Source organism: Miscanthus floridulus, chromosome 3, assembly GCF_019320115.1.
Source record: "Miscanthus floridulus cultivar M001 chromosome 3, ASM1932011v1, whole genome shotgun sequence".
Lineage (NCBI taxonomy): Eukaryota > Viridiplantae > Streptophyta > Magnoliopsida > Poales > Poaceae > Miscanthus > Miscanthus floridulus.
Window position 1 is genome coordinate 86,237,101 of NC_089582.1, and position 53,524 is coordinate 86,290,624.

At 45.4% G+C, this 53,524-nt stretch overlaps 3 protein-coding genes across 3 annotated transcripts; all 3 read right to left on the reverse strand.

Moving 5' to 3' along the window:
- Window positions 1-585: 585 nt before the first annotated feature.
- LOC136541856 (uncharacterized) lies at window positions 586-14,957 on the reverse strand. The gene is made up of 8 exons (XM_066534014.1): window positions 14,950-14,957; window positions 9,904-9,972; window positions 2,282-2,351; window positions 2,069-2,209; window positions 1,598-1,985; window positions 1,272-1,515; window positions 1,108-1,193; window positions 586-1,032 (listed from the first exon to the last, which is right to left on the reverse strand). Exons 3-5 carry the CDS (start codon window positions 2,341-2,343, stop codon window positions 1,784-1,786), a joined length of 405 nt encoding a protein of 134 aa, XP_066390111.1. The 5' UTR covers window positions 2,344-2,351; window positions 9,904-9,972; window positions 14,950-14,957; the 3' UTR covers window positions 586-1,032; window positions 1,108-1,193; window positions 1,272-1,515; window positions 1,598-1,783.
- On the reverse strand, window positions 13,854-19,296 carry LOC136543972 (uncharacterized). Its single transcript, XM_066536275.1, has 10 exons — window positions 18,587-19,296; window positions 18,294-18,317; window positions 17,826-17,858; window positions 16,491-16,507; window positions 16,118-16,168; window positions 15,664-15,923; window positions 15,468-15,504; window positions 15,293-15,350; window positions 15,046-15,122; window positions 13,854-14,949 (listed from the first exon to the last, which is right to left on the reverse strand). Exons 1-8 carry the CDS (start codon window positions 19,294-19,296, stop codon window positions 15,319-15,321), a joined length of 1,164 nt encoding a protein of 387 aa, XP_066392372.1. The 3' UTR covers window positions 13,854-14,949; window positions 15,046-15,122; window positions 15,293-15,318.
- A 5,235-nt stretch (window positions 19,297-24,531) lies between these two features.
- Window positions 24,532-30,445, reverse strand: LOC136543973 (uncharacterized). Its single transcript, XM_066536276.1, has 10 exons — window positions 29,736-30,445; window positions 29,443-29,466; window positions 28,975-29,007; window positions 27,640-27,656; window positions 27,267-27,317; window positions 26,813-27,072; window positions 26,617-26,653; window positions 26,442-26,499; window positions 26,195-26,271; window positions 24,532-26,098 (listed from the first exon to the last, which is right to left on the reverse strand). Exons 1-8 carry the CDS (start codon window positions 30,443-30,445, stop codon window positions 26,468-26,470), a joined length of 1,164 nt encoding a protein of 387 aa, XP_066392373.1. The 3' UTR covers window positions 24,532-26,098; window positions 26,195-26,271; window positions 26,442-26,467.
- Window positions 30,446-53,524: the final 23,079 nt, after the last annotated feature.

Sequence of the window (53,524 nt, forward strand, 5' to 3'; positions counted from 1 at the left end):
AGCATAGATCAGAGCAATTTCAAGACAAGACCCCCCAGCTCCTTGTCCCAAATAGCAAGAGGCTCGGGGGCTACACTTAGAAGATCTCACGAAGCGCTACACGGTTTCGCTCAAGAAAGCACTCGGACGACGCTTGTACCTACTCGACAAGATCTGAAGGAACAAGGCGAGGCTTCTAGAGCTCTACCATGAAGTGCTCGGGGGCTTGACGATCCTAGGATGTCTTTGTGACCAAGGAAAGGACCAGACGCCGACCATATCTTGAGTTAAGCCAAAAAGAAGTTGAAGATACTTGAGATCTCCTAAGTCTTTTCAGTACTAACAAGAACACAAAGTTTGTCGAGACAACGATCTATACCGAGTTGTTTACAAGTCACAGACAAAAGCCAGACAAGCACTCTTCAAATCAAGAAAGTCTGTCAAAACATCAATCTACATATACCGAGTTGTTTACAAGGCACAAACTAAAGCCAGAAAAGCACTCGACAGATTAAGAAAGTTTGTCAAGACAATGATTCACCTAAGCCAAGTTGTTTATGAGACAAAGAAATACAGACAAAGAAGACATCAACAAAAAATAAAGAATCTTCATTCAGTCTTCAAGTATAGTGTTTTATTACAGAAGCTGGAATACAAAGGTCAATTACATCAAGCATTGTCATCAGGAGAAGAAATATCAATGTTAAGATTATCTACAATCTTCCTGGCTAAATCATCGACCTCAGGCTCCAACTTCTCAACAGCATCCAGATACTCTTGACTCTCGGCTTCATCGGCAACCTTGGACAAAGGAAACTTTAGAGAAAGAACCCAGACCTGGGCAAGAACATTCATGGTACACAGATGGGCACACCTCTTCACGAACTCCTGGAAATGGGTCGACACTTGGGGAATGAACTGAGCCCAAGAATGACCATCATCTGCTGGAGTCCGGAGAAGGTCAGCTACTGATCGAAAAGACTTCCACAGAGCTTTCCAATTCTCAGTAGCCGTTGCCAACTTGCCAGTCAAGTCCTCAATGGTTTTTTGGGCCTGCACAAGATCTCTATCAGCTCCACGCCTAATCAACTTAGCAAGTGTGAGTTCTTCTTTAGCTCAAGTAATTACCTCCTCAGCCTTATTGTGGCTAGTACGAACGAGTGTCTTCATCTCCTCGATACCCTCCAAGAGCTTCTACTTTTCAACTCGGAGAGCTAGACCAAGCAACAAAAGACAAGTCAGTAGAAAGGCAAATTTGAATACAAAGGGAAACGAAAAAGAACTCGCGATACCATGGCACTCTTTCTTCATGGCCTCCACGTTTTTTAAGGCCTCCTGGGCAGCTGCATCCCTTTGCTTTTCTACCTCAACTACCCAGGCACAGAGAGCCTTCTCCTCCTTTTGATGCATCTGACGCTCAGTCTCTAACTTGGCCCAACAGAGGTCAAGCTCTGCCTTCAGGGTACTCACCTCAGAAGACAATTTTTTCTCATTTTCAGACGAGAAAAAGAAGCTGGTATGATTATGAGGAAAAGACTGAGCAAAAAGAGAGAGAGAAACAAGACATAAGGATAGAAGAAAAACGAACATCCAAAGAAAGAACTTCAGAAAAACTTACCTAGAGCTTTTCCCCGAAAGAAGTCGCCAAGGTCGCCAAGGTTCCCCAGGCAGCAGTCAGCTCCGACAATCAATGAGTGGCATCAAATTGCTGCACCACGTCGTCAGCCAAAGGCAGACCGCCAGAAGCAAGAAGAGGAGAGGGAGAAGCCGGCCGAGGCAAAGAAGGCACGACCAGGGCATTCTCCTAGGAAGCCACGGCCAATCCCTCAGATGAACCCGCCGCCATGGCCACAGTCACCTCAGGAGTTAGCAAATCAGCGGCTGCATACTCTGTCTCCCTCACAGCCACCTCGACGACCGTGCGTAATGAGTTATGAGACTCAGTACACAAGGGCACACTAGAGGGCTGATAAGAAGTTGACTGAGGGTTCAGAGAAGACGAAGGCCTAAAAGTTGACAAGGAAACTCGACGATAAGAATAAGAAAAAAGGGGAACAGAAGCAAAGAAATAAAACCAGAATTCACTCACTTAGCTATCTTCTTCTTCATAAAACCAAAAGAAGACCTCGTAGGGGAAACCACAACGGCAAAAACATTGCCGCCACCCTGCGACAGGAGCGGTGTAGCCGGTACTGGAGCCCCAGAAGAACTCGAACCCGATGACCGCTTACTACAAGAGAACAAGACCAAAGTCAAAACAAAAAGAGGGGTTCAACAATGGGAAAACAAGAAAAGAACTCACCGATGAGTAACAAGGGCAGCATCATCATCCTCTTCTTCCTCACTCTCGACCAAGGCCACCATAGCACCAACTGAAAAAGGACAAAAGTACTCAGTCAAAGATAAAAACAAACAACAAAAGGACAGAGCGTATTAATATGCTCACCTAAGAGCATGCTAGCTATAACTGGAGTACCTGGACGAGTACTCGATTGATGAGACTTCTTGGCAGCAGACAGAGCAGAAGAAGAATTATCCGCTTGCCCCCTCTTTCCAAAAGTACGAGAAGCTCAAGGAACTGGATGAGGAACATACTCTACATATACATCAAGGTTTGTGGAAGAAACACCAGGAAATATTGTGGTAGTCTGAAACTTACTGGTCAAGGACAACCTAGCAAGACTACCCCTAGCCTCCACATTTGCAGGGAAATCATCAAGGGGAATTGGATCAGCGAAATTATGCCCCAATTCCTATAAAAGAGTAAAACAACAAGACAAGGAAGATTAAGCAAAAAGTGGATACGACAAAAGACATTCAAAAGTACCCGCATAAGAAAAGAACAACTCACAGCAGGGGGGGTTGTTAGCACTGTACTCAAGGGCAGCAAGCGAGACGACGCTTACTCCTTTCAGCATCTTCTGAAGATGCTCGAGCACCTCCTCATCAGTCAACTCAAGGACAGGGACCATACGAGAAGGGTCCTCCGCCCCAGAGTACTCGAAACCATAATGTTCTCGCTCCTTCAAAGGTTGAACTCGGCGGCGAAGAAAACTAGAAATAATCCCAAAGCTAGTCAAGCCTTGTTGTTTCAGTGTGCAAATCCTCTCAAGAAAAGGCTTGATCATCTGGAGCTCAGCCGCCATCACAGGATTCTTTTCCCATCGGTCATTAGCCAAGGGACCAGATTCAGAATGAATGGAAAGAGGAGGAATCAAGTTGGCGGCATAAAACCAGTCAACACACCAATCCCTCACAGAATCAACCAGGTCATAGTCAAAGAATTTGCTCTTAAGACCCTGGCGAAACTGAATCCCGCAGCCACCAAGAACACTGGTGTCATCGCGGCGGGGTTGGGGCTTCAGGCGAAAGAAGTAACGAAAGAGGGAAAGAGAAGGAAGAATTGCAAGGAAAGTTTCACAAAGATGAACGAAAACAGAAATATGGAGGACAACATTGGGGGCAAGATGGTTCAGGCTAATCCCAAAATAGTTGAGAAATCAGTGAAGAAAGGCATAAGCAAGAAGGCAGAGACCAGCACGGATAAAGGAGACGAAAAGAATAATCTCACCAGGGCCTAGAGCAGGGACCTGATGCTCGCCTGGAGCTCTCCAATCTACAATATCCTTGCTCTGAATCAGACCATCGCTAACGAGCTCACGAAGCTGATCTTCAGTTGTTGTTGGAGCCGACCAGATCTTCTGAGCAGCCCTCATCGCCATGAATTCTTGATTTTCAATAATGGAGAGCGATGCTTCCTTGTCGACACAGGTCGCCTGGGACTTACTCACAGACTTCTTCCTACCCATATACAAGCAAAGGCAATGGGGCACTAAGAATAGAGAAGGCTCAGACGGCAGCGCTCAGATGACGGCGGCAATGGTGACAACGGAGTTTCGAAGGCTAGGGTTTCAAGGCAAAGGCAAGGTACCAAAGAAAAGGAGGAGAAAGGCCTTTAAATGGATTTTACACTAGTAAAAACATGGCCCACCAGGCCCATTTTAACACGGCATGAGGACGCAATGGTCCATTTACCGACACAGCTAAAATGACGGACGGCTCAAATCCACACAACGGTACAGTTCAACAGGCAGATTTCAGACTTATCCATCCAGCACCACAACGGAGTTATCATATTACTACAAAAAGAACTCATCAACAATAAAGCAAAAAAGGGTTACCTCACAAGGAGTGCAACAACCCGGTCCTTACAGAAAGAACTCATAAATCTCATCAACAACTGGGGCATCAGGAGAATAAAGAATAACAACTCAGAAGACAAGATTCTTTCCATTATAAATGGTTTCAAAAAATAGAAGATTACATATCTTACAAGACCCAATGAACTCAGACTACGACAAGCAAAGTAGCAAAGAGGAACCTGGACACGGCTAGGCTCTAGAACGACTACGTGTTCCAAATTGCTACTCGGTAGAACAAACCGCACTCGGCTACACTATTTTCTTTAAAGGACGGACGTAGTGCATCCAAGGTGGAAATCAGCAGCACGGTGGGACAACATGGAGCAGAGAAGGCCGACAGGCATCTGTCTACCCAAGTCCGATGTGATGCTGGATATGGCATTGATCTGCACCGGATAGTCTCAGGGCAGGCGACAAGGATCAACCCAGAACTGCCAGATGAAGGATCGCATCCCACATCACAAGACTCCCTCCAACTACCGCCACGTACTTCTAAGTACAATGCTGCTGCAGGATTAGCCTACCTCTAATCCCTATCACAAGACTCCCTCCAGCTATGGCAAGATACACAAGAATGGCAAAACACGCCTAGAGGCTGCTCTACTTCACAAACTACCATATTCATGACTACGATTTCAGAACACGCAACAGAATGCTCGATGGATCGAAACAGCACACAAGGAGGATATTTATAGGCCAAAGAAGCGGTGCACATGGACCGGGAGCACCAACGGAACAAACCTAACAAAGGACACAGTGAAAAGACAGAATTCAATGAAAGAGGACTCAGACGTGAAGGAGCAGTACTCAAGAACGAGCATATTCGGAAGAATATACCAACACTGTACAACTTGTGAACAAACAACATTTACTATCACCAACCACCATACAACTACATCTGACAACAGCAGACTACCAGAGAACATGCCAAGAATCTGTATCCAAGTTCTTTTTGGACAAAAGAACCCAGCAAGAGGCTCAGGGGCTAAACTCAGTGAGTGCATTTTTTCCTTCAAAAAGAGCACATCACACAGAAGACTTCCTCAAGACAGTCGTTTTTCAAACAACATAAGATTCAAGACCCTCCAACTTTTTATTCCAAATAGCAAGAGGCTCGGGGGCTACACTCAGTGAGTGCACTTTTTCCTTCAAAAAGCGCACATCACTCAGAAGACTTCTTCAATACAGACCACTTCAAGGCCACACGACAAAAAGAACCCGGACATAGCTATATCCGAGCTCTTTTTAATAAAGAACCCGGGTATATGCTCAGGAGCCCTTCGACAAAGAATCAAAGCAAATTAAAAAGAAGACCCTCCAACTCCTTGTGCCAAACAGCAAGAGGCTCGGGGGCTACTCCCAAATGGGAATATTTTTTTCTTCAAAAAGATACACACCACGCGAAGATCTCACGAAGCGCTACATGGTTTCGCTCAAGAAAGCACTCGAACGACGCTTGTTCCTACTCGACAAGACCTGAATGAACAAGACGAGGCTTCCAGAGTTCAACCATGAAGTGCTCGGGGGCTTGTCGGTGTGGGACCTACGGGATACCACGCAAGAAAGGGAGAAAGATCTAGTCTAACTAGGATTCCTCCCATGTAATCTTAGTAGTATTATTATTCTGTAATCCTACTAGGGTTCTCTCATTATAAACCGACTAGGATTCTGACCTCCTGACTATATAAAGGAGGGCAGGGTTCCTAGAGACGGGACTTTTTTCACACAGAACAACACAACACTTGACAATCAATCCAACGCAAAGGCTAACGCCGACTAGACGTAGGGCTATTACTTGATCAACGATTGAGGGTCCGAACCAGGATAAATCGACTGTCTCTTGCGTTAATCGTCGAGTTCCACATACGCTGAAGCCCGAACATACTGCCCCGGGTACCCCTGTGGTAGGCTATCGGTGGTCAAACATCGACACAAGCCTAGTTAGCAATGATCGTTTTAGCCTCTTTTGCTTCACTCATTTCATGCTTTCCTTCTCACTCTTGTTATTTGCTAAATTTTTATGCTTCTTTTGTCTTACTCTGTTATGAAAATTATTGCTTCTAACCTAACTAAATCTAATTCTATAGATGTCTCGTGCCAATAAGACCGCTCGCATCAGCACCGGAGGCTACTACCCGCCTCGTGGCTTGTATGAGTCCATGGAGCCATGAGGGGGAACCCTAGGAGCAGGAAGTTGACTCGCCAGCACCTACACCTACGCCTGAGCCATTCCAGGAAGAGCCTGAAGAAGAACCCAAAGAAGTGGAGGTAGTTGTATTGTCTGATGATGATGATGAGGAGGCCATTCAAGAAGATCAGCCTACCCCTGCCATGGGATGGACTACAAAGATCTAGTACAAGCCGGGGTGTGAATCCTCCGTTTCGCACCACCGACTTATGGGGATTCTTCAGACCTACTACGCTGATTGGGATGCAGCTGTGGAGTATGTCTGCGAAGAACATACGCACCCTCTAGAGGACACTTATTGGAAGACTAGGGCGTGCATCTCCATTAGGGATGAAGAGAAGGAAGCATATCAACTGGACGCAACCTATTCACAATATGCTCGTTGTGCCACCATGGAAGATGGCATAGAAGATGCAGTCGCTGAAGCCTGCATGGGTCTCCGTGGCAGTTGTTTTGAGGATATGAAGGAGGATCAATATCAATTCCTCCCTCGCCAACACCCTGAATTGGAATGGGCAATGATGGACCCTTAGGGCACGGATCCAACTACTCAAGTGATGGTATATTTTGGTTGTGAGTTAGTAGGAAAGATTCAGCGACTGGAAGATCAATTAAAGGCACAGCAGGAGACTCTTAAGAGGTACCAACGAGTGATAAATGACCAAAGGGAGAGCCTCAGCCTGCCAAGGAATTTTGAGAAGCTTCCCCATAAACCTCACCCATAGGTGTTGGAGTTCCTTTCTATGTAATAAGACATTAGTAGCACGGGTCAAGTTGAGTCAAGTGGTGTGGTGTGAACTTTGGTGTGCCTAGTTGATTTATTATTATGTTTATGTGTGAGTTGGATTTTGTAATAAGTGCTGGAATTTTGTGGGCATGTCCGCAAGTTCCATAGTTAAGAATATTAAAGTTTGAGTCAATAAATACTTGTGATGATACTATTTATGTGAAGACTATGTCTTATTATTCGTGATGTAATAAACACTTGTGATGATACTATTTATAATTTATCGGCTTATGTGTGTGACTGATCTTTGAACACACATAAGATTTTACATGTCATTTTATCCTTAAAATCAGGTGTGATAATAAGCTAAATTATAGAGCACAAATTACTTAGCTACACAAACTAAGCATTGTGACTAACAAGGTTACTAAAACCAAATTAGCCACTCAAGGAAGTTACTTCTATGCTACACAAGCAAGAAGGCAACTAGCAAGCTACTAAAGCTAAACTAGTCACAAGAGCAACTACACAAGCACAACATATATGAAAGTAATACAAGCTTGTGTTTCATGGAATGCAAACCACCGAGAAAATGATGAAGACAATGTTGACATGGTGATTTTCTCCCAAGGTTCACTTGGTTGCCACCAAGCTACGTCCCCACTGTGTCAACCACTCACTTGGTGGTTCGGTGGCTAATTGGCATCACTCGCCAAGCCAGCACGTCGAACACCGCAAGAACCTACCCTGAAAGTAAGGATAGCTCAATGACACGCTCAACTAGAGTTGCTCTTCGCGATCCCCGTAGGGTGAGCACAATGCCCCTCACAAATCCTCCTCCGGAGCACCGCACAATCTTCTCACGTGCTTCAACGGAGTCGTAAGCCACCAAACCGTCTAGGAGGTGGCAACCTCCAAGAGTAACAAGCACCACCAGCTTGCAACATGATCACCTAGTGCCACTCGATGCAACCTCATAATGCAATCGCACTAGAATCGCTCACTCACTCAATCGGATGAACAATATCAAGCAAGAGTAAGTTAGAGGGCTCCCAAGCACACCTACACAAGCCACCAAGGCTCAAGGGTGCTTAGCTACTAGCCAAAGGCTGGCCAACACTTTTATTTATAGCCCTAAGGGCTAAAATAGCTGTTACCCCTTTACTTGATGAAACCCGCAGCGACCGGACACGCCGGTCATAATGACTAGACGCGCCAGGCCCTACGTCCGGTGGCCGATCGGCTACTGCAAGTCCACTGAGATCAAACTCGGCCACGTGATCCAAATGGTTGCTTTGCTTTGCACGCCAACATAACCATGACCGGACGCAGCGAACGAAGACCAGACACGCTTCACTAGCGTTCGCTCGCATGAACCAGCATGCCACCAAGCCAATGACCGGACGCACCACTACCAGTGTTCGATCGTTTCCAGAGAGGTCCCCGAGCAGCTTTTGGATGACTGGACGTGTCAGGTGTAGGACGATCGGACTCACTACCGCGTCCAATCCTCACAGGCCCTGCGTGCTAACACCAACACCTCCACGTCATTTATTGCTAGCATTGACCAGACGCACCAGCGTCGCCTCCGATCACCTTTAGGCGCCAGTGTCCGGTCATGAACTCGCGTGCCACGATCGAGTGCCAGCACTGACCGGATGCGCAGGTCCCACCATGGGCCGCGTCCAGTCACTCACAGTGACACTTCCTCGCCTCCTTTTCTTCACCTAATTGATCCATTTCAACTCCAACTTCTCCTCCTTTGCAAATGTGCCAACACCACCAAGTGTACACCACCATGTGTATGTGTATTAGCATTTTCACAAACATTTTGAAGGAGTTAGCCACTCAACTTGCCACTCCACTCGATCCTAGCAATGATGCAAAGTTAGATCACTCGAGTGGTATTAGATGACCGATATGCAAACAAGTTTGCCCCTCTTGATAGTACGATCATCTATCCTAAACTCGGTCATCAACTTCTCTACACACCTATGACCGGTGAAATGAAATGCCCTAGGTTATATCTTTGCCTTGCGCATTCCATTCCATCTCCTCCAATGTTGATGCAACATATGCACCAATATGATCAACAATTATATGATCCACTCTATATCATCACATGACCATATTGGTTCATCGATCTTGACTTCACTTGCACTTCACCGTTGCTTCGGTCCATTAGCGCCAAGTCATCACTCAACTTGCCCTTCACACTTACAACTGGTCCGTCGAGTCAAGCCTTGTCTTGATCTTCTCCACCTTAGTCACATGACTTAATGTTATGTTTTATATGCAATGAGTTCCTTCATCACATGTGTGAGCTTTGCAATATCTTTGAGCCATCTTCACCGTCATGGCATATGTTGCTCACACACATGTACTTGTGGACTAATCGCATGTGTATCTCACTCAAACACATATTAGTCCACCTAAGGTTGTCACTCAATTACCAAAACCAAACAAGGACCTTTCAACCGGTCCTTAGGAAGGGTGAACATAAGTACCGAAAACCACATGCACTTATTCCCCCTATGTTGCTAAAAGCCAACTTTTAATTAACCATCCATTGCAATGAGCCAATAGTTAGGATTATTCCATCATGAAGTAAGTATCAAGTGTCATTATAGGTTGGAGCAGCTAAGCACAACTATATTTACCCATGTAAAACCCTAGGTTCAAGGAAGGATAAAAAGGGCTAGTCAGAGTCCTTAGGGTTTAACATACTAAGACACATGCATAAAAATAAAGTGTAATTAAAGTTAAATAGGTAAACAATATGCTTCAAGGAATGTGCCAGCACTTGCCTTCCTCGAAGTCGGGCTGCTCAGGACCTTGTTGATCGGGTTCTCCTTCCCCCACAAATTGCTCCCCATCTATACGCATCAAACGGTACATACAAAGAAATCATGAACTTAATTAGAAACATTCACCATTACATAGATCAAGCATAAACAAGCCTACCAAGCTATTCTACGCGTCGAGAGAAACTCGTGGGTCGAGAACCGCTGAAATCGAAGTTAAAACGGAGAAGATATGCTCATTTTATGAATCAGTGGCAAAACTGTAATGAAACCAAACTATTATCGGGTTTAAAAATAAATAAAACATAAATTCATTTAAAATTCTGGACCATGAGTTGAATTTGCAGAAAAGCCAAGGGCCTTTCCGTAAAAGCAGCGGCGGCTGTCGGTCGCGATCCATGAACCAGCGGTGGACAGTGCCGGTGGGGGTGGTCCACGGGTCCACCGTGGACCGGTGGTGCTAGGGGCACGGCGGTGGTGCGAGGCCGTAGGCGCGCTGCGCGCGAGGAAGCGGACCCGACCAGGGCCTTTGCCAGCGACAAGGGGTGGCCCGAGGCGGCGGTGCGCGCGGAGGAGCGGCTCGGCCTCGCCGGAGTAACTCTGGCCAGTCATTCCGACGCACAGAGAGGGAGAAAGAGGGAGGGGAGGGCACGGACGCGGTCCTTACCACACGGTGAAGCTCGTCGACGAGCTCGATGTGCCTAGAACACGACGGAGAGGGGTGTTCAACGGTGGCAAGCTCGGAACAGTGGTGAGCTCGGACATTGAGGGAGGAGTGGCGAGAGCGAGCAAGAGTGTGTGTAAGAGGGAGTGAGAAGGCGACAGAGGGCGCCTTTTATAGGTGCTCGGCCACCAGCGAGCGTGACCGAGCGGGCAAGGCGAGGCGGGCGGCGACGACGCCTACGAGCGGGCGCGCGGTCAAGTGCGAGCGTGGCTCGCGGGCAGTGGCGGCGACGGCGCTATGCGGGTGCGCGCGTTGCGGGAGGAGGCGGCTACGGTGCACTGCATGGCTGGCGCAGAAGGGGCACGTGGCGTGGCGAGGTGGCTCGGCGCGGCGGCATGCGGCGGCCAGCGGGAGGCGTGGGAGTGACGGTGTCGGCGCGACTGCTCGCGGTCAAACGCGGCCGCGGCCCTCAGGGTAGGGCGGCAACGGCGCAAGGCGGGCGAGGAAGGGCACGGTTGTGGCCGCTACATGCCCAGGCGAGCGCGGCCACGCGGCTTGGCGCTGCGGCTTGGGCTGCGCGAGCAGCGTGGGGAAGGAGACGACCCTGTAGCAGGGTCACTGATGGGTGGGTCCCACCCATCGGTGACCCTGTCTCGTGGGTCCCGCGTGGCAGGGAGAGGGAAGGGGAGGGCGCGCTGTTGCGGGCTGCTAGGCCGCCTGGCCACTTGGGCCGGTTGCGCGAGCGGGAGGGAGAGGCAGGGCGCAGCCTGGGCTAGGCCGCGCGGGAGTGAGAGGGGGAGGAGGGGAGGGCATGGCCAGCGGGCTGGGCCGGCTCGCCTATGGGCCAGAAAAAGAGAAAGAGGGGTGGGAAATAAAAGAAAGGCTTTTCATTTTTCTAAAGAGATTTTTGGAAATGATTTCTATCCTATTTAATATAAACGCGAACTAAAGACACAAAGACAACCAATAAAAACCGTGCCGCAGCAAGAATGCAACAAATATTTTTTCTACCTTATATTTCTTTTAGTTTATTTTGTAAAATTTTTATTCTTCCCTAGAAAAATAAATACAACTAGCCCAATTAAATTCAAACTAATTCAAATAAATTCTAAATTTTAGAAATAAAAATTAGGGTGTTACACTTGTTTGCCACAGAGTGAAGTAGCCGCTGCCATCAAACTTCTCCACCTCAAATCTGGTATCTGTCAGCGCCATCCTACCAACCCGCGGTTTGATCCATTTCTTGACGATCTCACCGCCCGATCCACCCGCCTTGACAACCGGCTCAGGCAGATCAACCTTCTTGGGGCCTCCTTCCCGGCGTCTGTTCCAACCAGCGTCTCCTCGACAGTCTCCAGACTGCTTGCTGATGATCACCATCGAGCTGAGCCTGCTAGCTCTCACCCACACCGCCACCAGAGCAAACCACCTAGCTCTCACTACAAAATATATATATATTTGGCTAGCTTTGCTCTCTGGTCTTTTATCTATCTTGCGATGCACTCAACCAGCCCCTCTGCTCCTGGTTTTATTTCACCGCGTGGTCACTCTGCTGCTCGCCAATAGCCGTGCCGTGTCTCCTTGAGCTGTGAGCCTAATCTTGAAGGCTCATCTTGGATCTTGCACACAAGCTCATAACTAGCTTCCGCAAGAAACCTTGACTTTCAAGACCACTAAGGATGGAAAATGAAAATGGATATCCGCATTATCCGATATCCGTATTCACTAAAACCTGTAATATGGATATCCGTATTCATATCCGTTTCTAATATGGTAACTAAATGGATATATCTGAATTCGTTTTTCAGTGTTTTTCTTTATTCGATTCCAGATCTGTATTCGATAATATCCGGCAGTATCCGTATCCACAGAAACAATAAGGTATCATGAACCTAATTAAAAGTTTTCTCTTCATAATGAGTAACCAGTAATTTAATTTTATTGTTACTAATGATGCATTAGAACCATTTAATAGTATATCTAGAAATAACTTTTAATATTAATTTAAAATTATTACGTATACATAAAGATTAAAATAATTTTAGTATCTTCTAATTTAGTTTAAACCTAATGTATTTGTTGTTTACATTATTTTAATACTTTACTTTATTTATTTGTTGATATAAATTACTTTATATAAAATATATTTTATGATATATATTTATCATAAAATATAATTTGTATAATTAATTGATATTTCTAAGTATTAATATTTATTAATAACTATATTATTTTTATTAGCTATCCTTGTCTACATTATACACACAAATAATTTAACCTCTACTTGTGTATTAATTCTGTAATTCCAAAAATATTGATAAAGCAAAATGGCTATTTGTTTTCTATAATTTTTATTTAAATTTCCTCACTTGACCTATTATTTTATTAAATATTATCCATTATAATTTAGTTTACTTGATATTGGAGATTATTATAAGTGTACTTTCATTTAGTTAACTTTAGTTAATGATGAACTAGTAGTAAAATTTCATTCATATACATTGAGGTTGCGTTTAATTCACGAAATAAAAATTTTTGGATGTCACGTCGGATGTTTCGGAGGATGTAAGGAATTTTCGGATACTAATAAAAAAGCTAATTACATAGCTAGTCTGGAAACTACAAGACGAATTTATTAAGCTTAATTAATCCGTCATTAGCGCATGTTAGTTAGTGTAGCACTTATGGCTAATCATAAACTAATTAGTCTTAGAACATTCGTCTCACGATTTCCAACCAAACTGTGCAATTAGTATTTTTTTTGTCTATATTTAATACTTCATGCATGTGTCACAAGATTCGATGTGATAATTTGGGATAAAAAATTTTAAGAACTAAACCAAGCCTGAATTTAACAATATACACTTCAAGTTGAATCGAGTAAAACATTTGTTTTGTATCCGAATCTGAGACATTCATTTTGTATTCATATTGAGAAATGTTCGTGTCCATATTCATATCCGAATTAAAATATAGTAAAAAATGATATCCGGATCCGACACCACGCGAATCCGATACGTTCCCTTCGTGAAAGACCACCCCTGCAGCTCAATACCGGCCCTGCGTTGCACCGTGTGAATTGAAGACCATGCATGCGCACCAGCCTGTACTGAGTGAATTCAAAAGACCAAACCAGCATGCATGCATCTGACATGCACCGTGTGAATCCAAGGACCACATTAATTATCCAACGTGCATGCACCTTCAATTTGCACAGCACCGTACCTTATTGAATGCATGCACCGATAAACCTAGCCTTTATTTAGTTCTCCAAAAGTGAACTATATAAAAAAAATTCTCCGTTACATTAAACTTACGATACATGCATAGAGTACTAAATGTAGACGAAATTAAAAATAAATTGCACAGTTTGCTTTAACTTTACGAGACGAATCTTTTGAGCCTAATTAGTCAATGTTTGAACAATAATTTACAAATACAAACAAAATGCTATAGTAGAAAATCATGCACTATGCAAAGTTTGCCGAACTAAACGCGCCCTAGTTGGAACCCCGGATGTTGTCGCGGGCACGACACAGGGAAAAAAAAAGTTCGATGGTATAATTACAAGTTAGGATACTTATCAGTTGGGGTGTGTTTAGTTCTCTAAACTTTGGACATCCAAAAAGCACGCAGCACTGTAGCAGTACTGTAGCACTCATTTGTATTTGTTAATAATTATTCAACCATTGACTAATTAGGCTCAACACGTTCATCTACCAAAGTACAACCAAACTGTGTAATTAGTTTTTTTTTTACCTATATTTAATACTCCATGCATGTGTTTAAAGATTTGATGCGATGTGATATAATGAAGAATCTTGCACTGTGCAAAATTTAGAGGTGCAAATTTGGTGGAACTAAACAAGGGCTTGGTTGGCATTGGCAACAATTTGATGGAAATAACAGCAGCGGTTTCAAATTGATATTTATAGGAGTGCCATTGTTCGCCACAAAGTGAAATGGAAATTATAATTTGGCAACAGAAAAATTATTTATGAAACCTACGGCGAACAATGTGCCTAATGTTGAGACAGTAACATAAGCCACGTGTTACTGCTTTGTACCTAATGTTGAGACAGTAACCAGCCTGTTCGGCTGAGCTTATACGATCGTGGATTATTTGCTGGAACAGTATTTTTCTCTCACACCAAACCAGCTAAACCAGCCAGCAGTAAATAATTCACAATCGTTTACGACGAAACAAACAAGCGAACATAAGCCACATCCAAGATGGAAAGTCCAACCTTGTGGCACAACCACACTGCAAGCGAAGGCACTGACTTATGTACCATGGAATGGGACCAATGTAAGGAGAGCGGGATATGAATCACTGAGCGCTGCAACAATACAGAATGGTAGCACTGGGTGTGAAAGCAGCTCACCTGGAAAAAAAAACTAAGGTACATCAGCTCGTTGATGAGTAGAGCACAATGTATCTGCCAAATTGATGGCCATGGTAGCATCGTAGGAAAATTCACCAGAAAGTTTGCATGACGCACGCAGAAACAACGATCAGTTCAACTGCTTCGTAGTTGGGCAACCCAAAATGTGGAACCTGTACCACAAAGTTGCATCTTGAATTCAACATGAATGGAAGCAGTAAAAAGACCAGTAGCATGGGCTATGTTTCTGAAATGCAGATCATAGACTGCAATTCAAAATAGTTCAAGGGGCATAAAAATGGTAGCATAAATGGTGTAATATTATACTGTTTCAGAGGATTACCATTCATCTGTTGTGAAGCCTCATCATCACTGATAGTCCTTCAGGATAAATAACTGAGCTGTGGGAAACAAAATAAATATGTAGTCAAATATGAGGTTGCTTAAAAACTAGTCACCTATATTTGTACCAGTAAATTGGCTTTTATGTACAGAAGTATGAGCATTGGCATGTTGACCTTTGCCGCTGTGTTGGCAGGGGTAGGACCATACAACCTACATGAGAGGAAACAAATACTTGAAAAAATTACTGAGTTTGTGTTTCTAAAACCTGTAACAGAATAGAACTAAATATAGTTATTAGTGAAACTATAGATGATAGCATTTTTCATTGTGTAAAGAAATTGTTGCTCCTAAGGTCTGTATGTAGCCTACAAAGGCAAAACTTGAAAGGGTCATGTGCACTGTCGTCAGCAGGAAGAGAATGGAAAGAACACAAGCTGTGGCAAAACTTGAGACAGCAGAGCCCGTTCGTTTAGCTGTGGCTTGTCGTAAACGATCGTAAATTTCCAGCCGGAACAGTATTTTTCTCTCACACAAACCAGCCAGCAGTACTTCTTCACGAATCAGCAACGATACGAACCAGCCAACCGAACAGGCTGGTCGATCATTTACACGTGTGCATACGAAGCAACCTGTAGTCATGGACAGAGTAGTAGCTTTTATCTGAAAGTGTAGTAGCGCACCATTATCTGAAAGGGCAAGACTTTTGTCTTGTTTTGGCCATCGAGCCCGAATATAAATTGATAGAATAAGTAAACAGGTACTGGGTAAATATTTTAAGAAGGAGCAATACGATTTTATTACTCCACGGAATTTGATAATTTACCTTGAAAGTAAGAACATATAATAGCAGGTGACGGTGATATGACTGGAGCAGCTGCAGAATCATAGCAATGCAGCATAAAACAATATGATTCTGCAGGAAAATATAAAAACTAAATTAGCAAGGAAAGAAGGGGCAAGCAGCAATAACTTTTAAGGACATGCATCAGTATAGGAATAGCAATAACTTTTAAGGACATGGATTTGTTGTAGTGGAATGACATTTACTAAACATTCCAAAATGTTCCCAGGGTACTGCAGCACCACGAAACTTGGGATGGAGCAGCACGTTGGAAAAGATGGTCTGAAGGTTGTACAACCAAAGTAATGTTTTCTTAGTCCCAAAATGTGTTTGAATGGAAAGGTGAGTTGCTTACCTTTTGGAATAGGTACATGATGGTGGGCAATGATTTCAAGTCGTCCGATTAATCGCGATTAATCGTCCTAATCGGTCCTGGATGCTCGATTAGGGACCTCGACCCGATTAGCTCGATTAGGGGCCTGGTCGTCCGACTAATCGTCGCCTAATCGCGATTAGTCGTCCGATTAGGGGTGGGACGACTAGTTTTGGCTGTTTTTTTTTTGCTGCCGCGCGCGGGCCACTGGGCGAGCGCGCCAGAGCGCGAAAACGCAGCTGCGTGAGCGCGCGCGCGCGGGGTCACGGGCGCGCGGGTCACGGGCGCGCGCGAGCGTGGGAGGGATAAGGGGTTTTGGCTGGTAGCGACAAAAATTTCACGGGAAATTAACAGCCGCCGCCGGCCCTGTGCTCGCGACTCGCGAGTCGCGCCCGCCCTCTGCTCCGCCGGTGGCCGGCGCCCCTGCAGCCTGCTCCTGCCGGCGGCCCTCTGCTCCGGCGGTCCCGCCCGCCCTCTGCTCCCGCGGTGGCCAGCCGCCCAGCCCTCTACATCCTGCTCCCGCCGGCGGCCATCTGCGCCAGTCCGCTCGCCCTCTGCTCCGCGGTGGCTGGCCATCTGCGGCTCTGCGCCCGCCCGCCCTCTGTTCCTACAGGTGCCTGGTCGCTCAGCCCTCTGCTCAGGTGTCTGCTCCCGCCGCCCTCTGCTCCAGCAGGTGGCCGGCCCTCTGCTGATCTATTCCCGCCGCAGCTGCCTCCCTGCCGTTCAGGTCCTTCCCTCATCCCCTGCTCCTCTGCCCTCTCATCTCTACTCCTCTGATTTGGATGCTTCATGTTCTCTCAGGGGTCAGGGGCTCAGAGTTAGAGCTGCATTCCTCTGATTTGAAGGCCTGAAGGTGCCGGCCCTCTGCTCGTTGGTGATGAGCTGCTCTGACGACTGTATGTCCATTTTCCCTCCCCATCTGCTCTCCTGACCTACATGGCTGCATCCTCTCTGGCTCTGCTAGTAATGCTGCTAACTATCAGCCTTGTGCTTGTACAGCTGTGGAGCGACGACGTGCAAACGTGGAAGTGATAATGCCGATGCCTGACCTTGACGGAGGTGTTCTACATTCATCATCTGGGTCAGGTGCAGCTGCCACGGCTTCCTCAGCTAGTCCAGATGTTGCAACACTAGTTGAGAGGGCTATTGCAAAGCTACCTCCAGAGCTTGCTGCCCAGGAGTCCTGATGCATAGGACGATTATATGGACGACCAGGGTCGACTAGGCTCGACTAATCGGCCTGGTCGACGACTAATCACGATTAGTCGCCTGGTCGGTCCTATAGCGACTAGGTTCGACTAGACGACCTGAAAACATTGATGGTGGGGCTGGACATATGTAGAATGACTCCTGCAATGATATTACAACAAAAATTTGTACTTGCTGTGTATAGACAGTATATCTCTAAAGTAGAAGATCTCAATGAAGAGAAGTGTCAGTAAAGTTCATTTATAAACGTAGGGAGGGAGGCTATTATATGAATGCAATGAATTACAAAGAAATTAGGAAGGAGTGTGAAACATAATTTGGGGAGCAACATGTAGAAAATCTCAGTATGCAATTTTGCAAAGAATCAAAGCAATGGCAAAAAAATGACTGGTTTCACCAGATAGGAAGATAGCATTGCTAAATGTGACCCTGCGCACAGTATCAAAATGAAATGTTGTACATTCTTGGCATAAAGAAGAAGTACTTCGGACTGAGCCATTTAAAAATTCCATTAATTTTGATATCATCTTGATCTCTGGATTCTCCATTTTGCTTAGTCCGTTAGTCTCTGAATACCTGAGGGTAAGCAGTCGAATGAAGCTGGTCATAACCAGAAGCATTGGTCCAGCATCAGAGCGAAACAAATCCAAGTGAGCAATCATATGTACATGAGCAAGGATAGGAAGGAAATGAGTGGACCAATGTAAATCGAAGAGGACCTGTACCAATCAATTGAAGGGATAGCAAGAATAGTGATAGTCACCCTAAGAGGAATAAGGTGAAGATGCAAAGTGGATACAAATTCTGCACAAAGTAATCAGTTAGCCCTAGAAGTAAACGATACCCAGAAATAGGAAGGGAAATTTCACCTGTGTATAACTGGTGGCGGCCTCCTCTGCCGATGATGACAGGGTGAACAGGACGACGGGTCGATTCGGCGCCGGTGGCCGGACCATGGGACGGAGTAGAAGAAGAGGGCGAGCCGCGCAGCCAAGTCACTGACGGGGGAGAGGAAGAGGCAACGCGCGGCCGTCGTCCGAGCCGGGCGCCTAGCGTGCCGGTGGCGAGGGAGAGGAAGGGCCTTCGAGCTCCTGGACGCGAGGCCGCGGCGACGTAGGGGTGGAGGGGGCACGGACGGCGGCCGCCAGCGCGGGGCGTCGTCGGAGGCAGGGGCCACGCTGGGCCGGGGCCGGAGCGGGCGAAGTTTCGGGAGAGAGGTGGGCCGGAGCGGGAGCGGCCGAGGCTGCGGGAGAGGAAGGCGGTGTGCGGCGCTGTGGGCCACGTACGCCGAGCGGCCCCTTTTCTCCGTGTCTTGGAAGCAACGTGGAGGGCTGGATGGGGCAGGAAGCTCGTCGAAGGTTCCAGGCAGTGGGTAGCTGACTTTTGACGTGGAATCTGACGGCCAGGGAAAGCAGGCGACGTGGCTCTTCCTGGGAGCAGAAAATGGTATACACAAATAAGGGGGTATACGGTAGATTGGGCTCCTTTTCCACCTTGTGTCTGCTGCCTTCTCATGAGCACAACACGCGAGGCCCTGCTGCAGTCTCCTCACAAGCGTCTCTCTTCCGTGGTCACGCATTCACGTTGCTGCAAGAAACACTTTGCTGCTTTTGAGCTCGCCAACGGTGCACCGTCTCCTCTGCTTCTCGCCATGGTGCTAGCCTGCTAGGACCACAACAACCACCATGCACAAGTTTGCAGCCCGTGCTGCTTGGCGTTTATCAGCTGGTTCGTATCGTTGCTGGTTCGTAAAGAAGTACTGCTGGCTGGTTTGTGTGAGAGAAAAATACTGTTCCGACTGAAAATTTATGATCGTTTACGACAAGCCACAGCCAAATGAACAGGCTATATGTTCACCTTTCGGTCGGACTGCCACACAACCTCGACGCCACCAGCATGGCATCTCGTCACCTTGCAGCTCACTTTTCAGTCTGTTCGTTTGCTGGTTTCAGCCAGAGCTTATCAGTCATGGTATAATATTTTTTTCTCATAATAAACCAGCATCAACCGGGCTTATCAGTCCAGAAACCAACCAGTAAACAGGTTGTTTACTCCCTGTGATCATCTCCATCAGCGTTTCATCACGGCCTTGTCGCGCGTGCTCGCCCACACGCAACCTTGCCGCAACAGCTGCACCTTCCACGCCGCCATCTCACTGACAGCAACGTCACATGCTGCCGCAAGCCCCGCCGTGCGCACTTCACTTCTACGTACAGGCCCTGCCGCAACAACAATGCCCTCGCACACCTCCTGTGCACGAGACATGCCACACCATGGTCGCGCATCACTGACACCCTGCTACTCACCGTGTCATGGTACAGCCCCTATGCAACATCCGGTCGCACTACCATCACTTTGGTGCTCCCGTGCTCCGATCGACCTGGCTCCCGCCACGTCTGGCCCTACCGGTCTGGATCGTGAACCAAGGCCGACATTCCCCGCGCTGCCTTCACCGGCCACTGTGTCGATCCGTCCGCCACATCTGGCCAATCCTTACCGACTTGCAGCCTATCAGACGGTTCAGGCCTCCTGCCTAGAGTGTCCGACACCATCGACCGGAGCACCGGTCGCCGCCATACTCCACCTTGTGCCACCTTGAGCAGCACCAGTCGAGCATGATCCTCGAGTCTCCACCTCATCCCTCGCCTCCTAAGATGCTCAAAACAACCAACAGCTCTGATACAAATTGTTGTGATAGCGGCGCCTAACGCGAAAACGATTGCTTGGATCTACCTAGGTAAGATGCTCATGAGAAATCGTACACACTGCACAGGAGACTCGATGTCCCGGGGCATGCTTACGGGCACTCCTCCCCAAAACCGCGACACCGGCCCCCGGGGCGTTGGCCAAAATCGCCAGCACCCCCACGAGCCTGTCACCTTGTGTTGCTACTCTCAAGTGGTGGGTTACAAGTGCAGCCCCCTCCTCCTTTTATAGAGGGACCAGGTTACAAGAGCCAACACCTAGCTCACCTAACCCTATACTGCTAATTACAAACACAAGTCCACTATAACCCCATTAGTACAAATAAATATTCGACACATTTCTAACACAAAGCTCTCCTCTGCCCACGCCCCTGCCGGTGAGCTCCTTTCTAGCAGGGGCGAAGCCAGGATAAAATGCTACTAGGGTCAGTTCAAACACACAATACTTACTTTAGCTTATGGCAGTGGAGTATAATACTTACCAGTTGTGCTACCCTTCCTCGCCTCGGAAATAACTAGATCATTGTCCATAATAAACGGTCATGTAGCCCATTTACACAACGTTTAAACGCTACACGGGACAGGTGTCACATATTTTTATTAGAAAAGTAATTTTTATTCTGATCTCTCCATAATTATACTCATTACCATTGATTATTTTGGTTCTAGACTTCTAGCCTCCGGCTCATTAAAACATTCTCTCAAAAAGGCAAACATGAAAAGAGAGAACAAAATATGATGTAATGCTATTCGGTACTTCTACATAAATGACGAGCAGAAAAAGATAATCATATCCTTATTCATCAATTGGTGATTAAGGAACTCTAAGAAATATGATGTACTCCCTCTGTCCAACAAAACATGAAACTACGGGTTGCGTGCCGAAAAAAGTAGTTTACGTTTGATCAAATTTCTAGTGAATACTATTCACATTTATGATTCCAAATTAACTTATTATGAAAATACATTTCGTAATGAATCTAATGGTATTTATTTGATATCGTAAATATTATATTTTTTATCTATAATTAATCAAATTTGAGATACTAAACCATGATACTATGCTAGAATTGCATATTTTTCTGAACGGAGGGAGTGCTTCTATAACACAAGCAACAAATAGGGGATTGATGAACTCTAAAAATCGAAAAAAAATCAGATCCTTATTTATCAAAAACAGTTGCTAAATTGGGGATTTGGCCCTTCGGGGTTACCTCATCTAGGTGTTTTGGTAGAGAAGACGAGAGTCTCCTTGCAGCAGCCGCTAGCACCCAGGACGATGCATTTAGGCGATGAGCCATGCGCCGCTCGACGACAGGAGGCGAGAAGCGTGAAATTTTCGTATTTTGGCCTTTTTTGAAAACAATTTTTAGAAAAATACCTACACCAAAACATTTTCTAAAAATAGACCATTTTTAGGCGTCTTAGCACATGACGCCGAGATATGAGGCTCAGCGTCGTGTCACTCAACGCCGAGGTATTGCCACGTCACGGACGACCGGGGTCGTCGTCGACACGGTGGCGCGTGGGTCCGAGATGTCGGTGTCGTGTCCGCCGACGCCAAGTGCCCAACCTCGGCGCGGCTGGACTGCGCGCCGAGATACTGGACCCACCCGGAGCGCGGCCCAGGCGGCCCAACAAAGCACGGTGGCCCAGAAGCTCGGCGTTGGGTCACTTAACGCCGAGGCTCCAGACCTCGGCGTGGCCCGACTCAACGCCGAGGTCTGGTCCCTTTAGGCCGCGCCGAGGCCCCTTCTTCTTCCTCCCTCCATTCTGAAACCGCCGGCCTCCCTCTCTTTCTCTTCTCCCCCGTGCCGCCACCAAACCCTAGGCTCCAAAATCGACCCCCGGTGCCACGATCTCGGCTCCCGAAGCTTCCTCGAGGTAATAGTCCCTCCCCTCCTCCATTCTATCCGCGTAGATGTGCTTACATTGTCCCTAATCATGTGGAATCATGGTTGTATGGTGTTTTGGTATATTTGTGTTTGTATTTGCAAAATGTATGGCTTAGGATGATTGAGTGCATTGTTGTTTAACTGTTTTATGTGATGAACATGTTAGGTTAGTTTGGTTTCTAGTTATTTTGGTCATTAGGGTTCTTTGTTTATTGTAGGTGTCATTAGGGTTAGTTATTTGTTGGTCATTAGGGTTACTATGTATTTTATTTATTTGTTGGTCATCACATTTCAATTTGTTATGACTAGAAATGATTATGTTGTTGGGGTTGAAAAAGATGAAATGATATATTTTAGTTTCTACTTATTGGATTGAAACTCGCATGATATATTGATATGTGACACTACTTGTTGTGTGATGGCTGTAGATAGATAAATTAGTGAGGTTGCATCATGGAGGCAAATACAACTAGCCCAATTAAATTCAAACTAATTCAAATAATTCTAAATTTTAGAAATAAAAATTAGGGTGTTACACTTGTTTGCCACAGAGTGAAGTAGCCGCTGCCATCAAACTTCTCCACCTCAAATCTGGTATCTGTCAGCGCCATCCTACCAACCCGCGGTTTGATCCATTTCTTGACGATCTCACCGCCCGATCCACCCGCCTTGACAACCGGCTCAGGCAGATCAACCTTCTTGGGGCCTCCTTCCCGGCGTCTGTTCCAACCAGCGTCTCCTCGACAGTCTCCAGACTGCTTGCTGATGATCACCATCGAGCTGAGCCTGCTAGCTCTCACCCACACCGCCACCAGAGCAAACCACCTAGCTCTCACTACAAAATATATATATATTTGGCTAGCTTTGCTCTCTGGTCTTTTATCTATCTTGCGATGCACTCAACCAGCCCCTCTGCTCCTGGTTTTATTTCACCGCGTGGTCACTCTGCTGCTCGCCAATAGCCGTGCCGTGTCTCCTTGAGCTGTGAGCCTAATCTTGAAGGCTCATCTTGGATCTTGCACACAAGCTCATAACTAGCTTCCGCAAGAAACCTTGACTTTCAAGACCACTAAGGATGGAAAATGAAAATGGATATCCGCATTATCCGATATCCGTATTCACTAAAACCTGTAATATGGATATCCGTATTCATATCCGTTTCTAATATGGTAACTAAATGGATATATCTGAATTCGTTTTTCAGTGTTTTTCTTTATTCGATTCCAGATCTGTATTCGATAATATCCGGCAGTATCCGTATCCACAGAAACAATAAGGTATCATGAACCTAATTAAAAGTTTTCTCTTCATAATGAGTAACCAGTAATTTAATTTTATTGTTACTAATGATGCATTAGAACCATTTAATAGTATATCTAGAAATAACTTTTAATATTAATTTAAAATTATTACGTATACATAAAGATTAAAATAATTTTAGTATCTTCTAATTTAGTTTAAACCTAATGTATTTGTTGTTTACATTATTTTAATACTTTACTTTATTTATTTGTTGATATAAATTACTTTATATAAAATATATTTTATGATATATATTTATCATAAAATATAATTTGTATAATTAATTGATATTTCTAAGTATTAATATTTATTAATAACTATATTATTTTTATTAGCTATCCTTGTCTACATTATACACACAAATAATTTAACCTCTACTTGTGTATTAATTCTGTAATTCCAAAAATATTGATAAAGCAAAATGGCTATTTGTTTTCTATAATTTTTATTTAAATTTCCTCACTTGACCTATTATTTTATTAAATATTATCCATTATAATTTAGTTTACTTGATATTGGAGATTATTATAAGTGTACTTTCATTTAGTTAACTTTAGTTAATGATGAACTAGTAGTAAAATTTCATTCATATACATTGAGGTTGCGTTTAATTCACGAAATAAAAATTTTTGGATGTCACGTCGGATGTTTCGGAGGATGTAAGGAATTTTCGGATACTAATAAAAAAGCTAATTACATAGCTAGTCTGGAAACTACAAGACGAATTTATTAAGCTTAATTAATCCGTCATTAGCGCATGTTAGTTAGTGTAGCACTTATGGCTAATCATAAACTAATTAGTCTTAGAACATTCGTCTCACGATTTCCAACCAAACTGTGCAATTAGTATTTTTTTTGTCTATATTTAATACTTCATGCATGTGTCACAAGATTCGATGTGATAATTTGGGATAAAAAATTTTAAGAACTAAACCAAGCCTGAATTTAACAATATACACTTCAAGTTGAATCGAGTAAAACATTTGTTTTGTATCCGAATCTGAGACATTCATTTTGTATTCATATTGAGAAATGTTCGTGTCCATATTCATATCCGAATTAAAATATAGTAAAAAATGATATCCGGATCCGACACCACGCGAATCCGATACGTTCCCTTCGTGAAAGACCACCCCTGCAGCTCAATACCGGCCCTGCGTTGCACCGTGTGAATTGAAGACCATGCATGCGCACCAGCCTGTACTGAGTGAATTCAAAAGACCAAACCAGCATGCATGCATCTGACATGCACCGTGTGAATCCAAGGACCACATTAATTATCCAACGTGCATGCACCTTCAATTTGCACAGCACCGTACCTTATTGAATGCATGCACCGATAAACCTAGCCTTTATTTAGTTCTCCAAAAGTGAACTATATAAAAAAAATTCTCCGTTACATTAAACTTACGATACATGCATAGAGTACTAAATGTAGACGAAATTAAAAATAAATTGCACAGTTTGCTTTAACTTTACGAGACGAATCTTTTGAGCCTAATTAGTCAATGTTTGAACAATAATTTACAAATACAAACAAAATGCTATAGTAGAAAATCATGCACTATGCAAAGTTTGCCGAACTAAACGCGCCCTAGTTGGAACCCCGGATGTTGTCGCGGGCACGACACAGGGAAAAAAAAAGTTCGATGGTATAATTACAAGTTAGGATACTTATCAGTTGGGGTGTGTTTAGTTCTCTAAACTTTGGACATCCAAAAAGCACGCAGCACTGTAGCAGTACTGTAGCACTCATTTGTATTTGTTAATAATTATTCAACCATTGACTAATTAGGCTCAACACGTTCATCTACCAAAGTACAACCAAACTGTGTAATTAGTTTTTTTTTTACCTATATTTAATACTCCATGCATGTGTTTAAAGATTTGATGCGATGTGATATAATGAAGAATCTTGCACTGTGCAAAATTTAGAGGTGCAAATTTGGTGGAACTAAACAAGGGCTTGGTTGGCATTGGCAACAATTTGATGGAAATAACAGCAGCGGTTTCAAATTGATATTTATAGGAGTGCCATTGTTCGCCACAAAGTGAAATGGAAATTATAATTTGGCAACAGAAAAATTATTTATGAAACCTACGGCGAACAATGTGCCTAATGTTGAGACAGTAACATAAGCCACGTGTTACTGCTTTGTACCTAATGTTGAGACAGTAACCAGCCTGTTCGGCTGAGCTTATACGATCGTGGATTATTTGCTGGAACAGTATTTTTCTCTCACACCAAACCAGCTAAACCAGCCAGCAGTAAATAATTCACAATCGTTTACGACGAAACAAACAAGCGAACATAAGCCACATCCAAGATGGAAAGTCCAACCTTGTGGCACAACCACACTGCAAGCGAAGGCACTGACTTATGTACCATGGAATGGGACCAATGTAAGGAGAGCGGGATATGAATCACTGAGCGCTGCAACAATACAGAATGGTAGCACTGGGTGTGAAAGCAGCTCACCTGGAAAAAAAAACTAAGGTACATCAGCTCGTTGATGAGTAGAGCACAATGTATCTGCCAAATTGATGGCCATGGTAGCATCGTAGGAAAATTCACCAGAAAGTTTGCATGACGCACGCAGAAACAACGATCAGTTCAACTGCTTCGTAGTTGGGCAACCCAAAATGTGGAACCTGTACCACAAAGTTGCATCTTGAATTCAACATGAATGGAAGCAGTAAAAAGACCAGTAGCATGGGCTATGTTTCTGAAATGCAGATCATAGACTGCAATTCAAAATAGTTCAAGGGGCATAAAAATGGTAGCATAAATGGTGTAATATTATACTGTTTCAGAGGATTACCATTCATCTGTTGTGAAGCCTCATCATCACTGATAGTCCTTCAGGATAAATAACTGAGCTGTGGGAAACAAAATAAATATGTAGTCAAATATGAGGTTGCTTAAAAACTAGTCACCTATATTTGTACCAGTAAATTGGCTTTTATGTACAGAAGTATGAGCATTGGCATGTTGACCTTTGCCGCTGTGTTGGCAGGGGTAGGACCATACAACCTACATGAGAGGAAACAAATACTTGAAAAAATTACTGAGTTTGTGTTTCTAAAACCTGTAACAGAATAGAACTAAATATAGTTATTAGTGAAACTATAGATGATAGCATTTTTCATTGTGTAAAGAAATTGTTGCTCCTAAGGTCTGTATGTAGCCTACAAAGGCAAAACTTGAAAGGGTCATGTGCACTGTCGTCAGCAGGAAGAGAATGGAAAGAACACAAGCTGTGGCAAAACTTGAGACAGCAGAGCCCGTTCGTTTAGCTGTGGCTTGTCGTAAACGATCGTAAATTTCCAGCCGGAACAGTATTTTTCTCTCACACAAACCAGCCAGCAGTACTTCTTCACGAATCAGCAACGATACGAACCAGCCAACCGAACAGGCTGGTCGATCATTTACACGTGTGCATACGAAGCAACCTGTAGTCATGGACAGAGTAGTAGCTTTTATCTGAAAGTGTAGTAGCGCACCATTATCTGAAAGGGCAAGACTTTTGTCTTGTTTTGGCCATCGAGCCCGAATATAAATTGATAGAATAAGTAAACAGGTACTGGGTAAATATTTTAAGAAGGAGCAATACGATTTTATTACTCCACGGAATTTGATAATTTACCTTGAAAGTAAGAACATATAATAGCAGGTGACGGTGATATGACTGGAGCAGCTGCAGAATCATAGCAATGCAGCATAAAACAATATGATTCTGCAGGAAAATATAAAAACTAAATTAGCAAGGAAAGAAGGGGCAAGCAGCAATAACTTTTAAGGACATGCATCAGTATAGGAATAGCAATAACTTTTAAGGACATGGATTTGTTGTAGTGGAATGACATTTACTAAACATTCCAAAATGTTCCCAGGGTACTGCAGCACCACGAAACTTGGGATGGAGCAGCACGTTGGAAAAGATGGTCTGAAGGTTGTACAACCAAAGTAATGTTTTCTTAGTCCCAAAATGTGTTTGAATGGAAAGGTGAGTTGCTTACCTTTTGGAATAGGTACATGATGGTGGGCAATGATTTCAAGTCGTCCGATTAATCGCGATTAATCGTCCTAATCGGTCCTGGATGCTCGATTAGGGACCTCGACCCGATTAGCTCGATTAGGGGCCTGGTCGTCCGACTAATCGTCGCCTAATCGCGATTAGTCGTCCGATTAGGGGTGGGACGACTAGTTTTGGCTGTTTTTTTTTTGCTGCCGCGCGCGGGCCACTGGGCGAGCGCGCCAGAGCGCGAAAACGCAGCTGCGTGAGCGCGCGCGCGCGGGGTCACGGGCGCGCGGGTCACGGGCGCGCGCGAGCGTGGGAGGGATAAGGGGTTTTGGCTGGTAGCGACAAAAATTTCACGGGAAATTAACAGCCGCCGCCGGCCCTGTGCTCGCGACTCGCGAGTCGCGCCCGCCCTCTGCTCCGCCGGTGGCCGGCGCCCCTGCAGCCTGCTCCTGCCGGCGGCCCTCTGCTCCGGCGGTCCCGCCCGCCCTCTGCTCCCGCGGTGGCCAGCCGCCCAGCCCTCTACATCCTGCTCCCGCCGGCGGCCATCTGCGCCAGTCCGCTCGCCCTCTGCTCCGCGGTGGCTGGCCATCTGCGGCTCTGCGCCCGCCCGCCCTCTGTTCCTACAGGTGCCTGGTCGCTCAGCCCTCTGCTCAGGTGTCTGCTCCCGCCGCCCTCTGCTCCAGCAGGTGGCCGGCCCTCTGCTGATCTATTCCCGCCGCAGCTGCCTCCCTGCCGTTCAGGTCCTTCCCTCATCCCCTGCTCCTCTGCCCTCTCATCTCTACTCCTCTGATTTGGATGCTTCATGTTCTCTCAGGGGTCAGGGGCTCAGAGTTAGAGCTGCATTCCTCTGATTTGAAGGCCTGAAGGTGCCGGCCCTCTGCTCGTTGGTGATGAGCTGCTCTGACGACTGTATGTCCATTTTCCCTCCCCATCTGCTCTCCTGACCTACATGGCTGCATCCTCTCTGGCTCTGCTAGTAATGCTGCTAACTATCAGCCTTGTGCTTGTACAGCTGTGGAGCGACGACGTGCAAACGTGGAAGTGATAATGCCGATGCCTGACCTTGACGGAGGTGTTCTACATTCATCATCTGGGTCAGGTGCAGCTGCCACGGCTTCCTCAGCTAGTCCAGATGTTGCAACACTAGTTGAGAGGGCTATTGCAAAGCTACCTCCAGAGCTTGCTGCCCAGGAGTCCTGATGCATAGGACGATTATATGGACGACCAGGGTCGACTAGGCTCGACTAATCGGCCTGGTCGACGACTAATCACGATTAGTCGCCTGGTCGGTCCTATAGCGACTAGGTTCGACTAGACGACCTGAAAACATTGATGGTGGGGCTGGACATATGTAGAATGACTCCTGCAATGATATTACAACAAAAATTTGTACTTGCTGTGTATAGACAGTATATCTCTAAAGTAGAAGATCTCAATGAAGAGAAGTGTCAGTAAAGTTCATTTATAAACGTAGGGAGGGAGGCTATTATATGAATGCAATGAATTACAAAGAAATTAGGAAGGAGTGTGAAACATAATTTGGGGAGCAACATGTAGAAAATCTCAGTATGCAATTTTGCAAAGAATCAAAGCAATGGCAAAAAAATGACTGGTTTCACCAGATAGGAAGATAGCATTGCTAAATGTGACCCTGCGCACAGTATCAAAATGAAATGTTGTACATTCTTGGCATAAAGAAGAAGTACTTCGGACTGAGCCATTTAAAAATTCCATTAATTTTGATATCATCTTGATCTCTGGATTCTCCATTTTGCTTAGTCCGTTAGTCTCTGAATACCTGAGGGTAAGCAGTCGAATGAAGCTGGTCATAACCAGAAGCATTGGTCCAGCATCAGAGCGAAACAAATCCAAGTGAGCAATCATATGTACATGAGCAAGGATAGGAAGGAAATGAGTGGACCAATGTAAATCGAAGAGGACCTGTACCAATCAATTGAAGGGATAGCAAGAATAGTGATAGTCACCCTAAGAGGAATAAGGTGAAGATGCAAAGTGGATACAAATTCTGCACAAAGTAATCAGTTAGCCCTAGAAGTAAACGATACCCAGAAATAGGAAGGGAAATTTCACCTGTGTATAACTGGTGGCGGCCTCCTCTGCCGATGATGACAGGGTGAACAGGACGACGGGTCGATTCGGCGCCGGTGGCCGGACCATGGGACGGAGTAGAAGAAGAGGGCGAGCCGCGCAGCCAAGTCACTGACGGGGGAGAGGAAGAGGCAACGCGCGGCCGTCGTCCGAGCCGGGCGCCTAGCGTGCCGGTGGCGAGGGAGAGGAAGGGCCTTCGAGCTCCTGGACGCGAGGCCGCGGCGACGTAGGGGTGGAGGGGGCACGGACGGCGGCCGCCAGCGCGGGGCGTCGTCGGAGGCAGGGGCCACGCTGGGCCGGGGCCGGAGCGGGCGAAGTTTCGGGAGAGAGGTGGGCCGGAGCGGGAGCGGCCGAGGCTGCGGGAGAGGAAGGCGGTGTGCGGCGCTGTGGGCCACGTACGCCGAGCGGCCCCTTTTCTCCGTGTCTTGGAAGCAACGTGGAGGGCTGGATGGGGCAGGAAGCTCGTCGAAGGTTCCAGGCAGTGGGTAGCTGACTTTTGACGTGGAATCTGACGGCCAGGGAAAGCAGGCGACGTGGCTCTTCCTGGGAGCAGAAAATGGTATACACAAATAAGGGGGTATACGGTAGATTGGGCTCCTTTTCCACCTTGTGTCTGCTGCCTTCTCATGAGCACAACACGCGAGGCCCTGCTGCAGTCTCCTCACAAGCGTCTCTCTTCCGTGGTCACGCATTCACGTTGCTGCAAGAAACACTTTGCTGCTTTTGAGCTCGCCAACGGTGCACCGTCTCCTCTGCTTCTCGCCATGGTGCTAGCCTGCTAGGACCACAACAACCACCATGCACAAGTTTGCAGCCCGTGCTGCTTGGCGTTTATCAGCTGGTTCGTATCGTTGCTGGTTCGTAAAGAAGTACTGCTGGCTGGTTTGTGTGAGAGAAAAATACTGTTCCGACTGAAAATTTATGATCGTTTACGACAAGCCACAGCCAAATGAACAGGCTATATGTTCACCTTTCGGTCGGACTGCCACACAACCTCGACGCCACCAGCATGGCATCTCGTCACCTTGCAGCTCACTTTTCAGTCTGTTCGTTTGCTGGTTTCAGCCAGAGCTTATCAGTCATGGTATAATATTTTTTTCTCATAATAAACCAGCATCAACCGGGCTTATCAGTCCAGAAACCAACCAGTAAACAGGTTGTTTACTCCCTGTGATCATCTCCATCAGCGTTTCATCACGGCCTTGTCGCGCGTGCTCGCCCACACGCAACCTTGCCGCAACAGCTGCACCTTCCACGCCGCCATCTCACTGACAGCAACGTCACATGCTGCCGCAAGCCCCGCCGTGCGCACTTCACTTCTACGTACAGGCCCTGCCGCAACAACAATGCCCTCGCACACCTCCTGTGCACGAGACATGCCACACCATGGTCGCGCATCACTGACACCCTGCTACTCACCGTGTCATGGTACAGCCCCTATGCAACATCCGGTCGCACTACCATCACTTTGGTGCTCCCGTGCTCCGATCGACCTGGCTCCCGCCACGTCTGGCCCTACCGGTCTGGATCGTGAACCAAGGCCGACATTCCCCGCGCTGCCTTCACCGGCCACTGTGTCGATCCGTCCGCCACATCTGGCCAATCCTTACCGACTTGCAGCCTATCAGACGGTTCAGGCCTCCTGCCTAGAGTGTCCGACACCATCGACCGGAGCACCGGTCGCCGCCATACTCCACCTTGTGCCACCTTGAGCAGCACCAGTCGAGCATGATCCTCGAGTCTCCACCTCATCCCTCGCCTCCTAAGATGCTCAAAACAACCAACAGCTCTGATACAAATTGTTGTGATAGCGGCGCCTAACGCGAAAACGATTGCTTGGATCTACCTAGGTAAGATGCTCATGAGAAATCGTACACACTGCACAGGAGACTCGATGTCCCGGGGCATGCTTACGGGCACTCCTCCCCAAAACCGCGACACCGGCCCCCGGGGCGTTGGCCAAAATCGCCAGCACCCCCACGAGCCTGTCACCTTGTGTTGCTACTCTCAAGTGGTGGGTTACAAGTGCAGCCCCCTCCTCCTTTTATAGAGGGACCAGGTTACAAGAGCCAACACCTAGCTCACCTAACCCTATACTGCTAATTACAAACACAAGTCCACTATAACCCCATTAGTACAAATAAATATTCGACACATTTCTAACACAAAGCTCTCCTCTGCCCACGCCCCTGCCGGTGAGCTCCTTTCTAGCAGGGGCGAAGCCAGGATAAAATGCTACTAGGGTCAGTTCAAACACACAATACTTACTTTAGCTTATGGCAGTGGAGTATAATACTTACCAGTTGTGCTACCCTTCCTCGCCTCGGAAATAACTAGATCATTGTCCATAATAAACGGTCATGTAGCCCATTTACACAACGTTTAAACGCTACACGGGACAGGTGTCACATATTTTTATTAGAAAAGTAATTTTTATTCTGATCTCTCCATAATTATACTCATTACCATTGATTATTTTGGTTCTAGACTTCTAGCCTCCGGCTCATTAAAACATTCTCTCAAAAAGGCAAACATGAAAAGAGAGAACAAAATATGATGTAATGCTATTCGGTACTTCTACATAAATGACGAGCAGAAAAAGATAATCATATCCTTATTCATCAATTGGTGATTAAGGAACTCTAAGAAATATGATGTACTCCCTCTGTCCAACAAAACATGAAACTACGGGTTGCGTGCCGAAAAAAGTAGTTTACGTTTGATCAAATTTCTAGTGAATACTATTCACATTTATGATTCCAAATTAACTTATTATGAAAATACATTTCGTAATGAATCTAATGGTATTTATTTGATATCGTAAATATTATATTTTTTATCTATAATTAATCAAATTTGAGATACTAAACCATGATACTATGCTAGAATTGCATATTTTTCTGAACGGAGGGAGTGCTTCTATAACACAAGCAACAAATAGGGGATTGATGAACTCTAAAAATCGAAAAAAAATCAGATCCTTATTTATCAAAAACAGTTGCTAAATTGGGGATTTGGCCCTTCGGGGTTACCTCATCTAGGTGTTTTGGTAGAGAAGACGAGAGTCTCCTTGCAGCAGCCGCTAGCACCCAGGACGATGCATTTAGGCGATGAGCCATGCGCCGCTCGACGACAGGAGGCGAGAAGCGTGAAATTTTCGTATTTTGGCCTTTTTTGAAAACAATTTTTAGAAAAATACCTACACCAAAACATTTTCTAAAAATAGACCATTTTTAGGCGTCTTAGCACATGACGCCGAGATATGAGGCTCAGCGTCGTGTCACTCAACGCCGAGGTATTGCCACGTCACGGACGACCGGGGTCGTCGTCGACACGGTGGCGCGTGGGTCCGAGATGTCGGTGTCGTGTCCGCCGACGCCAAGTGCCCAACCTCGGCGCGGCTGGACTGCGCGCCGAGATACTGGACCCACCCGGAGCGCGGCCCAGGCGGCCCAACAAAGCACGGTGGCCCAGAAGCTCGGCGTTGGGTCACTTAACGCCGAGGCTCCAGACCTCGGCGTGGCCCGACTCAACGCCGAGGTCTGGTCCCTTTAGGCCGCGCCGAGGCCCCTTCTTCTTCCTCCCTCCATTCTGAAACCGCCGGCCTCCCTCTCTTTCTCTTCTCCCCCGTGCCGCCACCAAACCCTAGGCTCCAAAATCGACCCCCGGTGCCACGATCTCGGCTCCCGAAGCTTCCTCGAGGTAATAGTCCCTCCCCTCCTCCATTCTATCCGCGTAGATGTGCTTACATTGTCCCTAATCATGTGGAATCATGGTTGTATGGTGTTTTGGTATATTTGTGTTTGTATTTGCAAAATGTATGGCTTAGGATGATTGAGTGCATTGTTGTTTAACTGTTTTATGTGATGAACATGTTAGGTTAGTTTGGTTTCTAGTTATTTTGGTCATTAGGGTTCTTTGTTTATTGTAGGTGTCATTAGGGTTAGTTATTTGTTGGTCATTAGGGTTACTATGTATTTTATTTATTTGTTGGTCATCACATTTCAATTTGTTATGACTAGAAATGATTATGTTGTTGGGGTTGAAAAAGATGAAATGATATATTTTAGTTTCTACTTATTGGATTGAAACTCGCATGATATATTGATATGTGACACTACTTGTTGTGTGATGGCTGTAGATAGATAAATTAGTGAGGTTGCATCATGGAGGCCGTATTGTTAGGACAAGAGATGATAGTTTGGAATTTCTGGACATGTGTGAGGAGTTGTTGATTTTTTCTGAAACACCATCTTTGACCCAGTTAGTGGAGCGAGTCAAGGTTAAGTTAGGCTGGAATGAAGGAGACGTGTATGTTCAGTTTGAAGGTGTCATAGATGTTGGGTCATCGAAGGGTCCTCGGATCAAGCGGTTGCTCAAAATTACAAGCGAGACTGAATGGAATGATTACAAGGCAGTTGTATTGGCCTTCGAAGTGCGATCTTTGGATTTAGTAGTAAGTAAGGAGTCCGGCTTAGAAAATGATAACTTCGAAGCATGGCCATCTTCCTCCGCTCACATAGGTTATGGTCCTTTGCCTGAAGAAGAAATACTTGTCACACAACTAGGCTACGGTGAAGATGAGGAAGAGAATCCGGTTGCCGATGGTGAGGGCAATCATGATAGTGATGAAGAGGATGATGATTATGTAATTGTTGATGCAGAAGAAGGTTTGGACGACGCTAGCGGAGACTTTTCTATTGAGGATGAGCTTAGCGACGAAGATGATCTTAGTGGTGAAGAAGACTTTGGTGATGCTAGGGCTACGAACCGTTTTGACATGGAGATAGCTGGAGATGATGAATCCTTCGTAGAGGAGATAGCCGAAGACTCTGATGACGATCGCCCTGTTGGTCGTCTGAATTTTAGGGAAATAGAGATATTGTCTAGGGTCTTGCCTTGGAGAGATCCACTAGTTGGTGATTTCGAGGACCTTAGCCATGGTCATAGGGCAGTAGCTGATGGTGGGCCAAGTGATACAACTGTGCCTGATGTTAGCGGTTGCCTCATCATACGGAAGGACATATTGTTTGCTACCATGGATGAGTTGAAATCATGGTTGCAAGAGTACTCCATTGTACACAACCGACCTTTTAGGGTCATCAATTCATTCAAGGAGAAGAGGTACACTATTGCTTGTGAAGAACAACAGTGTGGTTGGAGAGTATATGCTAGGAAAATGAAGGCAGGCAAATAGAAGATTACCTCAGTGAAGCAACCACATGTTTGTGCCACTGCTGAGGCAGAAGAGAACCATCTGCAGCTCAATTCTAGGTTCATTGCAAGGCAATTATGCCCCATGGTGAAGCATATGCTAACCATTACGGTGTCTGCGTTGGTTGAGATCATCTTCCAACGGTACAATTACTATGTCAAGTATGGGAAAGCATGGAGGGCAAAGCAGCGTGCACTGGAAATAATATTTGGAAATTGGGAAGAAGCTTATGAGCGCCTCCCTGTAATGTTGAACGCAATGAGGGCTGTAAATCCTAGGATGCACTTCGAGTATTTACCTAAGGAGGGTGAAACAAGGAATGGTAGCTAGGTATTTGGAAGGGCGTTTTGGGCGTTCGGGCAGAGCATCGAAGCATTTAAGCATTGCAGGCCCGTCGTCTCAATTGACGGGACCTTTCTTACAGGGAAATTTGAAGGCACAATGCTTATTTGTATTAGGACAGATGCAGAGGACCAGCTTGTGCCATTGGCCTTTGCGATTGTTCGGAAGGAGGACACGGATAGTTGGTGTTGGTTTCTTAGGCTAGTAAGACAAGTGGTAATTGGTCTGGGATGTGATGTTTGTGTGATATCCGATAGGCATGCTGGCATTCTGAATGCCGTAGAATAAGAGATTCCTGGTTATGGCCAAATACATCACCGGTGGTGCACCAGACACCTTGCTCAGAATCTTATAAGGCGTGATCACACAAAGGACAACTTCAAATTATTTGAGGAGGTTTGCAGGCAGCAAGAGGTTCAATTATTCAAAGACAAGTTAGATGCCCTGAAGTTAGCCACAAATGTTGATGGCAGGCAATTCTTGAGCGAGTTGATGGCGTCGAAGGATAAGTGGTCACTTGCATATGACACCGGTGGTTGGAGATGGGGCTTCATGACTAGTAACATGGTAGAGATGTTCAACAGCCTTCTAAGAGGTTGTCATGGTCTACCTGTGACTGCTATTGCCTCATTCACCTTCTACAAGTTGAATTCTTGGTTCGTTTCGAGGAAGAAGCATGCGAGGTCTCTATGGACAGTAGGCAAAGCTTGGCCACTTTTAGCATCTCAGGAACTAGCTTTCTCAAAGAAAAAGTCTAAACGACAGAAGGGTTCATGTTTCAATCCGATCAACCATGGATATGAGATTCTAGAGGGTGGTGGAACTAACATTGGTGGTGAAGACCGGGGTGCTCGAAAACATAAAGTAGTGATCAATGAGAACAAGTGTACGTGTGGAAAACCGATCATATACCATAGGCCTTGCTCCCACATGATTACAGCATGTCGCCTTAGACGTGTTGACGCTGAGGTCCCTCCCCGTATGGCCGCGGAGTTCTCTTTGAGGAACCTAATGAGCACCTGGAATCCTCAGTTCGAGCCATTTCTTGACGAGAGTCAATGGCCTACTTATGGTGGCCCCAAGTATGTGGCTGATCTTGGTTTACTCTAGAAGAGTAGAGAACCTAGGCGGCGGAAGCGGTTCAGGATGGACATGGACCGAGCCACGAAAGGTAGATCAACCACGAATAAGGTTGGGAGACATTTTGTAGAGGACACCCAAAAGAGCCGTTGCTCTGGTTGCCATAAGCCGGGCCACAATAAGAGAAAATGTCCTGAACTACTTAGACAACAGGTATCCACCAAGCTAGCTACTAGAATTGCTTTGTGTAATAGTACATTGGTTTACTTTTGTTTTTTTTTATTTTTATGTTACTTCGTACCACATACACATGCTTTAACTTATACTAATGCTTTGGCATTGCTTATGTTGCAGGATGGATCGGTTCCCCCTTCTTGATCCAAGGTTCGATGAGCACCACCAGGCTCGGAGGATCGAGAACGGAGAGGTATATTCAATAATTCGTATGAAACATTGCATTGTTCATGTTTTGCTCTATAGTCCATGCTCTTTATAAAGTGACATGAACTAATACTTTTTCATGCTTGTCTTTTTTTTACAGGTTTTGAATGTGCTGAGGCCAATGACACATGAGGCCTCTACGACCATGGTCTACGATGAGAAGTACATGCCCCTCCTGAAGCTAGCGAACCTTGCTACCGTTGCTCGTGTTTGTCGTCGAGGCACGCCACCTTTCAACCCAGCGGCACTGACGGCGTTGATAGATCGGTGGCGTCCGAAGACACACAGCTTTCACCTACCATGTGGGGAGATGACGGTCACTCTCGAGGACGTTGCCATGATCCTTGGAGTCAAAATCTGAGGATTCCCAGTGACAAGAGACACGGAGTCTAAAGGATGGCAGCAGTGGGTTGAGCACTTCTTGGGACGGCCCCTAGCGGTAGTTGAGGCTGGCAAGAAACGGTGCAGCAGTGGGGTGTCCCTGAGGTGGCTTCGTCAGTAGTTTCGGGAGTGCCCACCCAACGTAGACACTGAGACCATGACATACTACTGTCGGGCCTACGTCCTCCACATGTTTGGTATGGTTCTCTTCCCTGACGACACTAGAGACACAGCGTCCTGGATGTACATCCCGTGCCTTTTGAACTGGGAGGATGCCGGCAATAGGAGTTGGGGCTCGGCTATACTTGCCTTCCTATACTGTCAGCTTTGCGAGGCTTGTCGCCGTCCTGGAGGCGCGCACGCTATAATGTCAGGGTGCATCACACTGTTGCAGGTAATAAAGCAAATTTGTACAAGTTTCCACTACAATTCAATGTTTTTTCTTAACAAAAGTGATTAACATTCATATTTCCACTCTTTTTTTATAGATTTGGATGTGGGAGAGGCTTCTAGTTGGGAGACCGCATCAGCTTGATCCCCCACAACCTTGGTTTCCTCAAGGAGACACAGTTGTCGCCCCTACCGTGGCACACCTCTACGAGCGAGCCCACGGAACATACCACGTGTCACGCCACGCGTACATCAGCTTCACCAACGAGCTAGGACACCCTTTTGCCACAACATGTAAGTTTCCCACCCTTTTGGCCTAATCGAGGATATGTGCACAAATTGAGCGTCAACTAGTTGATGACGACGTTGTGTACAGGTTCAATGGTGCCCATATCGGCGGAGGCAAGTCACGGATCTCAACTTGAGCACCTTGTGCATGGCAGACGAGGACGTCTGGATGATGAGGACCCCCCTTATTTGTTTCTATGCAGTGGAGTACCATCTCCCTCACCGTGTAGCACGGTAGTTTGGTAGGCTGCAGCCTTCTCCGCCCGATGATTTCTCCACCAGTTGGCAGCTCCACAAGTACGTAACATGCAATATTCTGTTCGTTTCACATGAATGAATCATTGAGTAGGCCTTCATATTGCCGATTTGGTGTAAAATTTGCAGGTTCAATAGACAAAAAAATAAGAAGATCACCAACTGGCAGCTGGAGCACCAGCGCTACATTGATGAGTGGATGTTGATGGAGCAGAACAACAATGGCATCCACGCCGTCCATTGTGACAAGGCATTCGATGATTACCTTGTTTGGTTTGGTCAACGAACAAGGCTTCAATTGAGGCCCGCTTGGACGGAGCAAGACATTGCTGACATTACGAGCGAGGATGAGGGCAACAACCCATATGACCAAGCTACCCGAGAAGGCAGACAAGTTGAGATCACCCCTGCGTTAGCCAGAGCTGTAAGTGATACAACTATTTCCATCTCTGAGGTCTTTACTGTGATGGAGACTTAAATTCTTGTTTTTGTTGCATAGAGCATGGAGATAATGAGGACAGTGGCCGAGCAAGGAAGGGCATTGATGATTCCTGTGGGCAATCCTGATGAGGCCTCCATGTTACGACAGCACATTCAGGTAGTCTCCTCTCATTTAGTTGATGTTACATCTTTATATAGTTTTGCGACCAACCCCACTTACTAATAGTGCTTTCAAAATGCAGCGTGCCATGCATCGCCTCCGAAAGGTAGCTGCACGCCTTGGATGTAGATGTTCCTTGGATGTGGCAGTCCCACAATAGCTTGGTGCTAGACCTTCTACTACACATGTTGGAGGGACTTCATCTTCACATGGTGCACATGGTGGCAGGACTTCTTCTTCACATGGTGCAGCAACTAGTGCAGAGAGTGATCAAGGACATGGTCATTATGATGATGAAGATGATGAAGGACAGGGAGAGTACTATGATCATGAGTATGATGAGATTGGCATGTCCCAGCTTGGAGATGCACCCCAAGGAACTCAAGGCCCTTCGGTTCTAGACGTCCACAGAGGACGCTCAGACTAGTGGACAAGTACACTCCAGGTACCTATCCGTTTGGGAGGGGAAAGCGTTACGCTCGCCGTCCACGTTAAGGTACAAGGAGCGATAAAAGATCCAAAGACTTCATATGCTATATTTTGTGCATGGACTATGTATGCATTGGACCTTGTACTATGTTTGGACTATGTCTGTTGATTGATGAAGCATATGTATGGACTATGTTGGATGTTGAATGTGTTGCACTATGTTGGATGTTGAATGTGTTGGACCTTATGTATGTACAGATGTTGAATAAATGTGTATGTCGGTGTGGTCATGTGTTATGTGAATGTGTGGAACGTCGCCATGTTTCATGTTTCCAGCTATTAAGAGAGGGCCTCCACCGCAACTCACAAGGAAGAAGGGGTGTCATCATCCCCATCCTCCATGTTACGATCAACCTCTGTTGGATCCACGGTGACATGGCAAGCACGCAAAGGGGACAAAGCGGCTTAGGAGAGTCGGGGAGCTAGCGAGCTCAGGTCCGTTGTTGGCACAAGGTCATCGTCGGCTGATTAGAGTAGTGGGCAATAGTGAAGCATCAAAGAAGAGATGATATATTTTGGTGAACCTAGGAGCTTGGTGTTTAGTCATTTGACGCCGACCCCTGGTACATACTAGAAACCCTTGCATCGAAGCACCGAGGTGCCCAAGCTCGGTGTTTAGTCATTTGACGCCGACCCTTGATACATACTAGAAACCCTTGCATCGAAGCGCCGAGGTGCCCAAGCTCGGCGTGCGGTAAATTGACACCGAGCCATTAACCTCGGCGTGGGACGACTAAGCGCCGAGCTTCGGCCCAAACCTGGCCACGGCCGTTGCCAAACCCTAGGGTTGGCGTGGGCCGACTCGACGCCGAGCCTCAGCCCACCTCGCAAACGGCCGAGCCAAACCCTAGGGTCGGCGTGGGCCGACTCAACGCTGAGCCTCAGCCCACCTCACTCACGGCCGAGCCAAACCCTAGGGTCGGCGTGGGCTGACTCAACGCCGAGCCTCAGCCCAACACGCAAACGTCGACCCAAACCCTTTGGTATATGTTGCGATCCTATTTGCATGATTCAAATGAAAAAACTTTCGCAACGATTCCTCTTCGACTAACACGAGTTATACTAATAAGAGTAGACATGCTATATTTATGTTTGTATGTTTGTTCCTGCAGGAAAAACCGAATGTTGGTTCGATTTCAATCCCCTATTTTTAGAGAGACTCAAATCTTTTTTTCAGTTTGGGAATCAACCATAGTACATGAAACTTAGAGGTAGGTAAACTGCAATTTATGAAATAGCGAATGCACAACGATTACACTCACATCAAAAGTAACAATGGCATGTCGTAAACTAAACCTAGCATGCCTTAGGGGATTGAAAGAAACAAGTGATACAGACATTGCAAATGGTACACACTCACATGAAAACTAACAATGGCATGTTGCAAACTAAACCTAGCATGCCTTACGAGATTGAAAAGAACAACTCATACAAGCATTCCACATTCGGATTGACTAACAAAGGTTGGTCCTAATAATGCTCCCACATATTGAACTGAGTTGCGCCTTCCCCATAGTATCCTCCAGTTGACGGAGGCGGTGGTGGTGGCGGTGGCGGTGGAGAAGGAGGCCCGTCCTTCTTATGATACGGGCACTCATAGTACGGATTATTGCATAGTGCCTCCTCTGCATCATTGCTGTTGTCGTCGTCCGACTTGTCCCTGTTACCACTTCCAGGGCCATACTCTAGGTCAAAGATGTGTCCCTGTAGATATGTGATGTACTGTTGATGGGGATAGATAGGAGGAGGGTCAACCCATCTAGTGAAGCCATAGTTATCTGGACAGCTTGAATCCTGAAAACCCATCTACCAATAAGTACTACTAGAAACCAAATGCAAATCTAAAAAAGGAGAGAGTTCAAAGGCAATACAAATTCCTCGCGGGCATCTGAAGAAACGACGGCCTCCACCGTCACAGTCGTTGTACATCTGCACAACGCAATCCAAACCATGGCGGCATTTTGGCCAATCTTCAATGCGCTTCTCGTATGATCTAAGAGGTCTCTCACGGGTGAAGTCACTCTTCCTCTCCAAAGGAAATTCCTCTATTGGTTCTTCAAAAGAATCAGGACCCAGAGAACCCTCCCACACAATCGAAGGTCCCTTGCTCACCCCCTTTCCTCTCCCTCCGCCGAAACCCTTTCCACTCGAGGAACCTCCGCTCGACATTTGCTAAAACTAAACCAGAAAACAAGTTGTGTGGATGTGGAGCAAGACATGGAGCACTATATATAGAGATGAAGGCAGGTTCACTATGAATGCTACTTGACAAAAAACATGTGTGCGTACTCATTTATTGAATCTGAAAAGGCTAGATGCTTCATCTGAAAAGCCTACAACCATGACTAGTCATTTCATCTGAAAAGGCTACACCTGTGTTTTGTCACTTCATCTAAATGTAGTACATCACTCTGATATTAATTTATTGCGTATATGGATACAACAGTAAACGAATCTAGGCTTTTCAGTGAGTTTTTAAATAGACTTGTAGCCCTTTCAGTGACTGCAACAGTACTTGTAGCCCTTTCAGTGACTGCAACAACACAAGTAGTCTTTTCAGTGATACAAACAGTACCACTACAGTCTTAGGATAGTTAACAAAGTACAGGGCATAAGACCATCTGAAATAAAATCATAGTGCATTCCAACATAATAAAAAAAGTCCAGGGAATAAGTTCATCTGAAATAAAAGCAGAGTGCATTACAACATAGTAAAAAAAGTCTAGGGCTACACGACATCGCTCGTGAATGAACCAAATACCTACTGAGTGCAACGAGACCACTTTCCCTTCCTCTCGGCATCGGAATTCTCCTCCATCGCTGCCTTCGCTCGCCGCACACGCTCAAGCTTCTTCTCCCTCTCCGCCCTGTACGCAGCAACACGCCTCCTTTCCTTCTCTTCCTTATGCTCCTTTTCTATAGCCTACAGTCTGCGTCTCTGCTCAAACCTCTCCTTAACCTCCGCATCCCACTCCTTCAGGCCTTCTAGACGCTGCTTGTCCGACTCCTTGATCTCAGTGTCAATCCACTGCTCAAAGTCACACAGTGGTGGAACGGTCTGCAAGAAAAACAAATTGTTACAAAACAAATAAATAAGCAATATTTAATATCACAAGAAAATTAATTAACATAATAAAAATTCCTCACAAACGATGCACGGCGCTGTTGCTTTGTAGGTTCCCATGCATAATTAGGACACATCCAGTACCTCTGTCTATATGTTTCCTCATCTTCAGAGATGTCTACCTTGCAAGGATCACCACAAAAGCACATTGGTCGAGAAACACCTTCAGGGAGAGGCTTTAGGTCGTAGGGATTTGCCCTCTGGCGACCATAGCTACAATTGAAAGAATTTAGTCATATTAACGGAGAACCAAACCTAAACCTAGGGTTTTCTATTTATTGCACAGATAAAGAATAAACATTGGGATTACCTTGGAATACGAGCTTTACCACGCCTTGGCATCCTAACATTACGTAGAAAAAAATCAATCCAAAGTACCTTGCAACGAATGTAAAGGTACTCACACTAAATCACCATACCTCCCAAATAAGCTTTTCATTACAAACCCTAAACAAATTCGAATCCCAACAAACACAAAATTTAACTCAATGATTATAAACCATAACATATACAACAACAACAGCAACAACCATATATTTGGGTCATTCAATCATTTGAACCACCATACATTGCACGAATGACATGAACATGAACCAAACCTATAATGCCAAGTTCAAAAACAAACGAATCTAAATGGATGAATTGAAAGAGGGGAAAGAGGAGTACCTTGGCAAAACGTCTTGGTCATAACAAATTGAAATGTAATGACCAACAAATAAATAAAATACGTAGTAACCCTAATGACCAACAAATAACTAACCCTAATGACACCTACAATAAACAAAGAACCCTAATGACCAAAATAACTAGAAACCAAACTAACCTAACATGTTCATCACATAAAACAGTTAAACAACAATGCACTCAATCATCCTAAGCCATACATTTTGCAAATGCAAACACAAATATACCAAAACACCATACAACCATGATTCCACATGATTAGGGACAATGTAAGCACATCTACGTGGATAGAATGGAGGAGGGGAGGGACCATTACCTCGAGAAAGCTTCGGGAGACAAGATCCGGGCACCGGGGGTCGATTTTGGAGGTTAGAGTTTCGTGGGGGCCGTGTGGAATTTGGGAGCCGGCGGTCTTCAGAATTTGGGAGCCGTGGGGGAATGGAGGAGGGGAGGGAAGAAGAAGAAGGGGGCCTCGGCCTAAAGGGACCAGACCTCGGCGTTGAGTCGGGCCACGCTGAAGTCTGGAGGCTCGGCGTTAAGTGACCCAACGCCGAGCTTCTGGGCCACCGTGCTTTGTTGGGCCGTCTGGGCCGCGCTCCGGGTGGGTCCAGTAGCTCGGCGCGCAGTCCAGCCGCACCGAGGTTGGGCACTTGGCGTCGGCGGACACGACGCCGATATCTCGGACCCACGCGCCACCGTGTCGACGACGACCCCGGTCGTCCGTGACGTGGCAATACATCGGCGTTGAGTGACACGACGCCGAGCCTCATATCTCGGCGTCATGTGCTAAGACGCCTAAAATTGGTCTATTTTTAGAAAATATTTTGGCGTAGGTATTTTTCTAAAAATTATTTTCAAAAAAGACCAAAATACAAAAATTTCACGCGAGAAGCCGAGAACGGCGACGCAGAATAGACTCGGACCCATGGAGGGTATAGTCAGGAAGAGGAATCGCCGATCGTGCAAAGGCCAAGCGTTTGGGGCTCCAGCTGTGCTAGTGCTGCATGTCCACGGACTGGGCTATTGCCTACTGGGCTTGCCGCTTGCCTTGCCCTTGTGTCTTGTGTTGCGTTGCAAGGCTGGGTCGGCTGGACCCTGCTGCGTTGGGCTGCTGGGCGCGTTTGTCGTGTGGATGTGCTCTGCCGGGGTCGGGGTCAAACTATTTTTTGGCCGGGGTCTTGGCTGGCCAAAATTCGTTTGGTACGCGAAGTGGATGCTACGTCATTGGGGTCGACAGACCCCGATCACACAAAGTAGCTTCGCCAGTCGTGCCCTGTAGCGGTGAGCCCAAGGTGGTTGTCCTTTGTCGATCGGGAAGAGCAAGAACACTACCATGTGGAAGGAAGAAGATGAATATTTGGTAAAGGCTGACATGCAGATCCCACTTGGCATGTACCTCGTCCCACTATTATGTGATGACCCCAAACCGGTCGTAGGATGAGAGACGTATGGTTCTATCCTCTCAACCAAACACAAGATGAAATTGTTTCAAAATAAAAACACAAGATGAAATTACTGCATTCATCAAAATTAGAATAGAATCGTTCGATCCCACTACATCTCCAGATCAAACACATGGTAATATAAATGAAGTGGATTTGTATTGCAATTGCAAATCCATTTGTCGTACGAGTTGACTATTTGGACATGTACGATGGACTAGTATTTTGCGTGATCAGATTAGCTGGTTGGGTTCTTTGTGGTGAAACCTGCCCACACGGGTTAAGTCCTCGATTTGGTACGAGCGCTTGCATTTTTTTGGATTTATTCTATGATTCAACGGCGCTATGCTTTCAGTGGTGGGTGACGTCCCGTCGACAGTGAGGCGCATGTGGTGCCTTCGTGAATCTCGAGATCTGCCGGCTTAGTCCTTCGGATGTGCTCGTAGAGGTATGGTTTACGTACGTGTGTTCATATGTGTGAGTGTACGTGTAGGTTGGCTCAGTCCTTCAGTGGCGCTTATAGGGGTAGGGTTGGGGTGAGTGTGCGTGCATGTTGTGGACGATTATGTCTAATTCTTAAAAAAACACTAGTATTTTGGCTAGTATGCACATGGTTAACTGGAGCACGGAAGCGAAAGTCCACCTCTGAGTTTAGATACAGATATATTCCATGTTCCTTGAAATGATTGAGAGTTGACAAACAGCTAATTAATGTGCAGAACATATCTTTAGCAGGTGAAGCACCTACTTGGAGGGCACTCCACTCAAGCGTCTGCCATGATTCAGCCGAATAAAATGGGTAGACCAAATTCATTCCGGACGCAAGGCACAACACACCTTTATAGGGCTAACTAAAATCCCAAATCCCAAATACGAAATGGAGAAAGAGACGACGCGGCACAGCAACAGCAAGGAGCAGATGCTGGCGTCGTCGAGGTTGTCACCGACCACCGTGAACGGCATCCCCGACCAGCTGCTCAAGCTCATCTTCAGCCGTCTGGACTCACATGTCACCTACGTCCGCGCGGCAGCCGTGTGTACACGGTGGCGCCGCATCGTCTCCATCCGCGGCATCAGGAGCGTGGACTGGAACGCCCATGATTTTTCTACCACCATCGGCCACTACCACGTCGCCGACCGGTCTTTATCGCCGGGGCAACCCCGCCGTCGCGTGGTGTTCGTCCCTGCCTCGCCCTCCATCGACGCCCGCCACTTCACCCTGGACTTCCTGCCTAGTTGCCCCGGGCGCTGCCACTGGGAGGTCGTCGACGGCTGCGGCAGCCTCCTACTCGTCGTCGCCAGCCAGCGGCGCCGTGGCTTTGTCCCAGACGACCTACTAGTCTGCGAACCCATCTCGCAGCGCTACGTCAGGATCCAGCCAGTCGAGGACATGAAGCATCGCCACTGCCTCGGCGTCTTCCTCGACCGCTACCGCAACGTTATGAGCATGTGCTGGTTCAGTTTGACCTGCGTCCTGTACGAGCCTTCCGCGGGGATCGCGGATGGCGTCAGTGCTGTGACGGCCCGTGTCTACCGGCACCAGCCACCTGGATGGAGCCGATGGAAATACGGCTGGAGCATGCCACGCCTCGCGAACTCCGGCAGCGTCCACCTCCGGGGCGCCGAGTCCGTGCGCTACGCGGGGCGCTCCAAGGGATTCATATTCTGGGGCATCCAAGATGACGGCACCGTCGTCGCCGCACGAGAGGGCAGCTGTGTGCTCTCGCACTTCCGTCTACCCGAGCACGTCCGGGGCGGCGGATCACAGCACAGGTCCACGTCGACCTTCCGGTTCGTCGACGACGGCGCCGACAACAACGACAGCTTGGTGCGGGTCGTCAGTCTGGTCGCCAACGAGCTCAGGGTCTTTCTGAAGCTTGAGCAGGAGCTCGACAATGGTGGTGGCATAGATTGGGTGCCTGTGCGGAGCCTGAACCTGCGTGAGGCGGCTCGTGGACTTCCGGCGTTCAAGGAGTGCTTCTTCAGCCATGCAGCCAAGATTGTCACGGCTGGGGAGGGGTATGTTGTGCTGACCCCAGCCGAGGAGACATGGCTGTTCTCCGTCGAGCTCGGAACCATGGAGGCGGAGCGTGACCACATCCGCAATAGGCTCGCCGGCGAGGTTTATCCATACGAGCTGCGGTTACGTCCAACGGTGCGCGCTTGTGTGTTCCGCTGTAAGAGAGGCCGTGATGGCCGGTGCTATAACATTTGCAGGTGCAAATAGGATAGGCGACACCATGGCTAGTCATGGTACATACTGTTACACTTAAGCTCACGGTAATCGTGTCAAGTTATGAAATAAGGATGATGGCTTTCAATGGCTCTTAGTCTCAGTGTACGGAGCAGGGCATGAAGAGAATAAGGAGGTATTCTTAGGCCTGGTTTAAATCCAGGGCGTAAAGTTTTAGGGTGTCACATCGGGTGTTATATATGGTGTCGTATGGGATCTTCGGATACTAATAAAAAAACAATTACAGAATCCGTCGATAAACCGCGAGACGAATTTATTAAGCCTAATTAATCCATCATTAGAACATGCGTTATTGTAGCACCACATTATCAAATTGTGGACTAATTAGGCTTAAAAGATTCGTCTCGCAAAGTAGTCGCAATATGTGTAATTAGTTATTTTTTAGTCTATATTTAATACTCCATGCATATGCCCAAACATTCAATGGGATAAGATGTAAACTTTTGGGGAGGAACTATATAAGGCCTTAGCCGAGGTTGCCCACTTATGTGCTAAAGAAATCTTACATATTATTATAATAGGTGGTGACTTGAATTCAACATTATAAGAGGGCCACATGAAAAGAAGAATTCTAACTATAATGATAGATGGCTTTTCTTGTTCAATGCAATAATTGATGCATTCAATATGTGAGATTTAAAATTTATCAGGGAGGCAATATACTTGGGCCAATAGTCCACAAATTCCAACCTTTGAGAAACTTGATATAATTTTAGTCGACGTCTCAACAGATTGGGACTTCAAATTTATAGCCAAAAACTAGAGAAATATCTGATCACACTCCGGTTCATGAACACTTGAGAACCTGCTTCCATGGGATCTTCTGTCCTTGCTTTTAAGTTTGAGTTGGGATGGGGCGGCGACGATCTCAGGGTTTTTCTGAAGCGGGAGCACACCGACAACGGTAGTGGCATCGATTGGGTGCCTGTGCGAAGCCTGAACCTGCGTGAGGCAACCCGTGGACTTCCGGGGTTCAAGGAATGCTTCTTCAGCCATACCGCCAAGATTGTCACGGCTGGGCGCAAGGGGTATGTTGTGCTGACCCTAGCGGTGGAGACATGGCTGTTCTCCGTCAAGCTCGAAACCATGGAGGCGGAGCGTGAGCACGTCCGGAATAGGCTCGCCGGCGAGGTCTATTCTTACGAACTGCGGTTACGGCCAAGGGTGCGCGCCTGTGTGTTCCGGTGTAAGAGAAGCCATTGGGGGCCGTCCTATGACATTTGCAAGTGCAAATAGATTAGTCGACACCACGATCCGCTAATTAGCGAACGACCGGGCTACATTCCAGCGGTCAAGCCCATCATTTTTAGAAAAAAATATATTTCTGTAACTTCATTCTTTTTTTTTTTTGAAAAAGTTACAAAGTATATTCACAACTTTTATGTATAATTTTTTAAGGATATAAAATTTATCACCATATTTTTCTTAGAAAGTTGCAAAATTATGCACATAACTTTTATGTATAAAATTTTGCGAAACATAATTTATCAGCACAATTTCATAGAAAGTTATAAAATTATATGCATAACTTTTATGTATAACATTCTACGAAACAAAACTTAACACCACAATTTTCATAACCATTTTTTCATATAGTTTTATATATAATAAATTTCACAAATAATATAACTTATACGCATAAGTTTTTGTTATCCAACATTTTTACATAACTTATTGAAGGCAAACTTCTAAATCTAAAAAAAATGTTTTTAGTATATAAAAAATTGATAGATTACTAAAAAAACTAGAATTAAAAATAAAACTAAAAATAAAAAAAGCCAAAAAAACTAAATAATAATACACTAATACGCGAGCGGATGGATCACAGACACAATGACGAAAGGATAAAAGAACGAAAAAGTGAGCCTACAAAACCAGATTTTTTTTATTTTTAACCTCTTTAAAACAATTTTTGAAATTAATAGCATTGTTTTTTATTTTCAAATCTAATCCGTTTGGCCGCGCCACATGCATCGGCACGGAATGATCTGCCATGGTGGACAACGATTTCAAGCTAGAAAAGCTTGCCGCGCCACTCCTGTTGGCGCGGCAGTACTGTAGCGCCTCGTCAACCAAACTGGCACGGCAAGCGCAACCTTAGAAAATTATATCTATTTAATACGATATCGGATGAAGATGATGTTTATATGCAAATTGTAACTCTCAATGAGATCTACAACTTTCAATTGTTGAGCGTTTTCATTTGAGGTCGTTGAGATGCTCAAAAAAATTAAACAAATATTCAGCATTATATTAATAGTGTACATGCACTTGTTGCCTTAGAAAAATAATATCTTTCCTATATGGTGTCAAATGGAGATACTTTCTATATAAAAGTTGTAGCTCTCTATGGGAACTACAACTTTATAATTTCGAGTTTTTTCATTTGAGGTCATTAAGATGCTAAAAAAATAATATAAATTTCAGCAGCATATTAATCGCGTACAAGCTCCTGTCGCTTTAGAAAAATCATATCTTTTTTGTACGGTGCCAAATGAACATAATTTTTATATAAAAGTTGTATCTCTTGATGAGATCTACAACTTTATTGTTTTAAGTTTTTTCATTGAGGTCGACATGCGATGTTACTGATTACTAATTAAGAGTTGACTCGGGAGTTCAGGTGCTGCAAAGAAACGGATGAAGATGATTAGTTTGTTAAGCCGATGGTACGGCGGTGCTCATGGAAAATAACTGTGCACCAACCGCGTGCAATGACGATGGTAGACAGCTTAGTGAACCACACATTATTACTATCTCACTTACACTTTTATCCTTGCTTCGCATAAAAAGTTAATCGACCGAAAGATGGTGAAAAAAGTTACGCAAAAGTAGACATCGTTAATTGTAAAATTGACGTGGTATGATAAACTCTGGATCTTTTTGTTCATGTCTCGTATCTAGTCATATAGGCTAGAGGATAAATCCAGACACTTCAGTCAATTAGTTTACACAAGACTAATAGAAAAATCCAAAGGAACATTTAAAAAGGGATAGAAATTAAACTATGACCCATCATGTCATAAGAAAATTTAGTAATAATTTTAATAAGTTATTTAATAGAATTTGTAAAAGGTTTCATTGGCGTTTGATGCTACTTCCACCTGTTATTGGCTTTGTTTTTTTTGGTGGAATTGGCCAGATGGCTTGGAATTTTATTTTGAAGCCCTTTCAACCGTGGGCTCCTAGCTTCTTGTCTTTATCTCTGGTTTCTCTCTGGGATAGGATCCTCGGAAGAAATATAAGAAGAAACATTACTAAAAAAAGAAAAAAAAAGGAGAGGTCTTTGTGGCCCCATGAAAAGAAAAATTCTTATACAAATAAAAGGAAAAAGCACCCATAGAGCCCTTGGAACTAGACCTCTAGGACTTCAGTCCGTCGAAGATTTTATTGAGGTGACTCCTTATCCTGAGGCTAAAAAACTTATATGCTGATCTAACTCATCTTTAACAATCAAAATAGGATTAAACTCTCTAATATTTCATTATCATGCATCTCGTTAACATGCACATAAGCCACTACACCAAATTAGAACAAATCAAAACCACGAAATAAAATTCTATTTTAAGGTGCCCAAGAAAAAGAAAAAGAAGCTCTGCTCTATGCAACTGCCTTTACACAGTTTTGACATTGGAATGAATCTTGTTGTCTTAATATATTCCTTTTACCGCTTAGAGTAACCGTGTTCTCTGGTCATATTTTCTTATACCTCAAAAATGGTGCTTTTTATTTTTAGCTAATGGACAAGCACATGCGGCACGCACGATATACGTTTTTTATGAGGCGATTAGCTCTAGTGCATAATTAATATACTATTGACACTTTATATTATTGTTTAGCATTTTAGTTACCTCAAATGAAAAACTTAAACTATAAAGATATAGATCTCATTAAGAGCTACAACTTTCATATAGAAAATATCTCTATTTGATAGCATATAAGAAAAATATGATTTTTTCTAGGCAACAAGCACATGTACGTGATTATTATACTGCTAAACATTTGTTTAATTTTTTTAAGCATCTTAACGACTTCAAATGAAAAAAAACGTAAAACTAGAAAGTTGTAGATCTTGTCGAGGGCTACGATTTTCATATAAACATCATCTTCATCCAAAATCGAAAAAAAAGATATAATTTTATAAGGTTGTGTGTCCCGCGACAGTCTAGGTGGCCTTGTGCTACAGTGCTTCTGCAACGATGGGAGTGGCGCGGCAAGCTTTTGTAGCTGAAAATCATTGTCCACCGTGTCCATCGTAAATGTGGCGCGGCACGTATTTTGGCCGTTTAAAAAAAGATTAAAAATAAAAAAAATTCCAAAACCGCCGCACTTTTGTTTTCGACTGGATGGCTCTCACGGTGGCTAATAAGTGAGCGGATGGCCCACCCTGTCGGATGGCCAAAATTGTTCCTTCGGAGCGAACGATCGCAAACTGGAATAGATCATTCTGACCCAGCTAATTAGGCCTTAGCGTGTAAAATTTTAGGATGTTATATCGGGTGTTATATGGAGGTATCGTATGGAGTATTTGTATACTAATAAAAAGTAAATTACAGAATCTGTCAGTAAACCATGAGACGAATTTATTAAGCCTAATTAATCCATCATTAGCACGTGTGTTACTGTAGCACTTTATTGTCAAACTATAGACTGATTAGGCTTAAAAGATTCATCTCGTAAAATAGTTGCAGTATGTGTAATTAGTTATTTTTTAAATCTATATTTAAAACTACATGCATGTGTCTAAACATTCGATAAGATATGATGTAAAGTTTTGGTGGAGGAACTAAATAAGGCCTTAGTGAACAACCACTTGGCTGGAATCTAGCGGCCAATCCCATCAGCCTCTTGACTTTCTTTTTTTTTTAAACTTATTTCTGTCACTTTCTTTTAAGTTATAAAGTTATACTCATAACTTTTATGTATAACTTTTTACGGACAAAATTTATCACCATATTTTATTAGAAAGTTGCAAAGTTATGTAAATAACTTTTACATATAATATTTTGCGAAACCTAACTTACCAGCATAATTTCATAGAAAATTGCAAAATTGTACGCATAACTTCTATACGTAACATTATGCGGAACAAACTTTATCACCGTATGGAACCATCTCGAAATGCTTTTTAATTAATTTCATGGTGCCACACTAGTAAGTAAAGATGTCAACGGGGACCCGATCCTCGATTCCCCGCGGGAAATTCTTTCATTAGGGGATGGGGATGGGGGGAAATTAATCCCCACGGGGAAATATTTGGTAGGACCATTTCCAAAGTCAACGCACTATGAGTATATCTTGGTGGAAGTTGACTATGTCTCCAAATGGGTTGAAGCCATGCCATGCAGAACTGCTGATGCAAAGCACTCCAAGAGAATGTTTGAAGAGATAATATTTCCAAGATTTGGAGTTCCAAGGATGATGATTAGTGATGGAGGAACTCACTTCACTGACAAGAATTTCCACAATTACTTGTCAAAGCATGGGATCCATCACAACGTCACTACTCCATACCACCCTCAGACAAGTCACCAAGCAGAAACATCAAATAAACAAATTAAGAATATTCTGCAGAAGACGGTCAATGAGATGGGGACTGCATGGAAGGATCGATTACCCGATGCATTATGGGCCTATAGAACGGCCTATAAAACACCACTTGGAATGTCACCATATCAGTTGGTCTATGGGAAGACTTGCCATCTACCTGTTGAGCTAGAATTCAAAGCTCAGTGGGCTATCAAGCGATGGAACATGGACTTCAAAGCCGCAGGAACAAAGAGGAAGATGCAACTCTCAGAACTTGATGAATGGCGTGAGAAAGCATATCATAATTCCAAGATTTCCAAGGAGACAACCAAGAGATGGCATGAGAAGAGGATCAAGAAGAAGGAGTTCACCCCCGAAGATAAGGTATTACTTTTTAATTCTAGGGTTAAATTATTTGGGCATGGAAAACTTCGGAGCAAGTGGGAAGGACCATTCAAGGTGATAAGTACTTCATCGCATGGAGCGAAAACATTTCAAAATGATGAAGGTACGTTATTCAAGGTAAATGGCCACCGTCTCAAGATCTTTCTAGAACCTAAAAAATCTCCGGAGGATTTGGATGTGGTTAATTTTCTGATTTTAACATAATTTACACCACTGCCATCCTCTGTAGCGACTCGTAACGTGAAAATATAATTTTTGGGATTAGAAAAAGGTTAGCAACCACCGCGAGAAAAGTCACCCCAAGAGGATGATAGGTGGGGCCAGCTGGCCCCACCCCTAGGCCGGCCGACCCACTATCAACCTCCCTCGCCTTTGGTCAAATCTCGCGTGATTACGTGATCTTTTCTTGCCATTATCCCATAGATTTCCGATGCAAAATTTCTTTCCTCGTTACGAGCCCCCTTGAGAATGGATCTTGACCCCTGCTGCAAGTTTTCCTCCATATATAAACAAGCCTCTACCTCCCCCATAGCCATCCCATCAAAGCCATCTCCTCCCAACAGCAGCGAAGCTCTCCTCCTCTCTAGCTCCCATGGCCAACAAGCAGATCATCCCCTATGGGGCTAACCCAAGAAGGCCATCATCTACAGATAAATCTCTAGCCATCATCCCAGTAGTAGAACCTGTGCCTCTCTTCGTTGTTCCTCTAGAACCAACCCCCATTCGTTGAAGCCAATCCTACTTTGCTCAAGCTATTCGTCATCCGGTGATCGATCCACTGCCTTGTCAACTTCTTGAAGACAAGCTACGCCCACCTCGTCTAGATGCCCCAAAGCTGATCAAGGTGACGA

Coding starts and splice junctions, on each gene's coding strand:
- LOC136543973 (XM_066536276.1), bottom strand. CDS start 30,445: ATGCGTGACCACGGAAGAGAGACGCTTGTGAGGAGACTGCAGCAGGGC. Junction 29,467..29,735: donor CCGCCACCAGTTATACACAG/GTGAAATTTCCC, acceptor GGTTATGACCAG/CTTCATTCGACTGCTTACCC. Junction 27,073..27,266: donor TATATGTTCTTACTTTCAAG/GTAAATTATCAA, acceptor CCATGACTACAG/GTTGCTTCGTATGCACACGT.
- LOC136543972 (XM_066536275.1), bottom strand. CDS start 19,296: ATGCGTGACCACGGAAGAGAGACGCTTGTGAGGAGACTGCAGCAGGGC. Junction 15,924..16,117: donor TATATGTTCTTACTTTCAAG/GTAAATTATCAA, acceptor CCATGACTACAG/GTTGCTTCGTATGCACACGT. Junction 15,351..15,467: donor CTGCCAACACAGCGGCAAAG/GTCAACATGCCA, acceptor TGTTTCCCACAG/CTCAGTTATTTATCCTGAAG.
- LOC136541856 (XM_066534014.1), bottom strand. CDS start 2,343: ATGGTGGCCTTGGTCGAGAGTGAGGAAGAAGAGGATGATGATGCTGCC. Junction 2,210..2,281: donor GCTGCCCTTGTTACTCATCG/GTGAGTTCTTTT, acceptor GTTCTCTTGTAG/TAAGCGGTCATCGGGTTCGA. Junction 1,986..2,068: donor ATGAAGAAGAAGATAGCTAA/GTGAGTGAATTC, acceptor GTCAACTTTTAG/GCCTTCGTCTTCTCTGAACC.